This window comes from Nicotiana tabacum, chromosome 10 (genome assembly GCF_000715075.1).
Source record: "Nicotiana tabacum cultivar K326 chromosome 10, ASM71507v2, whole genome shotgun sequence".
NCBI classification, from domain to species: domain Eukaryota; kingdom Viridiplantae; phylum Streptophyta; class Magnoliopsida; order Solanales; family Solanaceae; genus Nicotiana; species Nicotiana tabacum.
In genome coordinates this window covers 167,232,216-167,296,686 of record NC_134089.1, presented here as the reverse complement: position 1 = coordinate 167,296,686, position 64,471 = coordinate 167,232,216, and the positions used below count along the sequence as shown (strand labels likewise).

General features: G+C 37.7%; 2 pseudogenes; both read left to right on the top strand.

Moving 5' to 3' along the window:
- The first annotated feature begins 25,248 nt into the window (after positions 1-25,248).
- Positions 25,249-40,858, top strand: LOC107818406 (F-box/kelch-repeat protein SKIP11-like; annotated as a pseudogene).
- LOC107818415 (F-box/kelch-repeat protein SKIP11-like) lies at positions 26,050-31,980 on the top strand (annotated as a pseudogene).
- Positions 40,859-64,471: the final 23,613 nt, after the last annotated feature.

Genomic DNA, 64,471 nt, shown 5'->3' with positions numbered 1-64,471 from the left:
ATCAACAATAGAACATAACATTAACAATCAGTAGTAAACTAACATGACAATATAAATTTTAAGATACGACAAATACATTACTACTACTCAAATTTACCTAGACAAAATGCAAAAGCAAAGAACAATCGGGCCAACAACAGTAACACGAATACTCACGTTTAATAGCAGCGTCGAGCTTCAAATATCTCGAACTCGCCGGAAACTGGACAGCAACAACTTCGACGGAACTCATAACCCGAACGGCAACCTCAAGAGTGGTTTCATGGCTGCTCTGGTGGTTGTTTATGGAGGTCTGGAGAGGAAGAGAGGTTGGTTTAGGTGGTCGTTGGCGATGCGACGCAGCAACGCAGCCACAACTGCTGCTCGAAAGGAGACGATGGGGAGGCAACAACAGTTGTTGTTCGAACCAACCCGAGGCGTGGTGGTTGCCGGACAGTGACGACGAGCAATGGTTGGTGCGTGGGGGTGCCGGAAAGGATGGAGGGAGCTGGTTTTCTGGTTTCGTTTTCCGGCCAGTTATGGAGGTTCGCTGGAAGGGTCGTTTTAGAGGTGGTCATTCACTGGACTGCTTGGTTCAGCTGTGCGCGAGGGAGCAGCTATGGCGAAGGGGAGGGCTGCTAACGGGTGTTTGACGGACGAGGCAGCTGGAGAGGGTTTGGAGGTGGAACGATGGTGGTGGTGTTTGGACCGTCGGGTGGAGGGTGGTTTTGGGTAGTGGTCGACGATGGAGCTAGGAGGAGGAGGGATGGTCGTGGGCTGGTGTTTGGGTGGTTCGACGATGGTTTGGGGTGAGGTTTTTGCTAGGGTTTTTGTTTTTTGTTTTCAGTCGGGTCCTTCTTCTTCTTCTTGAGGAAGAAGATCTACAGTAGTCCAAAGTTTCCAAAATCTGTCCGTCCCCTTTTCCAAGTCCCTTGTCCGTGTATTTGTGTAGTTTTGCCAAGAAAAATGAGTCACGCGCGTGGTGGGGTTCGAGACTTGTGTCCCTCACGCGTGGTGGGGTTCCCCATGTGTCGTGGACTCGGTTTATTATGGGCTAGGTCCGAAAATTAGGCCTAAAACCGGGTAGTTTGAACCCGAATATTATTCTTTTGCCCGGACCCGAGAAATAGGAACACGACGTTGCTCAACTAGTCCTATGTAAGCAAAATAACTAACAAAAATAAGACTAATATTTAAAACAAAACTATATTATTATTTTCTTAATATTTTTCGAGATTAAAAATAGCTACAAAATATTAATAAAACTATTTTTTGTAATTTTCGTTTTTATATGAAGATAAAATATAAAGTAATATTTTTGTATTTTTTCAAAAATTAAAATGACTACAAAACATTAATAGAACTATTTTTTGGTAATTTTCGAAATTATGTAAAGTACAAAATAAGGTACTATTTTTTGTATTTTTCAATTTTATGAGAAATACATAAACTAAAAGTTTATGTATATATTTTTTGTAATTTTTCTTTTTGTAACGAAATAAAGGAAAAATAGTCAAAATAGGTATATTAGACCTAAATTACATATTTATGCTAAAAATGTGAAAATTCTCGAGGAGGGTCAAAAATCCGGTGTCTACAGCTGCCCCTCTTTGACTGGAAACACAAAGAGTTTTCCGACAAAGAACGACTAGACATGTTTTTGACCCGACCATTACTTGGACGGACTACACTAAGGGAAGGAAGGGAATGTGACCGAGCCCTGGTATCTGAGCTGCCTACACATCCTTGGTTTTACAGGAATCAGGCCACGTGTAGTTCGGAAATAGGAGAGATGGTAGAGTGTACCGAGGTGAAGAGCCGATCGAGGTTCCGTTCCATTGAGGTTCCGGTCCGTGGTCCTATCATTACATCAAAAATGATAACTGAAAAAAGACTAACTAAACCTATCAGCTACTAGTTACAAGGATTCCTATCTCTAAGTCTTCTGAAACTTGATCTTGAGTCTTGAATGGTGCTTCATACAGACTTTGGATTTGAACCTTGATACTTGCTAGTTGTAGGCGCTAGTTCTTGAGCAGATCACATCTGTTCTCCACATCCGTGCTTCGGATTCATTCATTTTTCTTTTTCTTTTTTTTTTCTTTTTGTTTTTGTGACTAGCTTTTGTTGACCCTCTCAGACTGTTGACTCGCATTCTTGGGGCGAGCTTCTTGTTGCTTCTATCTTGGATTGAGTGCTGAGGATTTTTGTTATAGCCTTCTGCCTTCCAATGGGTTACGGCTTGACTTTGAACGATCCCGCTGTTCTACAGGCGGACCCCTAACTTCTTCAATTTTTGACATATAACAACCTCCGCTCTACAGGCAGGCTCTTGACAACCAAAACAAACAACACAAATGAAATTTCCTAACCCAGTTTGCACTAGGGAGGTTTGTGAGTCGTTAGCAAAATTGTAACCCACTGATACTGCTGATGCAGTGCTGAGAGTGAACTAAAGACTAGACTAGGATGTGCATCTCCTACGGGTAAAATCTCAATTTAGGAAGTGAGTCTCCTAAAATATAACATGAAATGTATTCCTCTCGTTATACAGGTGGGCGCCTGAAATATGAAATGTAAAGACTGAAAAGTATGCCTCTGTTATATGGGCGGGCTCCCAATTTCAACACTTAAAAGTAAAGACTAAATGTATTCCTCTCGTTATACAGGTGGGCGCCTGGCATGGAATGTAAAGACTGAAAAGTATTCCTCTCGTTATTCAGGTGGGCGCCTGTCTTTAGGAAAACTAAACATTGATAATCTTAAGAAAACTAAAAATGACTCTTTTTTTTCAAATTCAAACGTTGTTTTTTTTCCAACTTATCCTAGGAGAAAATTCGTCAGACTAGGATGTTTTTTTTTTAATTATTATCTTAGGAGAAAGATTCATCAGACTAAGATTTTGATCCTAGGAGAAGGTTCGTCAGACTAGGTCTCTATCTTAGGAGAAAAATTCATCGGACTAAGATTTTGATCCTAGGAGAAGGTTCATCAGACTAGGTCTTGTTTTTTGGTATCTTAGGAGAAAGATTCATCAGACTAAGATTTGGATCTTAGGAGAAGATTCGTCAGACTAGGTCTCTATCTTAGGAGAAAAATTCATCGGACTAAGATTTTGATCCTAGGAGAAGGTTCGTCAGACTAGGTCTCTATCTTAGGAGAAAAATTCGTCAGACTAAGATTTTGATCCTAGGAGAAGGTTCATCGGACTAGGTCTTGTTTTTTTGGTATCTTAGGAGAAAGATTCATCGGACTAGGTCTTTTTTTTTTGGTATCTTAGGAGAAAGATTCATCAGACTAAGATTTTGATCCTAGGAGAAGGTTCGTCAGACTAGGTCTCTATCTTAGGAGAAAAATTCGTCAGACTAAGATTTTGATCCTAGGAGAAGGTTCATCGGACTAGGTCTTGTTTTTTTTTGTTTTTTTTATCTTTAACAACCACTTAGGAGGAAATGCATCTCCTACGGGTGAAACTAAAACGAACTTAGGAGGAAATACGTCTCCTAGGGGGTAAAACTTAAACTTAGGAGGAAATGCGTCTCCTATGGGTAAAACTTAAACTTAGGAGGAAATGCGTCTCATATGGGTAAAAGTGAACTTAGGAGGAAATGCGTCTCCTATGGGTAAAACTTAAACTTAGGAGGAAATGCATCTCCTATGGGTGAAACTAAAACAAACCTAGGAGGACACGCGTCTCCTATGGGTAAAACTAAAACAACCTTAGGAGGAAATGCATCTCCTATGGAGTGAAACTAAAACAAACTTAGGAGGAAATGCATCTCCTATGGGTGAAACTTAAACCAAACTTAGGAGGAAATGCATCTCCTATGGGTGAAACTAAAACAAACCTAGGAGGAAATGCGTCTCCTATGGTAAAACTTAAACTTAGGAGGAAATGCATCTCCTATGGGTGAGACTAAAACGAACTTAGGAGGAAATGCATCTCCTATGGGTAGAACTCTAATGATTTCAAACTAGGAAGCGTGTCTCCTATGCGTGAACCATTTCCTTCTTCTTCTTTTTTTTTTGAATTATTTACTTACCTGCGTTGTCTTCCCTCGAAACTGTTGGGGATTATTTTGATGGGGATGACTTTTCCCTTTTTTTTTATTATATTCTTTTTTTTTATTCTTTTTTTTTTGTTTTGCTTTTGCATAGCTTCTTCCTTCGAAGACTACCTCCCTTGAGAGTCGTTTTGCCTTTCCCCGAAAGGAACCGCTGAGGATACCGACTTTCCAACCTTGTGTTGGACTCCTCGCAACTGCTAGGGATAACACTGTTGGGGAATTATTTACTTACCTGTTGGGGGTAAAATGTTATCAGCTGGGGGTACCTGACTTCCAGAAAATTTTCTAAATGGAAGGAAAATTTTCTGCCCCAGTTCGATAATATCCCTTGTGGCATGCAGTTCTGGCATCAATGCCATTTCCGTTACCTGCTTCAAATCAAACAAAATTTATTAGTTTAAAACATGGTGGTTGGCTGTGATACTTCTATTGGGATGACTTTCCCTTTCTCCTTCATTGCGCTGTGTTCCACGACTTGTTGGGGATGATATTATTTGCTGGGGATAATCCTTTTCTGCTGAGGATATCCCTCTTCTTTTGTGGCATAGTTCGGAAACCGGCATTTCCCTAACCTTTTAGTCTAGTAAGAATTTCGCCAAATCATGCTCACTGTTTTCCTTGCTCCGTTCATGGGCCTTGGCCTTGAGGTTTATAACCTTGGTTTTGGCAAGGATATCTCTCTTGACACTCGTCAATCCTTTGGTTAATTCCCTTTTGCTGGGGATATTTTTTGACACTGGCCTCGCGCTTGTTCCTCGCTGACTATACCACTTGGATGTACTAGTCAGATCTCATCTTGAAAAGCTGATGGCATATTTGAAGTCATTTCATACTTGTTCTGACCAGACAGACTCTATTGGGGAATTTTTCTATGAAAGGAGAAAGATAAAAGAAACAAAATAAAAGACAAAGGAAACGATGACTCTTTTACAAAAGAAACTATAAATAAAGATCTATCAAATGCAGATACCGACTCTAATGGCCATGACATGCGTATGTGGCCTATCCTCTACCGTCAATCATCTTTTAAGATCTTCAATTGGCGATTCCCCATCCGATTCTCAATCTTATTTGACTTGTACTGCCCGAAGGGTTTTCACTATCAAGTCTCTCTCATTTTTGGGTTCTTCTCTCAGCTTTCATCGCCTTATGGTGCCTGTGAAGGTTTTCACCAATAAGACTCTCTCGTTTTATATCTCTCTCCAGCTGGGGGGATTTGGAGTGTTGCCGGTATGACTCTTTCTGTTGGAGATTAGAGTCCTTTCTGCTGTGAAACAGAATGTTATGTTCGCCGGTAAGACTCTTCATTTGTCTGACTTGGCATCTTTTGAAGACTGATCAGAAGGTCTTTCTTTGGACCGTAATGTGGGTTTTGGATAGGCTAGAAAGAAAGGGTATAAAAGGCTCAAAAAATACATTAATTTTGGGCTATTAGTTACAACCTTCAGAATTAGATTTATTTACAACAAACGCAACCTTTGCCCCAGTTTCTTGCTTGGGGATATTTTAATTGATTTTTTTTCATTTTTCAAAACTATGACCGAGCCGTGAAGCGCCTACGTATCCTCTTTGAGGAATCAGGTCAAACGTAGTTCCCAATTCCTCTTTTTCTTTTGATTCTCTTTTGTTTTTGTTATCGTTTTTCTTTTTCTTTTTTTTTTCGTTTTGTTGTTTTCTTTCTTTCTCTATTTTTTTTCGTTGCTACTGATTCCGAACGAGGGGTATGAAAGAAAATAAATAAGGCTCAAAAGGGGTAACGAAGGATAAAGTGTTTAGGTAACAGAACAAAATGCCTTCGTCATTCCAATCTTCAAAACATACCAAGTGCAAACAACACAATTTAAATTTGTAGTCTCTTCTGATGGTGCTTGACTTGACAATTATATTCAACATCTGTTTGTTCATTTGTCACTTCTAAAGCACCGTTGGGCCACATTCTCATTCTCATTATTATGAACGACCCTCATGCCAATTTAGGGGAATCTTTCTTTAACGGTTTTCTTTGTGTTTAACTTGCCCCAGTTCCATATGACTCGAGCTCTGAATAATCTCAACCGTCCTTATTTCCTTTAAGTGGTCTGATCACCTTTTTGGGGTTTTATGATTAACTTTTAAGATTAGGCCCAAACTGTGTGTGCATGTCATGTCACTAGAATCGACACTGAACAAAATGATAAAGGACTAAACAAAAAGATGACTGGAAATGAAAAGGACCGGATTTTGCATTGGATTACCGGTGAAATGGTTTGAATGACAACACAAACAGAACAAACCAAAATAAAATCCTAAAACAACTGGACAAAATTTACACAAACTGCTATGACAGAATGGAAAGATAAGAAGGTTTGACACAGGACAAAATCCAAATTACAACCTTAATAATCCGGACAACAGAAATGACAACAAAATAAGCCACCGAAAGCTTCTCTCTTGCTAACCAAGGAACGGAGCGTGCTCCCACTTTATCAAAAACTGGCATCTTAGCCACTGAGCTTTGCATCAATACTGCCAAGACCATTACCCGCTTCAACATCATCACCCTCTGTCAACAAGTTCTCGATAGGGTTCGAGTGCTCCATGTCACTGTTATTGATCACGATCCGCCCTTCTTGGATCATTCTTTCTATTTCTCTTTTCAAATCCCGACAGCTTTCAACATTGTGCCCCTGGGCATTGGAATGGTATTCACACCTTTTAGAAGGGTCAAAGCTTCTTGCACGTGGGTCCACACGATTTGGAGGAATAGGTGCAATCATGTCATGATTCTTTAACTTCTCAAATAAGCTTTCATAGGACTCTCCTATTGGTGTAAAATTATCTTTCAACCTTTGTTCCCTTTTATACCACTGGCTTGGTTGTGGGTTATAGGGCACCTGAAAATTTTGTGGAGACTTCTGGAGATTTTGTAATGCTCGTGCTCGCCTCCTGGGGTGTTTTGGTGGCTGGACAACATACTGAGGTGGAGCGACAGAGTATTGAGCGTCCTGAGGTGGATAATACTGCTCAGGGGAGCCATAGAAAATCTGAGGAGGCTGCTCATACCTTCGAGATGTTCTCCTGGGACCTCTTCTAGACCCTGATGTCATCATGATTTCTTCAATCTCCTCATTTGTGTCGCTAAGATTATCTGACTCAACCCGGACAGCCTAAGTTGCGGCTTTAAGAACAGTTTGACTTATAATTTTGCCTGTCTTAAGACCATTCTCTACCATTTCTCCAATTTTGATTGCTTCCGAGAAGGTTTTGCCAACTGCGGACACCATGTTTTGAAAGTAATCTGGCTCTTGCGCTTGAAGGAAGACAGTAATTAGCTCGTGGTCATCCATGGGTGGCTTAACTCGAGCTGCTTGCTCTCTCCATTTTATGGCATATTCCCTGAAACTTTCATTTGGTTTCTTCTTCAAGTTTGAAAGGGAAATGCGGTCTGGGGGAATGTCGATGTTGTATTGGAACTGTCTGACAAAGGCCTGTGCCATGTCATCCCAGACATACCAGCGAGACGTGTCTTGATCCATAAACCATTCGGAGGCTACTCCCGTAAGGCTTTCCACAAAATAAGCCATCAACAATTCTTCATTTCTTCCCGCACCTCTCAGTTGATTGCAATACCTTTTCAGGTGGGCTATGGGATCTCCATGTCCATCGTACTTTTCAAATTTGGGAGTCTTGAAACCAGGCGGCAAGTGGACATCGGGGAACATACATAGATCTTTGAAGGCAACACTCTTTTGGCCTGCCAACCCTTGCATGTTTTCCAACCATTGTTCTAAGCTTTTCACTCTTTGGGTCATTTCTTCCTGTACCATCTTTCGGGCAGGCTTCTCAGTTTTTGCAGCAAGATCAAACGAGTATGAGTGGTACTCAGGAGAGTGGTACTGCTCTTGTTGTGTCGCAAATTGTGACACATGACGAGGAACCCTCCGACTCTGAGTCTCTGGAGCACTTGTAACAGTTTCGACGTTAGTTGTCATTTTTCTTTGAGGCACAAACCGACCACCTCAACTTTCTTCACAATTCAAAACCAAATATGTTAGAATGGACTCAGTCGGTCCTTATTATTATCAATATATATATATATATTTATTTATTTATTTATTTATTTTTTCTCTTTTTTTTTTCTCTTTTTCATTTTTTTTCGTGGTCGAATCTTATGGAGATTGCCTACGTATCATGACCCTGCATGAATCAGACCTTGCGTAGTTCGGACCAAATAAACGATAAATAATAATAAAACATTTTTTGAATTTTCAATTTCATAATAAAACGAGCTTGATTACAAAAGTTTAAAAACTAACAATACTAACAGATTTTGACAAAAGACAACAAACGGTCTCGAAAATCAAATAACTCGCATACTCTAAAAATATTATAAACTCAAAACAAAAGGCCAACTCCCTTTCTTTGTTTGACAAATGCAACCAAACGGTTATTTTTGCAAATATGGCCCCTGGCAAACTTCACATGAACTTTGAGGCCGGGGAGGATTATTTTGACACTTTACAAACTTGTCCATTCTTTTACGAAGATAACCTTTCGACAACTGAAAGATACTCTAAGGCTATTTCGGCAAGAACGGTTTAAGACGCGGCCGAAGCTGGCTCGGCTTATTATGACAAAAATTCAAACGGTATTCACCTGACCGCCGACTCTTTGTTTTTTTTTTCTTTTCAAATTATAATAAAAACCTGGTATTGCAAACACGGCCCTTCATCGCCTCGGGGACGAAGATTTATAGGGTTGTGTGGGTCAACTAGACCAAAAATCCTAAAATGACCCAAAGGTGGCTGTTTATGTGAAGTCAGCCTTCTGGCATCCTTTTCGGGAACATTCGGCTATGTCTTGATAAAACAGCGTCACCTGACTTATTTATAACTTTTTTTTATCGTTTTTCAAATTAGAAAAGTCAATATTGTGAACACGGCCTTTCAACGTCTCGGGGACGAAGATTTTTAGGTCGTGGGGATCAACTGGACCAAGTCTTAAAAAAAATGACCCAAAGGTGGTTGTTTATGCAAAGTCAGCCTTCCGGCGTCCCTTTCGGGAACATTCGGCTATGTCTTGATAAAACAGCGTCACCCGACTTCTTTATGACAAAATTAAAATTTTGACATGTTTCTTTTTATTTGTTCTTGGTTATTTTAGCAAAAGGTGGGGTTGGACCTGATGAGGGTTGCCTACGTATCTCACATCCGGTGAGAATCAAACCCGCGTAGTTCGGGTAAATAAACTATTTTTTGAGAAGACCCTTTTCCATTTTCTATTTTTTTTTTACAACAAACAAACAAACTATTATTTTTCATTCATAACAAACAAACTAAAACATAAAACAATACTTCTTCTTTTTTTTCAAAATTTCGGCAGAGTTTCAACACTACTTGAACATTGATTTTTTCTAAAAATAAGTAGTATATCTCTACAATGTTATTTTTCTCCTCTTTTTCACGATTTTTTTTTATTTGTGGAAAATGATGAAAAACATACAAAGTCTTTTGAATTTTCATGCTTTTTTTATATGTATTTTTATTTTTAAATTTATTACTATTTTCAAAAATGTGGCATGGGAAACATAAGGATTTCCAAGACATCTTGGATTTCGCAAATGTTCCCCATGCGCTTTTTCCAACATGTGAAGTATGGGGGACATAGGGAATTCCAAGACTTCTTGGATTCCACAAATGTTCCCCATGTGCCTTTTCCAAAAAATGAAGCGTGGGGGACATGTGGAATACCAAGGCTTCTTGAATTCCATAATGTTCCCCATGTGCTTAATTAATATAATAGCATGCTTATCTAAAAAAATCGTGCAACTTTCTTATTTAACGTGATCAACATAACAAGGTGTGTCATTTGTCCGCAACTATCATTGGTCCGCCAATTGACCCATTCACCCTTGAATAAATACAACATGTAGCACATAGGATGCCAAAAGATGGTCTATTATTTTCAGGTTGCTTGTCCTAGACGGACCCAACCCCTGTGTTGAGTCCCCTAAGTCAAATGCACATGATGCAAATAAACGCTCCTACTAGGGATCCGGCATGTGGCTTTGTTATACTAGGTTCAGAACCTGGGTCGGTATTCTAGACAGTGTACCCGAGCGGACAACTCGAGCTGAGGAAGGAGCTCCTTTCCGGGAACCAAAAGGCCAGCCGGCTTAGAAACTTTCCGAGCCTCTTTTATTCAGGGTATGACACTAACAGAATAGGGAGTCTCAACCAGTAAGCACATCCCCGGAGGTAAGAAGAGAAAGGTTTCGGCACAGTTTATATACAGTTCAAATAATATCAAAGCGGTAAAAGCAGCATTTAGCACATTAGGCTCAAAACATGTAATAATCAGATAATAAATAAAGCCAAATAATAACAATTATTCTAAGATCGAATTCTTAACCTGAACCAGTGGTTCTGGTTTTTATCCCCAGCAGAGTCGCCAGAGCTGTCACACCTCCTTTTTCCGCACCCGAGAGGGTACAAGGGAGTTTTTTCCAATTAAAGGACAATCGAAACGGGATTGGTTTATTTATTTCAGAGTCGCCACTTGGGAGATTTAGGGTGTCCCAAGTCACCAATTTTAATCCCGAATCGAGGAAAAGAATGACTCCATATTACAGTCTGCGTACCAGAAATCCGGATAAGGAATTCTGTTAACCCGGGAGAAGGTGTTAGGCATTCCCGAGTTCCGTGGTTCTAGCACGGTCGCTCAACTGTCATATTCGGCTTATTTATCTGATTTTAAATACAATTATGAACCGATGTGCCAATTTTAACTTTTACCACTTTATTATTATTATTTTAAAAGAATGTGAACATTGCTTAAAACATGTCTTTGGACTGCGTCACATGAAATGCACCCACAATCCGGAACACATTTTATTTGATGTTTTGGGATTTGGATTTGGGTCGCATGAAATGAACACCCATGTTTAAGAAAGTAAATTATTAAACACGCGCCTAAAGAGACTATCGTGTTATTATTCTGGGAAGACCGTGAAATTCACTAAACGGCCCTCCTAAATTCTAAGTAATTTTAAAACAAGTATTTACTGAGGGCCCCGCAATTTGTATTTTTATTCGGCGAGGCTCGTCTCATTTTATTTTAAAAGGGCAAGCTTAAAGTAAATACATTTTACTTTGTTTATTTAAAGAGTTAATTCAAGGTTATTAAAATATATTGTAAACCACGCTACATGAAATGCACCCGTGAGTCACGACAAGTTTTATTTAACCTTGTTCTGAATCGGAGCCGGGTCGCATGAGATGCACCCCAGGTTCCTTTAATCTAATTACATATAAACGACAATATTACCACAAATCACTAATTTGATGCTATTTATAAACTATCACTCTTTTCTTCTTAATCTAGTTTAATGAAGTATAAGCTAATAACCTCCTAACCCTACAATAAATGGCAAGGCAACTAACAATCAGTAATAAACAAAAATATAAAAATCAACAACAGAACATAACATTAACAATCAGTAGTAAACTAACATGACAATATAAATTTTAAGATACGACAAATATATTACTACTACTCAAATTTACCTAGACAAAACGCAAAAGCAAAGAACACACCGAGCCAACAATAGTAACACGAATACTCACGTTTAATAGCAGCATCGAGCTTCAAATATCTCGAACTCGCCGGAAACTGGAAGCAACAACTTCGACGGAACTCATAACCCGAACGGCAACCTCAAGAGTGGTTTCATGGCTGCTCTGGTGGTCGTTTATGGAGGTCTGGAGAGGAAGAGAGGTTGGTTTAGGTGGTCGTTGGCGATGCGACGCAGCAACGCAGCCACAACTGCTGCTCGAAAGGAGACGATGGGGAGGCAACAGCAGTTGCTGTTCGAACCAACCCGAGGCGTGGTGGTTGCCGGACAGTGACGACGAGCAATGGCTGGTGCGTGGGGGTGTCGGAAAGGATGGAGGGAGCTGGTTTTCTGGTTTCGTTTTCCGTCCAGTTATGGAGGTTCGCTGGAAGGGTCGTTTTAGAGGTGGTCGTTCACTAGACTGCTTGGTTCAGCTGTGCGCGAGGGAGCAGCTATGGCGAAGGGGAGGGCTGCTAACGGGTGTTTGACGGACGAGGCAGCTGGAGAGGGTTTGGAGGTGGAACGATGGTGGTGGTGTTTGGACCGTCGGGTGGAGGGTAGTTTTGGGTAGTGGTCGACGATGGAGCTATGAGGAGGAGGGATGGTTGTGGGCTGGTGTTTGGGTGGTTCGACGATGGTTTGGGGTGAGGTTTTTGCTAGGGTTTTTGTTTTTTGTTTTCAGTCGGGTCCTTCTTCTTCTTCTTGAGGAAGAAGATCTACAGTAGTCCAAAGTTTCCAAAATCTGTCTGTCCCCTTTTCCAAGTCCCTTGTCCGTGTATTTGTGTAGTTTTGCCAAGAAAAATGAGCCACGCGCGTGGTGGGATTCGAGACTTGTGTCTCCCACGCGTGGTGGGGTTCCCCATGTGTCGTGGACTCGGTTTATTATGGGCTAGGTCCGAAAATTAGGCCTAAAACCGGGTAGTTTGAACCCGAATATTATTCTTTTGCCCGGACCCGAGAAATAGGAACACGACGTTGCTCAATTAGTCCCATGTAAGCAAAATAACTAACAAAATAAGACTAATATTTAAAACAAAACTATATTATTATTTTCTTAATATTTTTCGAATTAAAAATAGCTACAAAATATTAATAAAACTATTTTTTGTAATTTTCGTTTTTATATGAAGATAAAATATAAAGTAATATTTTTGTATTTTTTCAAAAATTAAAATGACTACAAAACATTAATAGAACTATTTTTTGGTAATTTTCGAAATTATGTAAAGTACAAAATAAGGTACTATTTTTTGTATTTTTCAATTTTATGAGAAATACATAAACTAAAAGTTTATGTATATATTTTTTGTAATTTTTCTTTTTGTAACGAAATAAAGGAAAAATAGTCAAAATAGGTATATTAGACCTAAATTACATATTTATGCTAAAAATGTGAAAATTCTCGGGGAGGGTCAAAAATCCGGTGTCTACATCGTTCTATTTTGGACTGTCATGCTAAGATAGTGACGTTGGCTATGCCGGAGGGTGCCCTGGATTGAGTGGCGGGGTTCGTCGGATTATGTTCCTAGTAGAGTGATTTCATTTTTGAAGGCCTATCAGATGGTTGGGAAGGGTTGCCTTTCTTATTTGGCTGTTGTTAGGGATGTCGGTGCTGAGACCCCTCCCATTGATTCAGTTCCGGTAGTGAACGATTTTCTGGATGTATTTCCTGCAGACCTGGCGGGCATGCCGCCGGACAAGGATATTGACGTCGGTATTGATTTGGTGTCGGGCACTCAGCCCATTTCTATTCCATCGTATCGTATTATACCGATGGAGTTGAAGGAGCAGCTTCAGAACTCCTTGATAAGGGGTTTATTCGGCCTAGTGTGTCGCCTTGGGGTGCACCTATTCTATTTGTGAAGAAAAAGGATGACACGATGAAGATGTGTATTGATTACAGGCAATTGAACAAAGTCACAATCAAGAACAAGTATCATTTGCCTCGTAATATTGATGATTTATTTGACCAGCTTCAGAGAGCAAGAGTGTTCTCCAATATTGATCTCAGGTCAGGGTATCACCAGTTGAAGATCAGGGACTCGAACATCTTAAGATTAACTTTCAGGACTCGATACGGTCATTATGAGTTCCTTGTGATGTCTTTTGGGCTGACCAATGCCCCAGCAACGTTCATGCATTTGATGAACAACGTGTTTCGGCCTTATCTTGACTCGTTTGTGATTGTTTTCATTGATGATATTCTGGTATACTCGCATAGTCAGGAGGAACACGCTGAGCATTTGAGAGTGGTATTGCAGCGGTTGAGGGATGAGAAACTTTATGCAAAGTTCTCTAAGTGTGAGTTTTGGCTCGGGTCAGCTGAGTTGTTGAGGCACGTGGTGTCAAGTGAGGGTATTCAGGTTGATCCGAAGAAGATAGAGGCGGTTCAGAGTTGGCCCAAACTGTCATGAGGCACAAAGATTTGTAGTTTTCTTAGTTTGGCGGGTTATTACCGTCGGTTCGTCCAGGGATTTTCATCTATTGCACTACCCTTGACTAAGTTGACTCAAAAGGGTGCTCCGTTCAGGTGGTCAGATGAGTGTGAGGCGAGCTTTCAGAAGCTCAAGACTGTCTTGACCACAGCTCTAGTGTTAGGTTTGCCATCAGCTTCAGGTTCTTATACATTATATTGTGTTGCTTCTCAGATCGACATCGGGTGTGTGTTGATGTAGGAGGGTCGAGTGATTGCTTATGTTTCTCGTCAATTGAAGCCCCATAAGAAGAACTACCATGTTCATAATTTGGAGTTGGTTGCCATTGTTCACGCGTTGAAGATGTGGAGGCATTATCTCTATGGTGTGGCTTGTGAGGTGTTTACTGATCATCATAGCCTCCAGCACTTGTTCAAGCAGAAGAAGCTCAATTAAGGCAGCGGAGATGGTTAGAGCTTCTAAAGAACTATGGTATTACTATCTTGTACCATCTGGGAAAGGCCAATGTAGTGGCCGATGCCTTGAGTAGGAAGGCGGTGAGTATGGGCAGTTTGGCATATATTCCTGTTGGGGAGAGACCTCTTGCAGTTCATGTTTAGGCCTTGGCCAATCGGTTTGTGAGGTTGGATATTCGGAGCCCAGTCGGATATTAGCTTGTGTGGTTTCTCGGTCTTCCTTGTTTGATCGTATCAGAGAGTGGCAGTATGATGATCCTTATTTGCTTGTCCTCAAGGACAGAGTTTAGCACGGTAATGCCAGAGATGTGACCATTGGTGATGACGGGGTATTGAGGATGCAGGGCCGGATATGTGTGCCCAATGTAGATGGTCTTCAAGAGTTGATTCTGGAGGAGGCCCATAGCTCGCGGTATTCTATTCATTCCGGTGCCGCAAAGATGTACCAGGATTTGAGACAGCACTATTGGTGGAGGAAAATAAGAAAGATATAGTGGGTTTTGTAGCTCGATGTCTCAATTTCCAGCAGGTGAAATATGAGCATTAGATATCGGGTGTCTTGCTTCAGCAAATGGATATTCCAGAGTGGAAGTGGGAGCGGATCACCATGGATTTTGTAGTTGGACTCCCATGAACTTTGAGAAAGTTCGATGCTATTTGGGTGATTGTGGATCGGCTGACCAAGTCCGCGTACTTCACTCCTGTATGTACTACCTATTCTTTAGAGTGGTTAGCTGAGATTTATATCCGGGAGATTGTTCGCCTGCATGGTGTCCCGGTTTCCATCATTTTAGATAGAGGTACTCAGTTTACATCGTAATTTTGGATGGCCGTGCAACGAGAGTTGGGTACTCAGGTTGAGTTGAGCACAACTTTTCACCCTCAGACGGACGGACAGTTCGAGCGCACTATTCAGATATTGGAGGACATGTTGCGCTTGTGTCATTGATTTTGGGGGCTCATGGGACCAATTTCTACTGCTCGCGGAGTTTGCATATAACAACAGTTATCAATCGAGTATTCAGATGGCTCCATATGAGGCTTTATATGGGAGGCAGTGTAGATCTCCAGTGGGTTGATTTGAACTTGGCGAGGCTAGACTTTTGGGTACAAACTTGGTACATGATGTTTTGGATAAGGTGAAAGTGATTCAGGAGCGGCTTCGTACAGTGCAATCAAGATAAAAGAGTTATGCTGACAGAAATGTTTGGGATGTGTATTACATAGTAGGGGGGAAGGTTCTATTGAAGGTTTCAGCCATGAAGGGTGTTATGAGATTTGGGAAGAAGGTCAAATTGAGCCCTCAGTTCATTGGACCTTTTGAGGTGCTTCGGAAGATTGGGGAGGTGGCTTATAAGCTTGCTTTGCCACCTAGCCTGTCGAGTGTGCATCCGGTATTTCATGTTTCTATGCTCCGGAAGTATATTGGTGATCCGTCTCATATTTTGGATTTCAGCACGGTTCAGTTAGACGGTGATTTGACTTATGATATGTAGTAGTGGCTATTTTGGAACGGCAGGTCCGAAAGTTGAGATCGAAGGATATAGCTTCAGTGAAAGCGCAGTGGAGAGGTCGGCCCATGGAGGAGGCTACTTGGGAGACCGAGCGGGAGATGTAGAGCAGATGTCCTCACCTTTTTGATGCTTCAGGTATGTTTCTGGACTCGTTCGAGGACGAACGTTTGTTTAAGAGGGGGAGGATGTAACGACCCGACCGGTTGTTTCATGAGTTATAGCCTCATTTTTCCCATTTCTGCTTCTTTATGTATTCTTTAATTGTATTTCATCGTATCGTGTTGGTTAGTTCGGGTTCAGAGTGGTTTTGGAGTGAATTGAGACACTTGGTCTCTTTTGAGAAGGCTTAAGTTGGAAAAGTCAACCAGATATTGACTTATATGTAAACGATGTCGGATGTGAACTCTGATGGTTCATCTAGTTCTATTAGGTGATTTTGGACTTGGGAGCTCGTCCGAAAGGTAATTTGGAGGTCCGTGGTAGATTTGGGCTTGAATTGGCGAAATTAAAATTTTGGCGTTTCTTCGTTGGCAGTGGAAATTTTGATATCAAGGTTGGAATGAAAATATGGAAATTGGAGTAGGTCCGTAGTGTCATTTTGAGACGTGTGTGCAAAATTTCAGGTCATTCGGACGAGGTTTGATAGGTTCGGCATCGTTTGCGGAATTTGGAAGTTTGGAAGTTCTTAGACTTAAATCCGAGAGTGATTTGGTGTTTTGATATTGTTTTGATTGTTCCGAAGGTTTGAATAAGTTTGAATGGTGATATGTGACTTGTTAGTATTTTTGATTGAGGTCCTGAGGGCCTCGGGATGAATTCGGATGATTATCGGAAGAGTTGGAATTTAGTTTGTGCAGCTTCTGTTCAGCTGAAGCTGTTATTTCTGTTATTTTTGCACCTGCGGATTGGGGACCGCAGGTGCGAGGTCGCAGATGCGAAAGAGGGATCGCATGTGCGGATTTGGCTAGTTGGAGCTTGAACGCATGTGCATAGGTGTTATCGTACCTGCGAGGCCGCAGGTGCGAGGGGAGAGCTGCAGATGCGAAAGTGGGCGGATAAGTGGAATCCGCAGGTGCACTCTTTGGACCGTAGATACGGTAGCGTAGGTGCGCGTAGGTGGATCTCAGGTGCGAGACTTCTGGGCAGAATGTATAAAAGCCATACTTTGCGAATTTTTGCCCATTCTTCACCATTATTGGCCTGTTTTTGAGCTTTGGGCAGTGATTTTCAAGAGGGAATCGAGGGATATCAGTGAGGTAAGTTACTTGGGCTTTATTACTTGTGTTCATGATGATTTTTCCACTGTTTAATCATGAAATTAGTGGGAATTTGGGGTGAAGTCGAAGGGGTTAGGGCTTGAGTTTTGGAGAGTTAAGTTGGGGATTTGAGGGACCATTTGAGGTTGGATTTTGATGAATTTGATATGTATAGACTCGGGAGTGAAATGAGTTTCTAGTTTTATGATTTTTGTCGGATTTCGAGACATGGGGGGGGGGGTTGGGTGAATTTCGATATTTTGGTCTAATTTGATAATTTTTCGTATGGAGTTGGTTCATTGGCCTATATTTGATTGCATTGAAATGATTTTGGGTAGACTCAGGACGTTTAGAGGCCGATTCCAGAGGCAAGGGCATTGTGGAGTAAGGATTTGACCGGTTCGAGATAAGTAATGATTGTAAATCTTGTCCTGAGGGTGTGAAATCCTGAATTTCACCTCGTTTCACTATTTTGAGGTGACGCACATGCTAGATGACTAGCGTGTGGGCGTTCACCGTTGGGGATTGTGACTTGGTCCGTCCCGTAGCAACTATTAAATTGCGTATTTGACTGGAAACTATATGATACTTATGTGTTTTAGAAAGAATTTCTATGATTTGTATTGAATGCCATATTTGGGCCTCGTGCCAAGCTGTTTGGACCCTTAGGGGCCTTTTTTTATTACTTTCTTAGTGTTTTGACTTAAGATCTGTAGTCAGTCATGCTACGTTTTACTGATTTCATAACTCAGTCATTATTACTCCGTTTTGATGCATAAAATGATATTTTTGGGCTGAGCACCCTGTTTTACTGATAGCCCGAGTGGCTTGAGAGGTTTCTGAGTGAGGCCGGGGGCCTGTGTCGTGAGGATATTATGGGATCCGGCTGCGCACCGCAACATGGTTTTACTGATTTATGATATATGAGAGGCTGAGGGCATGATTGATTATGCCACGAGGTGGCTTGTTATAGCGTTTGGGCTGTAGGAGCCCCTCTGGAGCTTGCATACCTCCAGTGAGCGCGGGTACCCTGTGTGAGTGATATGATGTTATGCCCGAGGGACTGTTCTTGATTCATGTTGTGCCCGAGGGGCTGTTTATGAGTGACTGTGAGGTTTGCCTGAGGGGCTGATTCTGAGTGATGTTATGCCCGAGGGGCAGTTTACGATTCATGTTGCCTGAGGGGCTGTTTACGGACTATGTTTTGCCCGAGGGGCTGTTATGATTTTTATCATATTTACTCTAAATCGCATTGAGCTTCTGTTGAAAACTGTTGAAAAACATTTTAAAATGATTTTTACTGCAAAACTGGGTTTTTAAACGAGAGGATTTGACTAATATACTGATTTGAAAGCATGTTGAACTTACTGAGTTTTGTGATGTGGATTCTATGTGTTTCCTATTGCTCAGTCTTTATTTACCTTTATTACTTACTGAGTTAGCGTACTCATATTACTCCGTGCACCTTGTGTGCAGATCCAGGGGTTGCTGGACGTGCTAGCGAGCATTGATCTTCATCCGCCGTGGATATTTGGAGTTGGCAAGGTAGCTGCATGGCGATCGCACAATTAGAGTTTTGTGCGAATAATAATAATTCAATTAGAGTTTTGTGCGAATAATAATAATTAGAGCATTGATCTGCATGTGCCCTGTTGCTATATGTATCTTTAATTAAATTTTGTGTATAATTCAGTTATGGTAGGAAAAATAATAAAATAGTAATATATATAATAATAATAATGAGGTTATATTAATGTTTACAATTCGGACAAATAAATATTTTATACCTAAATAATTTTTTAAAATAACAGTGAAAAAATTGCTGCAACAATTAGAGTTTTTACGATTAATATTTGAATTGAGTATTGTAAGGTTAAGTTTGAAAGTATAAGATGATTTTTGAAAATGTCGTCCAATGGAGAAAATAGAAGAATAAAATATATTTGAATTTGAGATAGGATTTTTTTTAGCATGATAAGAAAAATCATATTTAAGAATATGAGCAATAGAGTCAAAGTTACTATTGAAATAGTTTTTATTTATTATTTATATTATATTAAAATGAATGTGATAAAAGTGGATATTAAATTTAAGTAAACTAATAAAGCACATGACAACATTAATAATATTAAGTATTGAATATACAATAGCAAAATAAGAAACAAACAGAGGAAATATCAAAATTTCTATCATAAAGAACAAAAAAGGATAAAACTTATTTAAAATTGATATAAAAAAGTTTTTTTAAGTACGATAAAAAAGGTCATGATGTGGATAAGGCCACACAACTGAAGTTTAATAGATTAAAAAAATTAAAAAATATCAAAATATTAATAAATTAGAGATAATGTGAGGTTATTTATAATAAGAATTAGTTTTAAAAAATAAAGTAATATATATATTATATTAAAAGGAGTGTAGTGAAGCATGAGGTTAAGCCAAGTGGCAAGCTAAAAAAAAGCAACTTGGCAATTTTAAGACAACATTAAAAATTCGAATTATAAATGGAAACATAATTAATGGAAGTAATAGTTCAATAAGAATTATTTTTTAATTATGATACAAATCTCTATTAGTAGTATAATTTAGTTAACATTTTTTTGTATAATCATGGTAGAGACGAAATAAATTATGGTAGGGACGAATTTTAATTAATTGATCAAGCTTTGTAACTGACCTTATTTTGGTACAATATACATTACTGTAGGTATCTTTAATTAAATATGTATAATTCAGTTATGGTAGGTATCCTTTTTTTTTAGAAAGAATCAATTAAATTTTTATTTTTTATCTTACACATTAATTTTAAGTTGAAATAATAATTCTTTATTTAGTACAAGTTTTGTATCTGACCTTATTTGGGTGCAATATACATTATTGTAGGTATCTTTTATTAAAATTTTGTATATAATTCAATTATGGCCGGTATCCTTTTTTGAGAAAGAATTAATTAAAATTTTATTTCGTATCTTACACATTAATTTTAAGTTGGAATAATAATTTTTTATTTAGTACAAGCTTTGTATCTGACCTTATTTGTTAACAATATACATTACTATAAGTATCTTTAATTAAATTTTCTTACACATTAATTTTAAGTTGGAATAATAATTTTTTATTTAGTACAAGCTCTGTATCTGGCCTTATATACGAACAATATACATTACTATATAATGAGGTTATATTAATGTTTACAATTCGGACAAATAAATATTTTATACATAAATAAATATTTCTTAAAATAATTGTGAAAATATTGCTGCAACAATTAGAGTTTTTACGATTAATATTTGAATAGAGTATTGCTAGGTTAAGTTTGAAAGTATAAGATGATTTTTGAAAATGTGGTCCAATGGAGAAAATAGAAGAATAAAATATTTGAATTTGAGATGAGACTTTTTTTTAATATGATAAGAAAAATCATATTTTAGAATATGAGCAATAGAGTCAAAGTTACTATTGAAATAATTTTTATTTATTATTTATATTATATTAAAATGAATGTGATAAAAGTGGATATTAAATTCAATTAAACTAATAAAAAGCACATGACAACGTTAATAATATTAAGTATTGAATATACAATAGCAAAATAAGAAACAAACAAAGAAAAAAAATCAAAATTTCTATCATAAATAACAAAAAAGGATAAAATTTATTTAAATTTGATATAAAAAAGTTTTTTTAAAGTATGATAAAAAATGTCATGATGTGGATAAGGCCACATAACTGAAGTTTGATAGATTAAGAAAATTAAAAAATATCAAAATATTTATAAATTAGAGATAATGCGAGGTTATTTATACTAAGAATTAGTTTAAAAAATGAAGTAAATATATAATGCTTAAAAATATTATTAATGAATTTAAACTATTTAATAATTCAGTATTAATTTTAAATAAAATAAATATTTTTTCAATATTAAAAAATCATACATCGATTTATATAATAATATTAAAGGATATAAACTGATTATGATATTAAATAAAGAGGCATGTTAATTAAAGCCACATAAGAAAATAAAATGCTACATATTAGGTAACTTAATAGCAATAATCAAAAATTTAAAAATATTTAATATTAGAAATAGAAGGGAAAGACGATTTGAACTTGAGATTTAGATAAAAATTATGGTGAAAACACTCAAACTATGGATAAGACTGTAAAATTAAAATTTTACTAAATAAAAAACTAAAAATTGGATAACAAATTAAAACTAAAGAAATATAAAATAAATATCTCATGTGGGTAATTTTATGAACGAAGATTAAAGTATAATTTGTATCCTAACGTTAAAAGAGATAGAAAATTTCACGTGATACAAAAAATAATTATAAGAAAATTAAATAGATTTAAAATATAATAAGAAAAAACTTATCTATTAATATTTTAAACTAATTCAAAGTTATAACTTAAAATAAAATGTGATATTATATATTTTGTTTATTGGTAAAATATTAATGCAAAAAACTAATTAAAATTCATAGTAGGGAAGAGGATGTATAAAGAGGAAAATAGAGATAGTGTGAGAATATTTATACTTTGAATTAATTAAGTATAATGAAATTAATACTCAAAAATATTATTGAAAGATTTAAATGAAAAAAGAGTTCCAAGTAATTAAGAGGATAAAAGTACAAAAATAAATAAGCTTTTAGGAATGAAATAATTTATATTTATATATGTCTATCAAAAGGACAATAAGCAAAATATCAAGTCAATTGGTAAGCTAATAAAAGGTTACATGAATATAACATTGTTAAGTAATAGATAATGCAATAACTAGAAGCAAAGATTTAAGAAAGAGTTGTTTTGGGTGAACATGTAGAAGGATAAGACTTATTCAAATTTGCGGTGAAACATAAAGTGGTAGTAAGAATTTTGTTAAATAATATGCTCAAACAAGACATATCACAAACGTGATATGTTTAGTATTATTTAATATTGACCACAAAATAAAATACAAGTACTAAATCAAGGAGTTGGATTGTTACAGATACAAAATAGAAATATAAATAAAAAAGAAACATGTTATCTAGAAGTTTTAAATTTTAAGGTAATTTCAATAACTCAAATTATAATTTGATATTTGTGTTCGCGCATCATGCGGGTATTAATACTAGTTATTATTTAATCACCCTCATGATGTTAACGTGACAAAGAGCATGGATACATTCACTTTTAGGCATGTGAGAAAAAGAAAAAACGAAAAATAACTTTTAAATAAAGTATTTTTCAGCTGTTATTTGTTACATAGTCATATACAATGATTTATTGTTACAATTGTGTATTTCTCATTGCTTCATTTTAGTTTATAATGCATATTTTGCTCAAACTTATATTCAGTGAATATATTGTATGTTTTATTTTTAATTTTATTGTATAAATTTTTTACTTCTTAAAAATAATTTATACACAATTTATGTACTTGAGCTTTTATTGCTACGATAGGCAGCATAAAATACACTTCAATGGGAATACACATTTTAATTGGATTTATAATTAATGTCTTGTGACTATTAGAAAATATTTTTTACAATTTGTACAAATAGGTATTATATTTCATAATGCCCTGAATATTATGCTGTCTTGCCATTTTCTTGAACGTGACGACAAGTTTGTTTCCAACTTAAAAAATGCGAAGCCCCTGAATGTGTGTGTTTGTTTTGGTTTGAAATTAAAGGACAATTTAGTCATTCAATTGGAAAAGGAAAAATACTATAGACATACAATTGTGCAGACCATTGTATAGTACGAATATGTATTATGTTTCTAGCTTTTTCTTGGATTATAAAATCTGTACTTAAATTTTATTTGGAATGAATTATATATAGTTATGTTTTATAGTTTGAAATAAGGTGATGATTTATTTAAGGTTTAGTATTAATTGATTTTAAAAATCCAAAATATTAGGACTTCTTATATGGAGTAATTCATATAAGGAAAGATTTAACAACCAAAATTTTATTTGATTTTAAAATTCTAAATATTAGGAGAGTAATTAAATTATAAATTTGTTCAATATGAAATCTATTTTTAAAGGATAAAAAAGGCGAACGGCCTTTCGCTAAGGGCCTTCTTGCTTTTAATATAGTATAGATATAAATATAGATATAGATATATATAGGTGAACTCAATCTAATAAACTATAATAGCTTTTGTATAGTTTAAGAAAAATTACATTTTAAATTTAAAAAAAAAACAATCTGGCGTAGTCCCGAAAATTCAAAAAAATGATTTTTCATAATTGAAAAAAGGCCAAACATATTAATACGGAAGGAAAATAGAACTTCCCGAGTGGAGTTACATTACATGGAAGGATCAAATTTTGTTATGTTGAAAAACTTTGGTAGATATATACCATCTGTCCATAAGTAGTATTCAACTTCAAACACTTTTTTTTTCAAAAATTAAACTAAATATTTTAGCTTCTATTATGAATACACTGAATTGTAAATGTCCATTTAATACTCCTTGCGATCAATTTATAAGTCGCAATTGACAAACATAATTATAAGTTGCATTTCCCAAATACGATTAATAAGTCTTAATCGTACGATAGGGTTCCTAGGGAGGTCTTATGGAGATGCTTAGAGGATAAAGGGGTTCCGGTTGACTATATTAGGGTGATTAAAGACATGTATGCTGGAGCTAAGACTCGGGTTATGACAGTAGGAGGCGACTCTAAACACTTTCCAGTTATTACGGGGTTGTACCAAGGGTCTGCGCTCAGCCCATTCCTATTTGCCCTGGTGATGGATGCACTGACTCATCATATTCAAGGGGAGGTGCCATGGTGCATGCTATTTGCTGATGACATTATTCTAATTGACGAGACTCGAGGCGGCGTCAACGAGAGGCTAGAGATTTGGAGACATGCTCTTGAGTCTAAAGGTTTCAAGTTGAGCAGGACGAAGACGGAATACCTCGAGTGCAAATTTGGGGTTTAGCCGACGGAAGCTGGAGTTGAAGTGAGGCTTGACTCTCAAGTCATTCCCAAGAGGGGTAGTTTCAAGTACCTTGGATCGGTTATTCAGGGGATCGGGGAGATTGACGAGGATGTCACACACCATATAGGGGTGGGGTGGATGAAGTGGAGGTTAGCGTCGGGAGTCTTGTGTGACAAGAAAGTGCCACCATTACTAAAAGGTAAGTTTTATAGAGCAGTGGTTAGGCCTGCCATGTTATATGGAACTGAATGTTGGCCGGTAAAGAACTCACACATCCAGAAGATGAAAGTAACAGAGATGAGGATGTTGAGGTGGATGTGCGGGCATACAAGGATGAATAAGATTAGGAATGAAGATATTCGAGAGAAGGTGGGCGTGGCCCCCATGGAGGACAAGATGCGGTAAGTAAGACTCAGATGGTTCAGGCACATTCAGAGGAGGAGCACTGATGCACCGGTGAGGAGGTGTGAGCGACTGGCTGTGGTGGGCACGCGGAGAGGTAGATGGCGACCTAAGAAGTATTGGGGAGAGGTGATCAGACAGGACATGACGCGACTTAGGATTACTGAGGACATGGCTCTTGACAGGGAATTATGGAGGTCGAGCATTAAGGTTGTAGGTTAGGGGAAAATTGTGAATATTTCTACAGCACAATAGAGTGAGACTAACCAGTTAGGAGTTAGACTAAGAATGCCATTGGTCGTCTATTGATACAGGGCTTTACCTGCTAGTTTTTACTATACCAGCCATCTATTTCGTATTTCGTATTCTGTATTTCATATCTCTTATAAAGCTGTTATTTTATTATACATTTTTATGGTACTAATATATCGTCTCCTGTTGCTTTTTGAGCCGAGGGTCTTCTGGAAACAGCTTCTCTATCCTTCGGGGTAAGGGTAAGGTCTGCGTACATATTAGCCTCCCCAGACCCCACTTGTGGGATTATACTTGTTGTTGAAGTCTTAATTGCTTTCCCAAATACGATTAATAAGTCTTCATTACAAGATGCGTTTTATAAGTCCAATGTTTAACAAGGAGCTGGTAAAATAACAGTAGCGCTTTTTTTTCACCCCTTTCTTGCGCTAATGCCCTTCCATTCCTCGTTTCCTTATAATCGGCGTTCTCAGAAGACAAATTAAAATCAATAAAGAGCTAAAATTAGAAAAGAGAGATTTAAAGCAAACTGGAAGGAAGGCAAACAGTTGCAGAAGTTGAGTTAGGGTGCCTCAAACAAGGAGACCTCTGTTTTGCTAATCTATTGCAGGTATTCATTTCCTTATTTTGTATCTCTATGGTATTTTCTGTGTGTGTGTGTGTGTTTTTAGTGTTTATTGTGCTTCAGAAGAACTTTTTGGTCATATTGTATTGAAGATAGAATAAAATTTAGAATCTTCGTTTTGCAATGTATAACGTGATCCATAGCAAATGCGATTGCCGATGCACTGTATATCAATTCAAACTATATAATGTTTTTTCTGTAGGAAGTACCAAATGGACACATTGGTCGAATACTACTGAGTGAAGGTCAAGTGTTTGATTGAATTGTATTCATTGTTTTAGGGGACAGAGGTTATTTCATTGTATGGATTCACTTCCACACTTTACTTTCCTGTTTTAGGGATTATATGCTTTTTAAGCGGTTAGTTTTCTGCCAAACGCTATGCATCGTATACTGCATATCAATTCTAACTGTATAATATTTTTTCCTATAGGAAGGATCAATTGGACACAATGGTCGAATACAACAGAGTGAAGGTCAAGTGTTTGATTGAATTTACTAAAGGGTTTATGCGTAGGTAAGGTCAAACTTCTGTTATTGATTCGAAGAAATGATCAAAAGAGCTTTATTTGCCCGAGAAGTGGGCGTTTCCAATGATAATGCATGGCCACTTAGGAGGGGAATTCACCGCAAATACTAGTTTATTTATTGTTGATAAAATGGCCTAGTCCTTCACATATACCGTGCAATGTGCTCAATTAGGTACTAAGAGAGGTTATATGATATTAGCTCTAGCAGTTCTAGATTAGTGATATATAACTTGAGTTTCATAGCCAGTGTAAAGAAATCTTTGCATATTTAGAGCATCTTCTTTCAATAAATGATTGATAATCTTCCTTATAACACAATGAGAGAACAATGAGAAAAGAAACTTCTTTTGGAAAAAAGAAGAGAAATAGAGTACGTAGTGTGAACTGACACATTGCAAGATTACCTAGATTACTTATTCTCTTGGAGCTTCCCCCTGATGCATCTAATTCTTTTCTCCTCGTGAGATGCTTCGCTTGGTCATGTATCAGATCTAGACACCAAGTCTTCGCCACATCGATGCACATAATTTGCACATATATAAGAAGTGATCCTAATGTTTTGGTGGCATCTATTGGCATTTACTCTTCCATCAATTAGGATTTATGTTCTCATGGTTTATAATTCGTCAAGTATCATCAAATATTTATTTAATTTTAAATTACTAGAAATTTTGAAAATTTACAATCTTATATCATGGATGTGTGAATTTAATTTCCTACAATGAAAGAAACATGATGTCATCTGAATCGACCTATGGGAACCAAACAACTTTTGAACTCTGGTCAGCGTGTTTCGTAGTAAAAGGATAAAGAATTCTAGCAACAAGGTTGGAGAAGTGTTAATTAATGTTGGACATATGAGAGCACCTTTGACATTTGTGTTGAATGTTGTTGGAGCAATAGAGGCAACACCATTTGGTTGTATAAAAGTTTAAAAGAATATATAACTTGAGTATCATGCATTATCCTCCAACATTCCACCCCTTAGAGCAATAAAGGAAAGATCATGTGGTAGTATAAAAATCTAACAGATCTAGATTGATAATATATAACTTAAGTATCTTTCACGATCCGTGAAGGGGAGCTTTGGCGTAACTGGTAAAGTTGCTGTCATGTGACCATGAGGTCACGGGTTTAAGCCGTGGAAACAGCCTCTTACAGAAATGCAGGGTAAGACTGCATACTGTAGACCCTTGTGGTCCGGCCCTTCACAGGACCCCGCACTATAGCGTAAGCTTAGTGCAACAGGGCACATGCTGCCCTTTTTTATCTTTCACGATCCTCCACCACTCCACCCCTTAAAAAAAGAAAAGAAAAGAAAGATGCTCTCACCTAAAGAATATTTTTTTATATGAAGAGCTCTTTCTCAAAAAAATGATTGATAATTTTTTTGTAGCATTTTGAGCGAATAATGAGAAAAGACAAAGAGAGCACATAGTGTGAACTGATAATGTCAGATCATCTAGATTACTTGGATTTTCAATTGCTTTATTTACCCTTTTGACATTTTCCCTAATACACCAAGTCTTCGCCAATCTACTGTGCAATGTGCTCAAAAAGGTACTAAGAGAGGTTATATGATATTAGCTCTAGCAGTTCTAGATTAGTGATATATAACTTGAGTTTCATGCACAATTTCATAGCCAGTGTAAAGAAATCTTTGCATATTTAGAGCATCTTCTTTCAATAAATGATTGATAATCTTCCTTATAACATTATGAGAGAACAATGAGAAAAGAAATTTCTTTTGGAAAAAAGAAGAGAACTAGAGTAAAGACTTAGGGAAAGATGTGAATCACCTCCATTTACATTGTCGAATAGCGTCTTAGTTGTGGTGGGAAATCCTATGATGGTCTGGACCAGAGTGAGTAATGCCGAGCACTGTAAAAGAAATAATGTTTAGTTGGACCTTTAGAAGATCAGAGGAGACATAGGTATGGCATGTTGCTCATCTATACTTATGGACTGTATGAAGAGAGAGCATTTGGAGCGCTTTTGATGGAGTAGAGATGGTTTTGTACACTTGAGGAATAACCTTCTATCTCTTATTCCTTTTTGGTGCACCCGCGAGGTTCCCATATATATAAAAGATTCGGTGTCTTTCATAGAAAATCATATCATTTCGTAAGATTTTTCTATCTTTTGGTATACCTCTTGCATACAAGCATTTTTTGCCCTTCTTTTAATGATTTTTTTTTACTTCATCTAAAAAAAAAAACTGATCCATAGGATGACTACAAAAGTGAATCTTTTGACGGGTTGTTAGAAGTAGTGTTTCTTTCTAATTTCAGAGATCATTATCTTAGTTGAAGAAATAGTGTCGTAGACTTATTTTTAAGATCAGCTATCAGATTATTTGTCTTTGTTTCTCCACCCAACAACAACAACATACCCAATGTAATCTCACAAATGGGGTTCGGGGAGGGTAGTGTGTAAGCAGACGTTACCCCTACCTTGTGCAGGTAGAGAGACTTCTCCACCCAGTTAATCTAATAGCGACTCATCAAAAGCTTGTAATAACTAAAAGAGAAGTGGAGCCAATCCTTACTTGATATGTTATTCAGGAAAAAAGGCCAACTCTTCTTTGCACTCAAGGCAGCATTTAGTTTCACTAGCTGCTTGATAGATGCATGAGTGCTTAGTTTCACTGGCTGCTTGATGGATGCACCTTTTGCAAACTGCATCAAAGAGGAAATTATCATAAACTCGAGATTTAGATTGACAACCAATTAGCTAATGATCTATCGCAATAAACAAACTTCAAAAAAGAAAGAAGGAACTTTAAGTTTGACAGTGTTGATGGTGATCCTTCACAGTCAACACTGCTAGCTGAAGGTATACTTTTGTTGCATTTGTACTACTAGATATTTGCTCAACTGCCATAAATGTTTATCCTTTTAATCACACTTAAATAGCTTTAAATCTTGGAAATCTATTACTCTGTCACTTCTTCAATCAGTGAAGATGCCGGAACTTTTAGTTTGCCAATGTGTAACAGTTCTTTGACTCTTGTCTAGCTTAAGTTGCTTTTTGCGGATTGATATATGATGCAAAACATGCTCGTATTTATGTGTATGATTGGTCAAAGTGCAAGTCCTACAACGGTAGCTGTTTTCCCTTAAAAAAGTATTTTTCATGAAATCTTAAACCTGGAGAAAATATTTAATATCGTTGCTATTTACTAAGTCCTTTCATCATCTATGCTCTTATCAGTCGCATAGCGGGTGGTCTCAATATTTTGGTAGGCATCTCTGGAATTTACTCTTCCTTCAATTACGGTTTGCTCTCATGCTTTATAATTCTACAAGTAGCATATAAGTAAATACTTAAACATAATTTACGAGAAAGATGAATAAAAAATTCCCTCCCATATCATCGTTCTGTGAATTCAATTCCTAAAATGATAGAAAGAGAATGCATGTCAATCTATCTATGGGAACCAAAGAACTTTGGAATTCTAATCAACTAATTTTACTAGAAAGATATAAACAACACTGGTAGGAACGATGTAGAGGTGCTAACTAATGTTAGGCGTGTGCCGTGTTGGAAGACGTTTGACCTTTGTGTTGACTGCCAGTGGAGAAAAAAAATGTAAGCCCACTTATTATTGTAAAAGTTTTAACAGATTTAGATTCATGAAACGTAACTTGAGTATCATGCACAATCCCCCACCACTCCATCCCTTAAGAAAACGATAGAGAAATTCTTACCCAATTTGAGAAAAATTTTGTATAGGAAGAGCTTATTCCTTCAAGAAAATCTTGATAATCTTCCTTGTGGCACTTGAGCGAATAACGAGAGAAGAATTTGCTCTACGGAAAAAAAAAAGAAGAGAGAGAGAGTGCATAGTGTGAACCGATACTGTCAGATTACCTAGATTGCATTACTTACTCATTTTGCACTTCCTCCTTAGGCATTTTATTAATTTTTCCTCCTTATGAAGCCAAATCTTAATTTTTCCTCCTTATGAAGCCAAATCTTAATTTTTCTTCCTTATGAAGCCAAGTCTTACTTTAATTTCAGAAGAGAAATCCAAAGGCCCCGATTTTTCTTCTACCAAATGGTACAAAAATTAAATAACTACCCTTATATACTAATACATACCGAAAAACAAAAAGAAAAAAAAAACTATATTAATAGGAAAATGAAGAAAACAACAGAGGTACAATTCACCAGATAAAAAAAGGTTGTCTTTTTCAGTGCATTGCAATCAACTTCTTCCTTCATTTTATCAAATCCTCTTGGTTTTAATCTGGACGCCATGTTAGAAGATCAGTCTTGTTTGGTTTCAAAGGATTGTCAGAGAGAGAGTAACTTGGTGGCTTGCATGAATGGCAAAGAGCCATTGGTAAATTATCAGGAGTGTGAACTTGTGAAATGCAAGTTGCCAAATAAGTCTGATGCTTTCAACAAAGTGGAAGTCACTCTATCTTTGGGAAACTCTTCAGCATCCCCGAACGAGCAAGCTGGCAATAAACGTCATGCTGGGGATAATTCTGATTCGAGCTCTCTTATTCATGCCATTGGCCGTGACAATTCCATCGGCTGTCTCATTCATTGCTCTCGGTCGGATTATGGTGCCATAGCATCTTTGAATCGTAGCTTTCACTCATTGATTAGGAGCGGAGAACTTTACAAATTGCGGCGGGAAAATGGTGTGGTTGAGCATTGGGTTTATTTCTCCTGCCAACTGGTTGAATGGGAAGCTTTTGATCCTAGTCGCGGTCGTTGGATGCATCTGCCAGCTATGACTCCTGATGAGTGTTTCGTGTTGTCTGACAAGGAGTCGTTGGCGGTTGGCACAGAGCTGCTTGTGTTTGGAAAGGAGATCTTTTCGCATGTCATTTATCGTTACAGTTATTGACAAACACGTGGTCATCTGGGATGCGGATGAATGTACCAAGATGTTTGTTTGGTTCTGCCAGCATTGGGGAGATTGGCATTCTAGCTGGTGGCTGCGACTCACAAGGCAAAATACTTAGCTCAGCTGAACTTTACAATTCGGAGGCAGGAACGTGGAAGACTTTACCGAGCATGAACAAGCCACGTAAGATGTGTTCAGGGGTATTCATGGATGCGAAATTTTATGTGATAGGAGGAATTGGAGGAGTCGAATCGAAGCGATTGACTTGTGGGGAGGAGTATGATCTTGAAAAAGGAACGTGGCGTGAAATCCCAAACATGTCTCCTGTGCAAGCTAACGCTGCTACATCTGATGCACCTCCTTTGGTTGCAGTTGTAGACAATGAGCTGTACGCGGCTGATTATGCTGACATGGAGGTGAGGAAGTATGACAAGCAAAATAAAGCGTGGGTTACCATAGGACGGCTGCCCGAAAGAGCAGCTTCCATGTGTGGTTGGGGTTTGGCTTTTCGAGCATGTGGTAACAGGCTAATTGTAATTGGTGGACCCAAGGGAGGTGCAGAATATATTGAAGTGAATTCATGGATTCCAAGTGAAGGGCCGATACAATGGGACTTGCTTGGCCGAAAGCGATCTGGTAGCTTTGTGTATAACTGTGCTGTCATGGGGTGCTGATCTTATAATCCTAGTCTTTTGTCCTTGATGATGTTATCTTGATCCATCTTTCTTTTTGTTTTAAGTTCATGTTTGTTCTTTTCTAGCAATCTTTATCGTTGTATTGGAATATGCATTTAAGGGGAAAAATAGGACAATGAAATTCCATAATTGTACGCTGATAGACAAGCGAGTTCCTATCTCATCTCATCTTTATTTTCCCTCCTTTATAAGATTTGATATGTTTGAAAAATAGTTGCATCTTCGTGAAGTCACACCATTACTTCTTGAGATATGACATATGCATGTGTTTTACGTGATTTTGTCTTTCATTCCGTCTGAAGTTTTTCACCCAGAGTTTAGTTAATTCACTCATAACTCTTTGCATTTGTTAATTTCTCTCTACATCTTAGTCTCAGAGCATCTAGTACTAGAACAAGGGGAGGACAGATGCACCGCAATTGCTGCAAATAGAAGAAGAGGAAAAGAAGGTGAAGTGTGTTATACGTCACAACTTTTTGAGGTTTGATTCCTGCGCTTAGTAAAATTAGGACAGCATTGCTAACCCTCGTCTCGTAATTTTTTAACCTATTACATTCTTCACTAACTTTGAAATTTAAAATGATAATTAAAGAACTCATTTTCTAGTCGGCTTATGGAGATTACAACTCTTTTTGTTGTTTCACAATCAGAAAACGCGATTGACATTTTTAGTAGACTTTCATTTTCAGTCTTGAAAGTTATTTTCCAGCTGGAATCTCTTCATAAGCAAATCCATTTGATCTCTGTGTAGATTACTGTTACTAATGAGTGGTAATTAGTTTTCCAGAACAGCATCTGAACTTACTATTGTATTATACACTCTGCAGTAACTTTATAATGGTCAATAAGAAGGTTTCACTTCTTAGATTTTATTCCAGTTATTACTTAACCTTTTGGGGACTTTCCCCTGATGAATTTAATTCTTTTTCTCTCTTTTGAGGTTCATAATAAAGTGCACTGTCTTTTTAAAATTTGAAGCAAAATTTTAGTTGCATCTATAAAACTCGGTATCATAGTCCATATGTATTAACTGTGCTGAGTGTGCACCCTGTTGTAGTTTGTGATAGTTGAATGTATTCATTAGTGAAGCCAAAAATGTAAATAGTGATACAGCTAAGTACCATCTGGATTTGGATTACTTGAATAGCCTTCTTTTGGTATTTTCCTCACCTCCATGAGGTTCTTATTGTTATTTGGGAATGTATGCCAGGTGTTACTACGGTAAATATTTAGCTGCATCTAGCCAAAACAATTTAACCTTACTAGTATTGCTATGGCAAAAGTTCTTTATAATAAATACTTAGTCACACTTGGTTTATACATCAAATCAAACAATTTAACCTTAGTAGCATTTCATTCCATTATTTCTTAGTTTTACGTACTCAACATATATAGTGAGACTGTAACTTTGGCGTCCCTAATCCTTGTTGATGTCCATATATTGCATGTTTTTTTCTCCAAATACATGAAGTGGCAAAACATTGGATGCATGGATTAACATGCATTTTCTTGTATCCCTTTTGCTTAGGTTATATTATATTTTTTGGTTGTTATTGCTTTTCTTTGCATAGTTCTTTGTCAGAACTGCTGTGATTATGCTTTCCTTGACCCGAGGGCCTACTGGAAACACCTCTCTACCTTCACTAGGTAGGGGTAAGGCATGGGCGAAGCCACATGGTCAAAAGGTCGTCGAAAAATTACATTATGTATATAGGTACAATATTACGTATTAGAGGTATGTAACACATATTGAACATCCTTTATCGGAAATTTTTTTCACTTCTTTTAAACTTGAACACCCTTGGGGAAATTCTTAGCTTCGCCATTGGGTTAAGGTTTGCATACATACTACCCTCCCCAGAACCCACTTGTGGGAATACACCGAGTATGATTTTGGCTTCTTTCTGAAATCAAACAGGGCGTTTTGCTCTTGAAAATAGGTAGTATTTTAGATGGAAAACGTAGAAGATTTCATAGCCATTGCATGACACACCATCTGGTTTAGCTGATCACGTCGTATATGTCAAACCTCGATGGCTATGACGCACGTCACGCGCTAGTCTCCAACATTGGACAATACACCATCTGGTTTAGCCGACCATATCATAGATCAAGTCAGACCTTAGTAACTATGACGCGCTATGAGGGAAACAAACTTTTAGGATCTTGGGATGAGGTTTTGCCCATTTCTAAGATCTTGGCCCATCCAACAACAATAGAAATTGTTATCGCGACCTAGTAGTTATGAATTATTATCTTTAGGAGTACAAAGAAATGTGATTTCATAAATGATTTGGGAGTATCAAATCTAATGTTACAGAGGGATATCATGTTAATTGTAAAATTACAATCTACCAAAACTGATCCAATTGGGATTGCAAAAGTGTAACTTACTTCGACAAATTAGGTCAAGAAGACAAGAACATAATATTATGTTGTTAATAAGTGAACTATTAGTATCTTTCACGATCCGTGAAGGGGAGCCTTGACGTAACTGGTAAAGTTGTTGTCATGTGATCTTTAGTTTCTATTTTCTGCGATGGAAACAACCTCTTGCAGAAATGCAGGGTAAGACTGCGTACTATAGACCCTTGTGGTCCGGCCCTTCCCCGGACCCCGCGCATAGCGGAAGCTTAGTGCACCGGGTGCCCTTTTTTATCTTTCACGATTCTCCACCACTCCACCCCTTTAAAAAAAAGAAAAGAAAGATGCTCTCACCTAAAGAATATTTTTTTATATGAAGAGCTCTTTCTCAAAAAAATGATTGATAATCTTTTTTATAGCATTTTGAGCGAATAATGAGAAAAGAAGAAGAGAGCACAGAGTGTGAACTGATAATGTCAGATCATCTAGATTACTTGGATTTTCAATTGCTTTATTTACCCTTTTGACATTTTCCCTAATGCATTTAATTATTTTTTTGTGCTCGTATGCTTCACTTGCTCATATGTTAGTTCTTGACACCAAGTCTTCCCCACATTTATGCACATAATTTGTAGATAAGGGGTGCTTCTTCCTTTAAGACATGATTGATAATATGAAATGCTTCTTCCTTTAAGAAATGATTGATAATATCCTTGTAGCACTTGAGAGAACGAGAAAGAAAAATTTCTAGGAGAAAGAAAAAAATGAGAGTACATAGTTTGAATTGACGCTATGACAAACGCCTAGATTATTTGGATTTACGATTGCACTACTTGGTCTTTTGGAACTTCCTTGATGCATTTAATCCTTTTTTTCCTCCTGAGTTGTTTCACTTTGTCATACCTCAGTTTTAGACACCAACCTAACATTGATATACATAATATTGTTGAGTGCCATTGGAGTAATAGAGGTAAGAATAATGAAAGAAAAAACTGCTCTACGAAAAAGAAGAGAAAGAGAGTACATAGTGTCAACTGACACAGGGTCAGATGAGCTAGATTACTTGGCCCTAGATTATATTACTTACTCTTTTGACACTTTCTCCGTAGGCATTTAATTTTTTTTATTTATCCTTGGATGTTTCACTTGGTTATATGTCAGTTCTATACTCAGGCTTTCTCTGCATGTATGCACATAACTTGCACATAAATGGCGATTCTAAATTTTTAGTAGGAATCCCTGGTATTTACTATTCCATCAATTAGGATGTGCATTTTTTACTTGGCCCAAACACGTAGAAATATTTTTGTTAATGGGCGGCGGTTAAACTCAAACTTGAGTCCTCTGCCTCAGTTGGTGCCATCCGAAAAGATAGAACATGTTGAATTGTGTGAACAAGCTTATCTGAAAGCTCAAGTTATTAGAGATAGAATATAGTTATTTATTTATGTTTGCAAACTGGTCCATAGGATATGGAGTCTACAAGGGGAGAGGCACATTGGGATTTGGAGTTTTGAAACAAATTGCAAGACTGGAAGGTTGAAACACATGATAGTCAAGATGTATGGAGATGGGGGCGGGGGAAAATAGTGTCTTTATGTAAGTCCTATTATGAGAAGTTTATTACTAGGAAGGAGTTGAGGAATGTGTATGTTTTCACTTGGCTAGTTGCGTCTGGGGTAATCTTGACGGTGGAGAACTTAGGGAAGAAGAAGTTCATTTGTTAGTTGGCGCTTCATGTGTAAAGACTCGGGGAAAGATGTGAATCACCTCCATTTACCTTGTCGAATAGTGTCTTAGTTGTGGTGGGAAATCTTGTGATGGTATGGACCAGAGTGAGTAATGCCAAGCACTGTGAAAGAAACAATGTTTAGTTGGACCTTTAGAAGACAGAAGAGACACAAGGTATGGGATGTTGCTCCTCTATACTTATGGACTGTATGAAGAGAGAGGATTTGGAGCGCTTTTGATGGAGTAGAGATGGTTTTGTACACTTGAGGAATAACCTTCTATCTCTTATTCCTTTTTGGTGCACCCGCGAGGTTCCCATATGTATAAATGATTGAGTGTCTTTCATAGAAAATCATATCATTTCGTAAGGTTTTTCTACCTTTTGGTATACCTCTTGTATACATCCATTTTTTGTCCTTCTTTTAATGAATTTTTTTACTTTGACGGAAAAAAAAAACTGATCCATAGGATGACTACAAAAGTGAATCTTTTGACGGACTGTCAGAAGTAGTGATTCTTAGTAATTTCAGATATCATTATCTTAGTTGAAGAAAAAGTGTCATAGACTTATTTTTAAGATCAACTATCAGGTTATTTGTCTTTGTTTCTCCACCCAACAATAACATACCCAGTGTAATCCCACAAATGGGATCTGGGGAAGGTAGTGTGTATGCAGATCTTACCCCTACCTTGTGCAGGCAGAGGGACTTCTCCACCCATTTAATCTAATAGCGACTCATCAAAAGCTTGTAATAACTAAAAGAGAAATAGAGTCGGTCCTTATATGAGATGCTATTCAGGAAAGCCCAACTCTTCTTTGCACTCAGGGCAGCACTTAGTTTCACTGGCAGCTTGATAGATGCATGAGTGCTTAGTTTCACTGGCTGCTTGATGGATGCACCTTTTGCAAACTGCATCAAAGAGGAAATTATCATAAACTCTAGATTAAGATTGACAACCAATTAGCTAATGATCCATCGCAATATTTGTTGCATTTGTACTACTAGATATTTGCAACTACCATAAATGTTTATCCTTTTAGTCACACTTAAAGAGCTTTAAATCTTGGAAATATATTATTCTGTCACTTCTTCAATTAGTGAAGATGCCGGAACTTTTAGTTTGCCAATGTGTAACAGTTCTTTGACTCTTGTCTAGCTTAAGTTGTTTTTTGCGGATTGATATATGATGCAAAACATGCTCCTATATATGTGTATGATTGGTCAAAGTGCTTTTTGTACTGACCTTATTTCTATTTACCAATGCTTTCTATTATGTTTATTGTATAAAGAGTGAGGATTGAGGAATTTGTATATCTTGTGTACGCATGCGAATGCAAAAATGGCTCACAAAAACTCATGTAGGCATGTCTGAAGGCAAAAGTTAATAGTGGTGGCTTTGTTGCAAGTTTACTACATAGAGTACGACGCAATCATTTATTAATTTCGTCTAGGTTGCTATCCATTGAAAATTCTGTGTTGGCTGGTTTTCCAGGATCTTTTACTTGAGATCATTGGTCACTTTTTACTGAATCCACTGACAGTGTTTTATCTCTTTGTTTTGCCTGCACAATAAGAATTGTATCAAACTTCTGAATTGATCCAGAAAAGAGACCACAAATATATCTAATATCTAATCATACTGAACTTTTAAGCGCAAGAAATACAAATAACATAATGTTTATCTGTTGAGAAAGATATTTTCTTTCTATAGACTTCCAGATGTTGTAGCCTTTATCATCTAGCATTGATGCATTGACTGTATGGACTGATGCAGTAAAAAACTGAAAAATTAGTGTATCTGACTAACTAAGTTGAGGTAGAAAACATCAAGTCGATATAAAAGATATTATGTCTGGAGGTAGCGATGATTTGATAACCTAATACTGTACACTGTTTCATAGTTAAAATTTATACATACATTTTGCATTAAATACATGTAAGTCCCTGCTTAAAATGCATGTAAGTTTTAGGTGAAAATCACTTGGATAGACTGTAACTTGCTGCAAAAGTTATATCATTAAACATTCTAGCATATTTCCCACAAACCATAATCTCATAATTGAAAGTAAACATTTCTTCAACAATGTAATTGGCTGCCATTGCAGATTTTTGTTATTTAATACTCCCTCAGTTCTAATTTATGTGAACCTGTTTGGTTGGGCACGGAGTTTAAGAAAAAATGAAGACTTTTGGAATTTGTGGTCCTAAACAAGTCAAAAAGGGGCCAAGAGTATTTATGTGGTTATAAAAGCTTCTCATTAAGGGTAGAATTGTAAGTTTAAGCTTAATTGTTTCCAAATTTAGAAAGGGGTCATTCTTTTTAGAACGGCCCAAAAAGGAAATAGGTTCACATAAACTGGAACAGAGGGAGTAGTAAGCATTTACTTTTGCCTGCTAGACTATTTTTCGTATTGTTAGTTTATAAGTGTGTCCAAGAACATAAGCAATTATAAGAATGCTAATTTTTATAAGAATCTATAAGTTTATATTTCGATTTTTCCTTATAGAAGCAAACATCATAATTATACATTTAGTGAAGATTTTCATGCACGCGAACATGTCATTTTGAGTAAGTTCAGTAGTGCATGCTTCAGCTTTCATTAAAAACCACTCCATATTGGTAGAATTCTAGGTATTTATGCACTTGTACTAAAGGTCAAATTTTACTCCAAAAACACATCCTTATCTTGCCTGCTTTATCTGGTCCCTTATAGGCTATAATTGCTGCTACTTGTTTTTGGTTTTGCTGTTATGTAGTTAACCCTTAGATGGAAGGTTTGGGGGGAGGGGCAGGTGTCCTGCAAGTCCTACAGTGGTAGCTGTTTTCCCTTAAAAAGTATTATTCATGAAAGCTTAAACGTAGAAATTACAGGCTCTACTTATCTAGAGAAAATGTTTAATATCAGTGTTATTTACTAAATCCTGTCATATGCTCTTATCAGTCGCATAGCGGGTGGTCTCAATATTTTGGTAGGCATCTCTGGAATTTACTCTTCCATCAATTACGGTTTGCTCTCATGCTTTATAATTCTACAAGTAGCATATAAGTAAATACTTAAACATAATTTATGAGAAAGATGAATAAAAAATTCCCTCCCATATCATCTTTGAGAAAAAAATTGTGTAGGAAGAGCTTATTCCTTCAAGAAAATATTGATAATCTTCCTTGTGGCACTTGAGAGAATAACGAGAGAAGAATTTGCTCCATGGAAAAAAAGAGAAAGAGAGAGTGCATAGTGTGAACCGAGATTGTCACATTACCAAGATTACATTACTTACTCTTTTTGCACTTCCCCCTTAGGCATTTAATTAATTTTTCCTCCTTATGAAGCCAAATCTTAATTTTTCCTCCTTATGAAGCCAAATTTTACTTTAATTTCAGAAGAGAGAATCCAAAGGCCCCGATTCTTCTTCTACCAAATAGTACAAAAATTAAGTCCCTACCCATTTATACTAATACCTACCGAAAAACAAAAAGAAGAAAAACTATATTAATAGGAAAATCAAGAAAACAACAGAGGTAGAATTCACCAGCAACAAAAAAGGTTGTCTTTTTCAGTTCATTGCAATCAACTTCTTCCTTCATTTTATCAAATCCTCTTGGTTTTAATCTGGACGACATGTTAGAAGATCAGTCTTGTTTGGTTTCAAAGGATTGTCAGAGAGAAAGTAACTTGGTGGCTTGCATGAATGGCAAAGAGCCATTGGTAAATTATCAGGAGCATGAACTTGTGAAACGCAAGTTGCCAAATAAGTCTGATGCTTTCAACAAAGTGGAAGTCGCTCTATCTTTGGGCAACTCTTCAGCATCCCCGAACGAGCAAGCTGGCAAAAAACATCATGCTGGGGATAATTCTGATTCGAGCTCTCTTATTCATGCCATTGGCTGTGACAATTCCATCGGTTGTCTCATTCATTGCTCTCGGTCGGATTATGGTGCCATAGCATCTTTGAATCGTAGCTTTCGCTCAGTGATTAGGAGTGGAGAACTTTACAAATTGCGGCGGGAAAATGGTGTGGTTGAGCATTGGATTTATTTCTCCTGCCAACTGGTTGAATGGGAAGCTTTTGATCCTAGTCGCGGTCGTTAGATGCATCTGCCAGCTATGACTCCTGATGAGTGTTTCGTGTTGGCTGACAAGGAGTCGTTGGCGGTTGGCACAGAGCTGCTTGTTTTTGGAAAGGAGATCTTTTCGCATGTCATTTATCGTTACAGTTTATTGACAAACACGTGGTCATCTGGGATGCGGATGAATGTACCAAGATGTTTGTTTGGTTCTGCCAGCATTGGGGAGATTGGCATTCTAGCTGGTGGCTGTGACTCACAAGGCAATATACTTAGCTCAGCTGAGCTTTACAATTCGGAGGCAGGAACGTGGAAGACTTTACCGAGCATGAACAAGCCACGTAAGATGTGTTCAGGGGTATTCATGGATGGAAAATTTTATGTGATAGGAGGAATTGGAGGAGCCGAATCGAAGCGGTTGACTTGTGGGGAGGAGTATGATCTGGAAAACGGAACGTGGCGTGAAATCCCAAACATGTCTCCTGTGCGAGCTAACGCTGCTACATCTGATGCACCTCCTTTGGTGGCAGTTGTAGACAATGAGTTGTACGCAACTGATTATGCTAACATGGAGGTGAGGAAGTACGGCAAGCAAAATAAAGCGTGGGTTACCATAGGACGGCTGCCCGAAAGAGCAGCTTCCATTTATGGTTGGGGTTTGGCTTTTCGAGCATGTGGTAACAGGCTAATTGTAATTGGTGGACCCAAGGGAGGTGCAGAATATATCGAAGTGAATTCATGGGTTCCAAGTGAAGGGCCGATACAATGGGACTTGCTTGGCCGAAAGCGATCTGGTAGCTTTGTGTTATAACTGTGCTGTCATGGGGTGCTGATCATATAATCCCGGTCTTTTGTCCTTGATGATGTTATCTTGATCCAACTTTCTTTCTGTTTTAAATTCATGTTTGTTCTTTGCTAGCAATCTTTATCATTGTACTGCAATATGCATTTAAGGGGAAAAATAGGACGATGAAATTCCATAATTGGATGCTGACAGACAAGCGGACTCCTATCTCATGTTATCTTCTTTTTTTCCTCCTTTATATGATTGGATATATTTCAAAAATAGTTGCATCTCCATGAAGTCGCAGTCATTACTTCTTGAGATATGACATGCATTGTGTTTTACGTGATTTTGTCATTCATTCCCTCTGAAGTTTTCCACCAAGAGTTTAGTTAATTTACTTATAACTCTTTGCATTTGTTAATTTCTCTCTACATCTTAGTCTCAGAGCATCTAGTACTGGAACAAAGGGAGGACAGATGCATCGCAATTTGCTGCAAATAGGAGGAAAAGAAGGTGAAGTACGTTATATACGTCACAACTCTTTGAGGTTTGATTCCTGCGCTTGGTAAAATAAGGGCAGCAAACCTTTGTCTTGAAATTTTTTTAACCTATTAGATTCTTCACTAACTTTGAAATTTAAAATGATAATCAAGGAACCTGAACTCATTTTCTAGTCGGCTTATAGAGATTATTCCACATGCAACATCTCTTTTTGCTGTTTTACAATCATAAAACGCGATTATCACTTTCGATAGACTTTTATGTTCCGTTTTGAAAGTTATTTTCCAGCTGGATTCTCTTCCTAAGCAAATCCATTTGATCTCTGTGTAGATTACTGTGACTAAATCAAATCACCAAATATTAAATGAGTGGTAATTACATTTCCAGAATAGCAACTGAACTTACTCTTGTATTATACACTCCACAGTAACTTTATAATGGTCAATAAGAAGGTTTCACTTCGAAATGCAAAGAGGATCTTAGATTCTATTCCATTTATTACTTACCCTTTTGGCACTTTCCCCTGATGAATTTAATTCTTTTTCTCTCTTTGGAGGTTCACTTGGTCATATCTGAGTAATTAACTATCATTATAGTGCACTGTCTTTTTAAAATTTGAAGCAAAATTTTAGTTGCATCTATAAAACTCGGTATCATAGTCCATATGTATGAATTGTGCTGAGTGTGCACCCTGTTGTAGTTTGTGATGGTTGAATGTATTCATTAGTGAAGCCAAAAATGTAAATAGTGATACAGCTAAGTACCATCTGGATTTGGATTACTTGAATAGCCTTCTTTTGGTATTTTCCTCACCTCCATGAGGTTCTTATTGTTATTTGGGAATGTATGCCAGGTGTTATTACGGTAAATATTTAGCCGCATCTAGCCAAAACAAATTAACCTTACTAGTATTGCTATTGCAAAATTTCTTTATAGTAAATACTTAGTCGCACTTGATTTATACATCAAATCAAACAATTTAACCTTAGTAGCATTTCATTCCATTATTTCTTAGTTTTACTTACTCAACATATATAGGGAGACCGTAACTTTGCCGGCCCTAATGTTTGTTGATGTCCATATATAGCCTGGTTTTTTCTTCAAATACATGAAGTGGCAAAACACTGAATGCATGGATTAATTGTATCCCTTTGCTTCGGTTATATTATTTTTTTGGTTGTTACTATTTTTCTTTCCGTAGTTCTTTGTCATAATTGCTATTACTTTCCTTGAGCCGAGAGTCTACCGGAATAGACTCTCTACCTTCACAAGGTAGAGGTATCCTCCCCAGAACCCACTTGTGGGAAGAAATATTTAGCTATTTTCCGTTTGATGGTTGCTTCCAAATTCTGATGGGAAGATAAAATTGAAAATGGGAACATCTTTTATAAGCCTTTAGCTAACAATTAAATCAGTTAATGTAAAGCAAAAGTGAATTTTGGCTTCAAACAGTGCGTTTTGCACTTGAAAATAGGTGGTATTTTAGACGGAAAGCGTAAAAGATTTCATAGCTATGTAAGCAGGATGTGTTTTGCCTTTAGTTGCTTTCTAGTTCCAATGATGAGTGCAATGGCCAAAATCTTTTTGGGACAAGCTATCAATTATTGCAACATAAATCTCAACCAAATGAATTTAACAAGTAGGCACGGCACAATGCTCTATCATCGACGTCGTATTCTCCAACATTGCCCGATACACCATTTGGTTTAGCTGATCATGTTGGATATCAAAGTCAAACCTCAATCGTTATGATGCGCAACGACCTCTAACATTGTATGACACACTATTTGATTTAGCTGATCATATCGTAGATCAAGTCAAACCTCAATAGCTATGACACATGTCCGTCTCCAAAATTGCATGACACCATCTTTTTTAGCTGACCATATTGTAGATCAAATCAAAGCTTAATGACTATGCCATAGTACGATGGAAACAGGCTTCTAGGATCTTGGGATGAGGTTTCGTACATTTCTAATATCTTGGCGCCTCCAACAACAATTGTTATCACGTACGACTTAGTAGTTATAAATTATGTTCTTTCGGACTAAAAGAGAGGTGATTTCTTAAATGAATTCGACCATCAAATTAAATGTATTCTAATTGTGAAATTACAATTTGCCAAAATGATCCAATTGGGATAGAATCTGCCAAAATGATTTTTGATAACCGAAAAAGAGCCAAACACATTAATACGGAAGGAAATAAGAACTTCCCGAGTGTAGGTACATTGCATGGAAGGATCAAATTTTCTTATATTGAAAAACTTTGGTACAGATATGCCATCTGTCAATAAATAACATTTAATATTTGCACGGATTATTTTTTTCAATTTCAACTTCAAATACTATATTTTCTAAAATTAAACTAAATATTTTAGCTTCTGTTATGAATACACTGAATTGTAAATGTCCATTTAATACTCGTTGCGGCTAAACAAATACTAACTTGCAAGTAGCTTAAGCAAGTAATTCATGCAAAAAGGTTCCTGAAGTGGCCCGCAATCGAGCAAGTAGCTCATGTATGTAGCTTGGAAGCTGATTTCAGAAAAGACTTGCAACTTTTTTTTTTTTATAAATTGGAAAACTAAATCATTTATTTTATATACATTTGTTTTGAGTGTGCAGACAATAAATTTGCGTCGAGAAAATAAAATCAAGACCGAAAAATATTGCAACAATCGTAGTATTTTATTTCGAATATTTGAGTGTTACAATCTCTATGAATCCTCTGATTCTTCTTTTCAACAGTAAATAAATTCAAGGGTCTTTGAGCTTGATCTTGAATATGTAGTTGTCGCCACGAACGATGATCTTGTTCTTGAGCTTTAGTTTGATTGCTTGAACTTGACCTTGATTCTTTCTTCGTTCTTGAGCTTGAACTTGATTTGTTCTTCGTTCTTGAGCTTGAACTTGATTGCTTGAAACTTGAAACTTGTGGAGGAATTTGCAGTGTTTGATCCACGAGCTCTTTCCTGCTTCTTATTATAACTTCTGGTGTCTTTTCTTGGTTATGAAGACCCATATTTATAGTTATGGGAGGGAAGAGTTATGATAAGAACAAACTCTTTCAGACCAATCAAATTAAAGTGTGACAAGGCCGCATTTGATTGGCCGAAACATGTAACTTGCACACGTGGCACGATTTCATTGGCCTTTTAGTATGACTTGGCATGCCTTGTCATTTTGACACGTGGCATGATCCTATTGGCTCTTCCGTTTAACTTGGCGTGCCACGTCATTTGACACATGACACCAAACTGGGCCTCTAGGACATCTTGAGTTTAATGAAGTGGGCTCATCACTTTAACCCAATTAAATGGGCTAGCCCAATGGATTAAGACTTATTTATTTAATCTATATATATTTAATTTATATAATTAATCCAATTATATTAGCTCATAATATTTATTTGGATTAATACATTGAGATATAATCCATATTATTTTACGGATTTTATTCCGATAAAATTTATATGCCCACAAATGTCCCCTACTTCAAGACTCGTTGAAGTATAGACTTGTCGTAACCGAAAACGAAGCCTGAAGTATTGTCTGACTATCAATTTTGTCGCATGCCAAATTAGAATGCAAAGTATCACCCATGCAATTTGTTACATGTATAGCCAATTAATAACCATTTACTTTTGAACAAGGAAAAAGACAACCATGCAAACTATATAAATTATAACCATTAGTGAAATCTATATAGCTCACTAAGAAGTGAATTCCTTCTTATCATAATTATTAGGTACATTTCACGTGAAGTTCCTAGTCCCAATAATAATTGGAGTTGCTTTAGCATTCCTGTGTTTCAGCCGAGACGAGACCTATCCTTTTTCGAAAATATATCGGCCAGAAGTCGAATTCTATGCGGAAAATGATTTCAAAACATATGATCCCACATCGGAAGTTACTCTTTTAAGTCGTCTCTGCCATGCCTATATAAACCCATATACTCGTATTTGTTAGCATCAATTTGCAGTATTTACAAGCCATTTGAGTCTATTTTTGTGGATTCAGAAGCATTAACGCGAAGGTAATTTCTTCTTCTTTTCTTGTGATTTTCTTGTTTTGTTGTCTTTTTTTGTAGGTCAAGCGAGAAAGATATATTCTTGTTCAATAAGATGATCCACGCATGAAGAAGGCGGTCTTAGGGTGTGAAGGGATGGGTACTCATCCCTGCCCAAATATCGGAGAGATTACTCTCAGTGGCCCGACTGTCCCGACTATCAGAGAGATTACTCTCAGTGTAGCTTGACTATCGGAGAGATTACTCTCATAAATGACCCGACTATCGGAGAGATTACTCTCAATGTGACCCGATTATCAGAGAGATTACTTTCAAATGATCCGACTATTGGAGAGATTACTCTCAAAATGACCCGACTATCGGAGAGATTACTCTCAAGGCAGCCCGACTATCAGAGAGATTACTCTCAAAATGACCCGACTATCGGAGAGATTACTCTCAAGATGACCCGCTATCGGAGAGATTACTCTTAATGTGACCCGACTATCGGAGAGATCACTCTCAAGGTATGAAGGATGAATACTCATCCCCGCCCGAAAATCGGAGGCCATTTCATCCATTTAGACCTTTGTGTCTATTCTAATATTTTTTTAGCAAATCCATTAGACAAGATGCCTAGAGCTAGGTTTTATATATTAAAATAAAACAAAAACCAATGTTGCATGTTGTTTGATGTGTGCGATTGATTCCTCCCAGTTATCTTCAAAATTCTATTAATCCTGGGAGTTCGCCCAACCACAAAAATTTTGGGCAATTGCTTAACCCAGTCATTTGTCTTATTTTCTTTAAAAAATGAAGTATCATGAGCTGGTATATGTGTCCAGCTAGGCATTATTTTATATTCTTGATTTGGACTTTGATGATTATTATTTTTTTGCAGCCAGAAGAGAGGGAAAATTTCAGAGACTATACCTCACCTTCCTCAAAACTTAGATATCTCGTAATTGAGACTGAAGATTACATAGAACAAACTAAGCTCTTGGTTCATACCCCACAAGCTGGCCGGTATTCAGCTCCATTGCCTTCTTTGAGGAACTCTCTTTATGTAGAAAACTGGACCTTGGAGCACAAGTCTACTTTTAATCCATTGTCCAAGATGTGGTCTCTCCAAGCTCCAACCCATTGGCACGTAAACATTGCTAGCACCTTTCCAAACTTAGGGCGTCGCATAATTCAAGGCGAAGTACGTTGAGGAAACACAACAACAATCGAGGGCAAGTATCGTCATATTCCAGGATATTGGGAATGGGCTGAAGATGTACTTGGCGGAACCAACAAACCCTAAGTACAACAAGGATTTATGATGTTGTCTATGCCTCACTTTTCACTTATGATCGAAACTCGAACATTTTGCAAGCATTTTGTGAGGCTTGGTGTCCCAAGACAAACACACTTCTTACATCAGCTGGAGAACTATCTATATCTCTTTGGGACCTACATATCCTTGGAGGTCTGCCCATTGTGAATTCTCCGTACGAAGAAGAGGTACCTGAGACAAGAGAACTTATCGGTTTAGATAAAAAATAGATGAGATTCATTCCTCGGTCTTGTGAGTGTTTATTTGCTGCATTCCATCACCTTAAGGAAGGTACAAGTGTAACCAAAAGGTCTCCTTGAGCAAGTGGACAAAATTCTTGTATAAAAAAGCTTTAATATATAAACCTGCCCCACTGCGAAAGTAAAAGAAATCCACGTGCTTAAAATCAACACATAATCCTAAGGGAGTTATTTCCGAGACAACTAGGTGGTCGAGTGATCAAGAAGCTATATTCTCCAAGCTTAGGGGAAGGTCTGACAAGAAAGATGAAACATATTTAGCAGAATTCTTATCAATTTGGTTATGTGCTTTTGTATTTCCCAATAAGGTAGAGAACTTCATTCGTCCTGAGACTTTTAAGATGGCAAGCAGGCGAAAGATTAGCCGTGCGATCCCAGTTTTGGCGAGTATTTATCATAGTTTGAATAAGATTTCGTGTTCATCACAACTTGATCAGGTCAAAGTTTGTTTTCCCATCCATTATGTTTGCGGCTGGCTTGCACATTACCTTAAAACTCATTATCCACTTGATAAGGGTCCGTCTGTCCCTTTGATGGATACTCTGGATAGGGAGCTGCGAGGTACTCTGACGAGAAGGATGCAAGAAAACACATCCACAATAGGGAGGATATAGTTTGGACACCAACAATGTTCACCAATTCTCGTCCTTATTATTATGTGGATAATGATGCCCCTCAAGAGTTGGAGTCAAATTACTTCATGAGTTTACGTTTTAATCACCTCCCTTTGAGGTATGATAACTCATTCATCATCGAGCCATATATCCCACATCGGTTTGGTCGTCAATTTGGGTTTTACCAGAACGCTCCCGGTTTTTTGGAGAATGATATCTGTAGAGCCTCTCTAGATGAAGGACTCAGATTTTGGAGGATTTGCACACTGTATCGGTCTATGTCACGTGCGATTTTTCCCCCAATGGGAGATCCTATGAAGAAGCCTTTCTCCTCCAATTATATGTCTTGGTGGGAGAAAGCACATGGGAAGTTTCTCGAGAATAATTTACAAGGTCTGGGAGACAATGTTAGGCTAAAACCTACTACTCCTTTAGAAGGTGAAGATCAAGGTGTTGGAAAGACGCTCTCAAAAGTCAAAGAACTACCAACTCCAATCCCAAAAGTAGTTACACAACATAAAAAAGGAAGCTTAAATCCTCAAAGGCAACTTTGAAAGAAGTGGTGTGCACTTCAACAGATATAGAGAAACACCCTCTAGTTCTTCCATTTAACACTAGTTCCTCAAGATACAAGCCAGAGTACCAATGAAGATCAAAATTGGAAAAGGAAACAGCCTAACCTAGTAGAGATCGTAGAGGTTCCAAGTGTACATAGTCCCTCAAGAACGCATACAGCTTGTAACAAAGAGGTAAAATACAATCACCTCGCCTTTTCCCTTCTTTTTTTTTCTTTATTACGAGTAGCTTCACTATAAATTACTTACTTTCTTTGCCTTTTCTTTATGCAGTTAAACGCCATTGGGTATCCGATGTTATCCCCATATGACAAGCCACAAGTGAGTGATGAATCTATTGGAGGGCCTACGTCTAAAGTGAAGTCATCTTCAAAGGCATCATCTCTTCCTAATGACAAATCCCTAAAAAGACAAACTCCAAATGAGATAACTCGCATTCCACCAATGACAAATACATCGGTATCTATTTTTGAAGGAAAGAGCATTGTTTTTAATTGCATAAAGGAATTCATCTTGGGACTTTGGGAGGATATTTGCAATAGGCTCTCCGAAACTCGTGCGGAATTTCTCTCACCTTATAGGGAGCAAATCATTGAGATTTTCGAGGATATGAAAAAGACAAATATTTTGGATCTTTCTCCATTAGAAGGTTTACTGGATTGTCTTTTTGAGCTTGTCGCATCATATGACCAAGAGCGATCCAATATGGATGATAAGACTAGTGAAGATGAGAAGCTAGAGCTGATTTCCAAAACTAAAGAGCATATCGAATCGTTCAAACTTGAAGCAAGTGAGAAAGTCAAGAAAGTTTCCTCTAGTGAAAAGAAATTGAAGAGAGTTGTGAAGAAGTTGCAGACATTACAACAAGAGAGGGAGAACCTCGAAGGTGTTATAGAAGCGACTCAAAAGGTGAGATTCAGGCAAAAATTTCAACTGCCGAGACTGAGGTCTCTTCATATGACAACGTAAATTTTTTGACTGTTGATGATTCGGCTAATTTGGAGGAGAAGAAGAAGAACCTGGAGACTAGTTGTCAAGAATTGATCAACTACAAGTTTTGTTTAGATTAGGCTATTAGCATTATCTCCCTTTTATCTTTATATTAGGTTGACATAGTGGATATATATTTCATATTAAATAAAATTGCTTCTCTTTTGCTTTACATTGACCGACATTTATCTTAGTCGCATAATTTTCAGCTTTACGCGCTTGTAACGAAAGATTCATATCTTGTCGTGGGAGAGTCCAAATAATGAACCGTTTGATTTCTCGAAAATTAGACTTCAATAGATAAAACGAATCCAAAACTTAGGATCAAACACCTTCAGAATCGATTCAGATAATATTTTGGAACTAACTATAGATTCCACCGCATAGGAAATTTCAGATCTGTGCAGTCTCACCAAAAAAATCATATCTTGGTGTAGAAATGTCGAAATTACGAACTGTTTGATTTCTTGAAAACTAGACTTCAAAATCTAGAATATATCCAAAATTCTTTATCAAACAACTTCATAATCGTCCCATATAATATTTTGAAATCAACTTTATATTGCACCATGATATCAATTCCAGATATGCGCAGTCTCACAAAAAAAATCATATCTTGGTGTAAGAACGTCAAAATTACGAACCGTTTGATTTATTGAAAACTAAATTTCAAGATATAGAACATATCCAAAATTCTCAAACAAACAACTTCATAATCGTCCCAGATAATATTTTGAAATCAACTTTATATTGCCCCACGCTATCAATTCCAGATTTGCGCAGTCTCACCAAAAAATTCATATCTTGGTGTAAAAACGTTGAAATTATGAACCGTTTGATTTTTTGGAAACAAAAATTCAAAATTTAAATCATATAAATGCAAAATTTAATACCTTACGGATAGTTTCAGATAATATTCCAAAATCAACGTAAAATTCTGACACGCTGACGATTTCAGATTGTGCGACTTCACCAAAACTTTTGTATCTTGGTATGGAAGCCTCGAGATCGGAAGATGTCTTACTTGCAATTAATCAAAATTTAAGAGCTATATTCTTACAAATATCTTGGGTTCAAGTCTCACTGAATTTGAAACATTGTGCCAAGCAATCTTTTCGTTATACTTGTGTTTCCTTTTGACGCCTCTCTTCTCTTTCCTTTTTTTAAGGCAGAGGGCAGACTTGGATACTAACAAACTTGAAGGTTTGGCGAACCTGAAGACATAGAGAATCCCTGGACTTCAATGCAAATACTTGACATCCTCCTAAAATCGGCCCATTGAAGATATCAATTTACCATAGAGGATTGCTCCTTTAAATCAAATGAGATCAAAGTTCAAAAGGAGGATGGCATTTCAACTTGATCTTACATTCCTTCATACTTCATTCGAACAACAATTGGGGCAATATGTATCTTTTGAACTTACGCGACTGAACTTAGAATGAAACTCTAAGCTGCCTACGTACCTCGATGAAGAGGATCAAGTCATACCGTAGTTTAGATTGGGTAATTTTTATTTTTATTATTATTGTTTTATTTTTTATTTTTTTATATGTCCTAGCTTTTGCCTAGGCCGCCTCTTTCGAGGTTTTCAACCTAGCGCACTTTTTTTTTGTGTTGTACACAATTTAGACTCATGCAGGCCAGGGGTGTAGGAATATGCAGTTTAGGCTCGTGCATCAAGGAGTGCTGTAACTTCAAGGATAATACTTCTTTAAAAACTTGCCATTGATAGGGCCGATTCTCATTCCATATGCATCAACCAACTTGTAAGCCCCACTTGAGTAAGCTTCTTGTATGACATATGACCCATCCCATTTTGAAGTGAACTTTCCTACGGGTTTATGGGAAGTAATTATGGGTCTTTGTACGGCAAGGACTTGATCTCCTACTTGAAAGGATCTCGGGTGAACTCTTTTATTGAAGACTCTATTGAGCTTCTAACCTCTTCTCATCAAGAGCCTCCAACTCTGCTAATCGAAGTCGAGCATTTTCTTCATTAGTGATCCCTTCTTGAATAGCCAGTCGTCACGAAGGTATTTGACGCTCAAGTGGCAAGACGGTTTCGACTCCATAAACAAGTGAATAAAGAGTCACCTATGTTGGCTGCAGTGAGTCATCCTATATGCTCATAGAGCTTCTTCCATACGGTCATTTCAATCTCATTTGGATTTGGAGACGACTTTCTTTAACAAGTTGCATAGAGTTTTGTTGAATGCCTCAACTAGACCATTGGTGGCAGTATTGTACATCGAATAGTTATGTTGGTTGAAGCCAAAGAGATCAAAAATCTTGTTCATTAACCTATTATCGAATGGCTTTCCATTATCCGTTATTATGTAACGAGGACTAAAGCGATAAATAATGTTTACTCGGATGAAACTTGCAACATTTTTCTTCTTTACTTCCTTAAGAGCAACAACTTCAACCCATTTCGAGAAGTAGTCAGTTGCAGCCAAGATGTATAGGTGCCCACCAGAGGACTTTGGCAGTGGTCCAACAACATCCAGTCCCCAAGCGTCAAATGTCCAGGATGCAACAGTCGGGTGCAACACTTCAGGAGGTTGATGAATAAAATTTGCATGGAATTGACAAGCCTTGCATCTTCGAGCATAGTCCAAGCAATCTTTTACTATCGTTGGCCAATAATATCCTATCCTTTTTATATGAAAGTGGACCTTTGGTCCAGACTGGTGTGACCCACATACCCCAGAATGTGCCTCTTGCAAAGCTTGGAGTGCTTATTCTTCCCCTAAGCATCGCAAGAGTACTACTTTGAATGATCTTATGTATAGAGTATCTTTATAGTAAAGGAAGCGAGGTGCACGATGACGGATTTCAGTCCTTTTCCGCGGATTTTCTGGAAGTATCCCATAACACAATTAGTCGATAATGGGTTGTCACCATTCTTCTTTCTCAATTTCAGAAATAGCGACAAGATGTTTAAGTTCATTTTCTTCACCTTAAGCGTCATTTGGAGGCGGTATTACCCATTTTTGGCAGACAGTAATTTGCACTTGATCAGGCAGGATTAATGATGAAGCTAGGGCAACTAAAGCATCAGACTTCTTATTTTCTTTCCTTGGCACATGCTGAAAAGTCACATCGTCGAGCCACCCCACTGATTTTTTTGCGTAACCATGATATGGGAATAGTTTAGGATTCTTGACCTCGTAACTACCTAAAAGTTGATTGACCACTAACTGGGAGTCACCAAAGACTTGTAATTGCAATTGCTTCATATCAACGGTCATTTCAAGCCCAAGTATAAATGTTTGATACTCAGCAACATTGTTGGAACAGAGTTGTGTTCAGGTGAAGGAGTAGGGCAATACTTCACCTTGGGAAGTGACAAACACTACACCAGCACCAGCTCCTCCACGATGTGCGGCAATATTAAAGTATATCTTCCATGGAGGTTGAACTTTAACAACCATTGCATCATCATCAGGTAGTTCATCAGTTAGCTCCTAATCATCAGGTATAGGGTGATCTGCCAAGAAGTTCGCTAACGCTTGTCCTTTTATATCCTTCTAAGGGATGTACACGATTTTAAATTATTGAAACTGGAGGTAACACCTTGCTAGTCTATCACTAAGGACGAATTTTGACATCACGAACCTGATGGGATTTGCTCTAGAAACCAAACGAATGACATGAGCTTGAAAGTAGTGCTTCAACTTTTGGATTGAGAAGACTAGCGCCAAACATAACTTTTCAATTGGCGAATAATTCTGTTCATTTGGTGTCTTCATCCTACTTAAGTAGTAAAGGGAGTTTTCTTTCCCTTCACTATTTTCTTGGGCCAACAGCGCTCCAACAGACCTTTCTTGTGCTGAAATGTATAGTATCAACGGCTTTCCAAGTATAGGGGCTGCCAAAATCGGAGGCTTTATCAAGTAGGATTTAATTCTCTCAAAGGCATTGCTACATGTTTGGTCCCATTTGAAAGAGATACCTTTCTTCATAAGGCGACTTAATGGTTGGCACCTCCCAGCTAGGTTTGAGATGAATCTCCTAAGGTACGCTAACTTTCCTTGCAGACTTTTCAATTCGTGAATGTCCCGAGGCTCAGGCATTTTCAAGATTGCATCTACTTTGGCTTGATCAATTTCAATCCCTCGATATTGAACAATGAAACCAAGGAACTTTTCGGAAGTAACTCCAAAGGCGCATTTCAATAGATTCGTCCTTAGTTGGTACCTCCGGATTAACTCAAACACCATTCTCAAGTCTTTCAAGTGGTCGCTTTTCTTTCTTGATTTTACCACCAAGTCATCAACATAGCATTCGACATTCTTGTGGAGAAGGTCATCAAAGATATTCTGCATAGCTTTTTGGTAAGTAGCACCAACATTTTTTAAGCCAAAAGACATTACCTTGTAGCAATAAATACCTTTGGGGGTGAGGAATGCAGTAAGCTCTTCATCTTTTGGCGCCATGTGAATTTGGTTATAGCATGATGAACCGTCCATAAATGACATTGCCTCATACCCAGTAGTAGCATCGATCATCAGTTCTGGAATGGGAAGCGGTAATTCATCTTTCGGACAAGCATTGCTAAGATCCCTAAAGTCAACACACACTCAAATCTGGCCATTTTTTTTCCTTACAAGGACAATACTTGAAACCCATGTTGGGTATTTAACTTCACGAATAAAGCCAGTTTCGATGCGTTTGTTAACTTTGGTTTTAATCAAGGGAACCAAGTTCGGCCTAAAGCGCCTTTGAGCTTGTTTAACAAGGCGAGCACCATTTTTGACTTCAAGGTGATGGACTGCTACTTTCGGGTCCAAGCCAGGCATCTCTTTGTAAATCCAAGCGAAGACATCCCTAAACTCCTTGAGTAACTCAATATAAGCTCTCATTTCATCAACTTCTAGTAAAACACTTAGGTATGTGGGTCTTGGTTCTTCATCGGTACCAAGGTTAACTTCTTTTAAAGCATCAACTGTCGTCTTCACTTCTTCAAGTTTAGGTGGAGCATCTTTCGCATCTTCATCTTCTCGAGGGTCCTCATCGCTAAAGGATATGTGATAACATAGTAAAACATATTCCAATTCTGCATTATCCTCCATTGAAGATGGAACACCATTCTCGCCTTGTACAGTAACATGATATGAAGAACTCATACTTTCTTCATCTTCGTCACGTTCCTTAGTGTAGACCACAATATATGGCTTTACCTTTAGTACTTCTTTACATGAAACCACAAGTTTTTTTTGTCGCCTCATTCTACAAGGAGCCAAACTTTGGAAATCCTTAGAGATCTTCTGAATTTTGGGCGAAACGGGTGTTCTTATGCTTTGAAAATTTCTCTAGAACTTGTTCTCCTTCATTAATGGACCCAATCTTTCAAACATGGAGGTCCTCACAGGTGATTTTCTAAGTCGATCAAAGATATAAGGCTTGTTAGAAGCGGAAGATTCGTTTTCTACAGTGATATAATTGTTACTCACCCTTCTTATGGAGATGCGCATTGGTGACGGTTGCTTATATCAAAAACCTTCATGTGGTTGCCTCATTGCAGCTTATGATGGGAGCTTTCCTAACTTTGATGGCTCATTGGGATTGTATCCAGATTTTGCAAATAGCTTGTAAGCGTTAGGATCAAAACCTTCATTTGTTCGCTTTGTAGGGAGTGCCACATTCTGCCAACGATTTTGGTCTACAAACCCTGCAAGCGGCTTCGAGGACAACTTTACTGTCTCAATTCGATTTACCGGAAGAGTAAACTCCTTTAGCGTCTTGTTTTGGAGATTAGATGATTCGCCCTCGTCTTTCTTCCTTTTAGGGACATATTGGAGCACAAGACTTACTTTCTTGCCATAAGACGCAATATCCCCTTTATGAGATTTATTCACGTTGGCGTGTACCTCTTCAGTAACAGCTTTGGCTTTACCAATAGTCACCTCAGCTTTTTTAGTTATGGGCTCTTCATTCTTGCTTTTCATGCCATCATCAACTTTTATCTCCTTCACAGTACGGTTCTTCAAGTAGAACTTTGCATTGGCAAAATGTGACTCTACCTCGGTGAATGGCTCATCATCAACAATTATCTTCTTCTCGACTTCACCCTCATAGTATTTTAAACATTGATGGTAGGTAGATGGAACCACTTTATTCTCATGTATCCAAGGCCTTCTAAGCAAGACATTGTATGAAGTCTTTACGTCGATTACATACAGCCATGCACTTGATTGCATATCTTCAATGGTGATTTCCAGCCTGATCACGCCTATGGCTCTTTGCCCCCTTGGTTGAATTCTTGGATCATTACACGACTTTCTGAGAGTTCGTTCATGGGAATACCAAGTTCTTTCACAGTGAGGATTGGCAAAATATTCACTGAGGATCCTCCATCAACCAAAATTCAATTTACCCTTTCATCACGCATATAGCCAACCAGGTACAATGGGCGATTATGAAGAGTGTCACCTAGCAGAAGATCGTCATTTATGAACGTGACTTTTTCCTCACAAGCATTAACTTCTTGAGGAGTGGACTCGATGAGCTTTTCCAGAGATGGGGCCAATGGTAGGTCATCACTCTTTTCTTCCCCTTTATCAGCATTGCAACAAGAGGCCTCAATACCATCACGGGAAATCTTCGTGCGGAACCAAGATGGCAGGAAATCCTCCAAGGTCATTGTATGTCGTGGCTTTTAAGGGTGGTGTATCTCCACTTTTGCTTTCTTCAAATGCCTAACTGGATTATTTTTCATTGGTCTTTTTACCATCGTCTTCCTTGTTGGTTGTTCTATTGATTCTTTTCATAGGCTCTTTTTGTGGTGCCTACAACGAGTCACTAACGTCCAACCTTCATCATAATCAGGTTGATCATCTTCAACTTTGTTGTTCTCCAGTAATTCTTCATTTTTTATTCCTTTTAAACTGCATAACTCATCCAGACTGAATGAGCCAAAGGTGATAGAGACTTGGTTCGCGCTTGCTTTCTCATCTTTAAGCACAATCTTCTTTTCACGGGCCTAGTCCATAACTTTGTCCTTGAATACAAAGCACTTCTCTAGAGGGTGGCTTACAAGTCGGTGATATTTGCAGTAATTTGGGTCATTCGTTTTCCCAGCTTTATTTGGTTGCTTTATCTCCGGAAGCTCAATGAGATTTAACTCGAGGAGTTCTTCGAAAATTGTTGGCATATCAGAATCCAAAAATGGGTACTTTTTCTCTTACATTTCTTTTAGAGTCAACTTTCCACTTGGCTTATCTTAAAGAGAAGTGGATTTCATACGAGGCTTCTTACTCACTTTTGCCATGAACTTCACAGGTAACATGTTGACATTCATATCTTCTTTACTTTCAGAATTGGGTACGAACTTGCCCACTTCCTGACTTCTTGCTTGTTATTCCATTTGCGAGGTTCATAGATGGGCAGCCTTTCATTTCCAGCGGAGGCCATGCTTAATTCCATGTCATGGGCACGAGTTGCAAGTTCTTCAAATGTGTCAGGCTTGATACCTTGCAAGATGTAGCGTAATCCCCAATGCATGCCTTGGATGTATATCGCTATGCTTGAAGCTTCACTAAGCCTGTCTTTGCAGTTGAGGCTTGCATTCCTCCAACGATTGATAAAGTCGATAACTGGTTCCCGCTTTCGTTGACGAGTATTTGTAAGTTCTATCATACTCACAGTACGTCTCGTACTATAAAAGCGATTCGGGAACTCTTGCTCTAGTTGATTCCAGCTATCGATAAATCCAGCCTCGAGGTTTATGTATAAGTCAAAAGCCTATCCTTTTAGAGAGCGGACAAACTGCTTGATGAGGTAATCTCTATAAGTCATAGCATTGTTGCACGTCTCCACAAAGTGCACCACATGTTGCTTTGGGTTACCTTTACCATCAAACTGTTGAAACTTTGGAGGTTGATAGCCACCAGGCATCTTCAACATATCGACCCTTGCAGTGTACGACTTTGCATACGTAAGGGAGGATTTGACAGCAACCTCATATTTGTTCTTAATGGTTCTTTCAATGAATTCCTTCAGTTGATCGATGGGTATCCCTTCAGATGAGATAGGGATAGCCTTAGTGGAAGCTACTTGTCTTGGGGGAGAGTCACTCTCTAGAACTTTTAGGAGCTTGCTGGGTGCACGGGTGGATTCTTCTTCCATCAAGATTCCCACCCTATATGTTAGCTTGTCAATCCTAGCCTCTTGATCATGCATTGGTCAAGCCAACGATTGCTTCCGTCAAGTTTGCCAACTGCTCTTCCACAAATGAAGTATTTGTCACTATGACTTGCATGATTATCGTGGAAGACGGAGAATGGCATGGATTTTCACACAGATTGATCCTGATTGGCTCACGCTATGTGGTGTAAGTGGGAGGATACATCACTTGAAGCATCATCATCTTCCTTCACAGTAGAGTGCTTGGATCCGGAAAGGTCAAGAAGAGCAAGAGTTTTCTTGATCTTATGAACAACATTGCTTCCTCCTTCAGGTGCGTTTGTGGAAGATCTTGTTCCTCTTGAGGATGAAGATCCGAAAACAAGTGTAGATGCGGATAGCACTTGGGGTGCTTGTTGTCCTAAAGAGCTCGCTTTGCTCCTCATAACTGGTTCGAAGCTTCCAAAGGTAACATTGAGGATGCTTTCCACATCAGCATAGAACCTGGAGTTAGCAGCCTTGGTGGAAGTTGAACTGGAGTTGATTTTCTTTTGAAGCCATTTCAATGTTCTTGGACTTTGGTGATTGAAAAGTTGAGATAAGAGGTAGAGATTGTCCCACAGGGTGTGCCAGAATTTGTAGACAATAAATTTGCGTCGAGAAAATAAAATTAAGACCGAAAAATATTGCAACAATCGTAGTATTTTATTTTGAATATTTGAGCATTACAATCTCTATGAATCCTCCGATTCTTCTTTTCAATAGTAAATAAATTCAAGAGCCTTTGATCTTGATCTTGGATATGTAGTTGTCGCCGCGAACGATGATCTTGTTCTTGAGCTTTAGCTTGATTGCTTGAACTTGACCTTGATTCGTTCTTCGTTCTTGAGCTTGAACTTGATTTGTTCTTTGTTCTTGAGCTTGAAATTGATTGCTTGAAGCTTGAAACTTGTGGAGGAATTTGCAGTGTTTGATCCATGAGCTCCTTCCTGCTTCTTGTTATAACTTCTGGTGTCTTTTCTGGGTTATGATATAACGACTCGGCCGGTCGTCTTAAGAATTAACGCCCCGATCCACCATTAACTACTTTCCCCAACTTTATTTCTGCTATTTTGATTTGCTGGGATGTTCGATTTTAAGTTTCGGAGAGTTTTGAGACACTTAGTCCCTAAATGAGAGCCTTAGTTTGGAAATTTGACCATAGTCAGAACAGTGTGAAGACAGTCTCAGAATGGAATTCCGATGGTTCCGTTAGCTCTGTTGGGTGATTTCGTGTTTAGGAGCGTATTCAGATTGTGTTTTGGAAGCCCGTAGCTAATTCAGGCTTGAAATGCCGAAAGTTAAATTTTTGAAGTTTCCGGTTCGATAGTGAGATTTTGATCCGAGAGTCAGAATGGAATTCTGGAAGTTGGAGTAGCTTTGTAGTGTTGAATGTGATGTGTGTGCAAAATTTCAGGTCTTTCGGACGAGGTTTGATAGATTTTTTGATCGAAAGCATATTTTTAGAGTTTTTGGAATTCTTAGACTTGAATCCGATGAAAAATAGGTGTTTTGATGTTGTTTTGAGCGTTCTGAAGGTGGGAACAAGTTTGAATGATGTTTTAGGATTGGTTGGTAGAGTTGGTTGAGGTCCCGGGGGCCTCGGGTGTGTTTCGGATGCTCAACGGGTCATTTTGGAACTTAGAGAAATTGCAGAAAAATTGCAACAACCTAGTTCTGGTTTCGTTCTTCGTGTTTTCGAGTGGGGTCTCACATTCGCAAAGAGGAGTTGAGGCTGGGGGAGGTTTAATGCTTCGCGTTTGCGAAGTTCCTCCCACGTTTGGGAAGCTGAGAGGTCGTATACCTACGCGTTCGCGATGGTGTTCCCGCGTTCGCGTAGAGGAGGAGATTGTGCACCGCGTTCACGAATAGGGTATCGCGTTCACGATGAAGGAAAGCTGGACCAAGCGAAGTTTTGCTTCTCGAATGCGAGGGTCCTTCCGCATTCGCGAAGAAGGAAATACCTGAGAGAATATAAAATTTCAAAACCGAGGGTTTAGCCATTTTTATCAAAACTTAAGCTTGGGAGCTCGGATTTGAGCGAGATTTTGTGGGATTTTCAGATACATCAATTGGGTAACAATTCTTAACTCCTTTTTGCTTGTAACCCATTAATCCAAATATGAATTCATCATTTAATTTCAGATTGGAGATGAAAATTGGGGAAAAGTTGGAAGAAAGTTCTTAGACTTAGAATTCGACTTTTGATTGGGAATTTTACCTTAGATTTGGATAATTTTGGTATGTATGAACTCGTGAGAGCGTGAAGATTCTGAAAATATAAATTTTACCTGATTCCGAGATGTGGGCCCAAGGGGCGTTCTAGTCATTTTGCCTAATTTCGCATATTAGCTTAGAATTTCTTTATAGAATCAGTTACTTGAAGTGTTATTTATATTATGCAACTGAATTGAATAGATTTGGGCCATTTGGAGTCGAGTACTCGTGGCAAGAGCATAGTTTTGGGTTGATTTTGAGCCGGTTCGAGGTAAGTGGCTTGTCTAACCTTGTGTGGGGGACTTTCCCCTTAGGATTGATATTGTGATAATTGAAATGCCTTGTACGTGAGGTGATGAGTGCGTACTTGTGCTAATTATTGAAAATCTGATTTTCATTAAGTAACTTTAATTGTGTTTTTCCTTTCTATTTATTCTACTTACACCTTTAAACCTGCTGTTAGTTAGAGAAACATGTCTAATTTACTTAATTGTTTTATTTGCTTTAACTGCCTTATTTGTATTATGTGAAGCATGCTAGGTTAGAATTGTCTGTGTTACCTTGTTATGAAGTTGAGTTTATTTGAGTATTCCTTGTGCCATTGTTGTGTGTTTTACTTTTGGGACTACGGTACGACATCCTGGGAGATCCCCTGTATGCATTTATGATTTGAGCTGAAGTACGAGATACCGAGAGATCCCCAGCATGTATATTGAGGATATCTAGAGATCCTCGGGATACCAAGAGATCTCTAGCATATATTGAGGATACCGAGAGATCCTCGGGATACCAAAAGATCCTTATCATACATTGAGGATACCAAGAGATCCCTAGTATATATTGAGGATACCGAGAGATCCTCGGGATACCGAGAGATTCCTATCATACATTGAGGATACCAAGAGATCCCTAGCATACATTGAGGATACCGAGAGATCCTCGGGATACCAAGAGATCCCTGGTATATTTTGAGGGTACTAAGAGATCCTCGGGATACTGAGAGATCCTCGATCATTTCTTTGTGATTGTTTTTGCCTCTATTTCAGTTATTGAATTCCTTGTTTTCCTGTACTAGATTCTTATCGTTAGTTTTCAACTATACTGTTTATTTTATATTGTCATGTCTTATATTATTTATTGTATCTCAGTAGGGCCCTGACCTTCCTCGCCACTACCCGACCGAGGTTAGACTTGGCACTTACTGAGTACCACTGTGGTGTACTCATTCCCCTTCTGCGCATGTTTATCATGTGCAGATCCAGGTACTGCGACTCAGTCCTACCACCCATTAGGCGAGGCGACTACTCTAGAGACTTCGAAGTACATCTGCCGCATCCGCAGACCGAGGAGTCCCTTTCTATTCTAGCTTTTAAACATTTGCCCTTCTGTATTTCTTTCCCTTGTTAGATATTCTGGAGTTAGACAGTGTAGTTATCCAAAGGCTTGTGGTTCTGTGAGTTTTCGAGTTTTGGGATAGTGTACTTGATTCTGAGAATGTTGTGTTGTATATGTCGAGCGACATTTTAACTATTGTTTTCATTCAGTTATTTTGGCTTTTTGATTATTTCTTCCGCAAATTTCGTTTATGTTCCGCACTTGTTAGGCTTACCTAGTCGTAGAGACTATGTGCCGTCACGACAGTTCATGGAGGGCAAACTTGGGTTGTGACATATGAAGACCGCTATTTATAGTTGTGGGAGGGAAGAGTTATGATAAGAACAAACTCTTTCCGACCAATCAAATTAAAGTGTGACAAGGTCGCATTTGATTGGCCGAAACATGTAACTTGCACATGTTGCGTGATTTCATTGGCCTTTTTGCGTGACTTGACATGCCTTGTCATTTTGACACGTGTCATGATCCTATTGGCTCTTCCATTTGACTTGGCGCGCCACGTCATTTGACACATGGCACCAAACTGGGCCTCTAGGAAGACGATATATTGGGCTTAATAAAGTGGGTTCATCACTTTAGCACAATTAAATTGGCTAGCCTAATGGATTAAGACTTATTTATTTAATTCATATATATTTGATTTATATAATTAATCTAATTATATTAGCCCATAATATTTATTTGGATTAATACATTGAGATATAGTCCATATTATTCTACGGATTTTATTCCGATAAAATATATATGCCCACAGAGTGCACGAACAAAATCCCAAATTAGTAACTAAAATGATTGGGAGCCTACATATAAGTTATAGGGATTTCTTAATGGTGTGAGATCTTTTGGGGGGGAAAAGCATATAGGCGTGGTCCAAAGCGGACAATATTATACCATGTTAAGAGTATTTGTGGGCCCTTTAGTCTAACAACCGGTATTAGAGCTCAAGTTCAGCTTGACGAGTATGAAAATGACAAAATGGTGGTCGGGGCTCAATTTGCTTATCCTTACGGGCTTGGAGACGTGCACAGAAATAGTTGTGGGCTTGCGGGCTTCGATTGCCATAAATACTCTAACGATATGGGTGACACATAATAAATCTCAAAAATTAACACGTGGATCCTGGTAAAGGGCCACGTATAACTTGGTTAGAGGAGGAGACACATGGATCGTGGTAGTGAGCCACGTGGAACTTAGTTCGAGGGGGATATTGTTGGGTATGCGAGTAAAGGCCCACAAGGATTGCTGAAAAGATTGGGAGTCTACATGATAAAGTGTAGGAGATTTTACATGGTATAACTAAATTGTACACTATATTTATCATAAATAAATACACTTAAACTAATTATAATACATAGCTACTATGAGCACGTAATTTCTTCCCTATGAAACATTCCTATAAAATCCACAAAAAAATAATTTTTTTCTAATTTTTTTTATTTTATAGAATTTTAGGAATTACTTTTTAATTGCTTTTTTGCATTTAGTTGCATTTTTGTGCATATTTAATATTTTAAAATCATAAAAATGTCCAGATCTTTATTGTATAGCATTTTAGATTTTTATTTGTATTTAGGATTTAATTACATTAATTAAATGTATCATTAAATGAAAATCACAAAAATACAAGGGTCGTATCTATATTTTTAGTTTTAGTTTTAATTTGATAATTTTTATTCATTAGTTTTAAATTGATTAATTAATAAATTAGTTAATTTTGAAAATTGACTTTAAGTTAGGATTTTAATTAAAAATCAAAGAAAAAGAAACAAAGGAGAAGGGGGAAGGTATTATTTTTTAGTTTAGATCGGACTGGGCCAATTTCAAATAGCCCCAAACTAATTCCCAAATCCACCCAACCTCAAGCCCAATTTCCCTCACCCGGTCCAGCTTTTCCATTACACCAAATGATCCCGTTTCACCTCAGTTCAATCCCCACCATTGATCCTCCCCAAATATAACGGGCCTAAACTAATCACCTTCCCCCATTTTAACTGTTGGAATCAACCCCCCTAACCCTCTCATTCTCTCCCTGTCTCAACGCATCAGAACCCTAGCTGCCCTAAAAATCATCAACGGTGGCACCGCTCCAAACCACCCCAAACCTTCACTCTATAATCCTCAACCTCCCCTCATCACCAATCTCCCATTTGCTTCCTCAAATCCTCATCGAGACCATCGAATTTCAAATCTAAAAACCCCAAAAAATTTATTTCTTTTCCTTTTCGGTTTTCTCATAGTTTTTAGTCCGTTTGAGGTCGAAGCTTGCATCAATCAATGGTTTGTGACTCAGGCATCATTTGACGTTGGTTTCAGGTCGAGTTGCGACTTCTTCCGCCCTTTAGGTTGAAATCGTTGGGTTTTGTTTCTTCTTCCTCTGTTCCGACGTGTATGAGCCATTGGGGCATGTAATACTGGCTGGAATTGCACCATAGCCAATGTTCATATCACAATGGCCTTTAATGGCGGGAAATATCGTGCGTCATTAGCCAAACATAGATTAGAAATGGTATACTTCTCTTCTTCTTTTCTGTGTTTTTTTTTCAATTACTATGTTGTCACTGGCTAAAGCATGTTTTGTTTGATAAGTAGGATTAATTAGCATCCATTTGTTAGACTTAATTAATTTAGGCTTTGATTGCAATTTATCATGATTTTTGTTCAATTAGTTAATTTTGATGTTGCTTGAGTGTGGGGTGGTCAAAACTGTAAGCATAGGCTTCGTTTAATTGGGCATGGCCTGCTTGATTGGCAGGTCCATTAAATGTGAGATCCGGGTAAGGGAAATGGGCCTATTGGCCAAAGGACTAGGCATCTCAGTGAAGTGTTACAAGATTTGAGATAATTCAATAGCATGAATAAAAAGAATTTTTCTGTTATGAAAGAAACTTCTAGATAAAGAAAAGTTGTCCAAAAATTGGTTAGGAAAAGATATCATTTCCCTGAAATTTAGGAGCTCGCATATTCTCTTCTAGAACATCCTACAACTCTATCTTAATGCACTCTTACACTCTATATAATAGATGAATTCTCTGCAGAAAAGGACTGGATTCACATACACGAAAAATTCTCTGAAAATTCCTCATTTCATTCTCTCACTGATTTTTACACTGATTTCTAAAAATCCACAATCCTTCACTTTTATTTTTAGTAAAGAAAATTTCTGAAAAACCAACTTGGGGATTTCAGAAAAAAAAAATAAAGGTTTTCAGTAGCTTGCTTCATTATCGGATAGCTGGAATTCAAGGTTTCTGGGTTTAAAGTTTAGTTGAGCTTCATTTTCTAATATTTGCTATTGTTTTATCAAGCTATAGCTGACTCTCATTTCTAGTTGTGCTTCTCAAGTTCAGAGGCCTATTTTCTTACCTTTATTTGATCTTCATTTTTGTTATGTGTTGTTATGTATGTATACTTCCATCCGTAGTCTTTCATTTTGAATCTAAGAATGAAAATTAAGTTGCATATGCTCTGTTTATATTCATTCCTATATATCCAAAAATGTTTTATTACAAATCTGCATGGTATTCCAGTGTCCATCATTTCAGACAGAGGTACTCAGTTCACATCACGATTCTGGAGGGCCGTTCAGCATGAGTTGGGTACTCGGGTGGAGTTGAGTACAACATTTCACCCTTAGACAGACGGACAGGCCGAGAGCACTATTCTGATTCTTAAGGATATGCTCTGTGCGTGTGTGATTGAGTTTGGAGGGTCTTGGGATCAGTTCTTGCCATTGGCGGAGTTTGCTTACAACAACAGTTATCAGTCCAGCATTCAGATGGCACCGTATGAGGCTTTATATAGTAGGCGGTGTAGATCTCCGGTGGGTTGGTTTGAGCCGGGTGAGGCTAGACTATTGG